The sequence below is a fragment of the Schistocerca piceifrons genome, chromosome 4 (assembly GCF_021461385.2).
Source record: "Schistocerca piceifrons isolate TAMUIC-IGC-003096 chromosome 4, iqSchPice1.1, whole genome shotgun sequence".
NCBI classification, from domain to species: domain Eukaryota; kingdom Metazoa; phylum Arthropoda; class Insecta; order Orthoptera; family Acrididae; genus Schistocerca; species Schistocerca piceifrons.
Window position 1 is genome coordinate 199,246,801 of NC_060141.1, and position 72,089 is coordinate 199,318,889.

Sequence of the window (72,089 nt, forward strand, 5' to 3'; positions counted from 1 at the left end):
TACAATATGTTGTTCTCCACTTTGTACCGCGAATTTTTGCTGTTAGCTTGCTCTAATATTAGTGATCGTTTCGCTTTCGTCCAGGTATGATCTTCGTCTTGCAGCTGTCCTACATTCTTGCACAGGTGCAAATATTCGCGACGGTATGGTTGCGACGTCATTAATAAAACTTTATATTCTGACGCTCGCTCGATCATTTCACCTAGCTGTGACATGCCTACAGGTAGATGTGATAAAGCGTCCGCAATGACATTATCTTTCCCTTTTATGTACATAATTTTTAAGTTGTATTCCTGTAGTACTAATGCCCAACGAGCTAGTCTGGCATGTAATAGTTTGCAGCTTAATAGGAAGCTTAAGGCTTGGTGATCACAGAACAATTTAATTGACTTGCCATAAACATAATAATGAAATTTTTGCAGAGCCCATACAACACTGAGTGCTTCCATTTCGGTCACCGAATATGCTCTTTCACATTGAGTAAGCACTCGGCTGGCAAAGGCTATAACTCTTATTTCCCTGTTCCCATTGGTTTCTTCTGCTTGAAACAGACATGCTCCTAAACCCTAAGACGAAGAGTCGGTGGCTACACAAAAATCCCGGGTTATATCCGGATGGTAGAGCATTTGTGCATTCACTAAGGCTCCTTTGATCTCTTCATAAGCTTGCTGACACTCTGCGGACCAGTTCCATGTGACATTTTTTCGCAATAAGGTGAGCAAGGCTTCATTTTTGAGCAGCTGATTCGGCACAAAACGTCGGAAAAAGGAGACTAGTCCGATAAATGATTTTAACTGTTTTTTGTTTGTCGGCTGTGGGAATTCTTTGATCGCTTGTATCTTCTTGGTATCAGGCATTATCCCGGAAGGTGATATGATGTGTCCAAGGAATTTAAGCTGATCCCTCCCAAATTTTGATTTTTCAAGATTTGCTGTTATTCCTGCTTCTGCGAGCTTATTTAACACTCTTTCCAGGATTTCTATATGTTCTTCCCATGTGCTTGTGGCCACTAGAAGGTCATCCATGTAAAGAGTAACTTTTTCTAGCAAGTCTGCGCCTAGCGCTTGGTCCAATGCCGTAATGAATACGTCTGCGCTTACCTTGAGTCCAAAAGGTAACACTTTGAATTGATAACTCCTTCCATTGAAAATGAAGGCGGTGAATTTTCTAGATTCCTTGGTTAGCGGGATTTGCCAGTAACTACTTCGCATATCTATCGAGGTGAGATATTTGACTCCATAGAATTTCTGTATTTGTTCTTCTAAATTCACCGGTCTCGTCCTAACGGGTACTATAATTTTGTTAATGTTCCTGGCGTCTAGGACAAGACTGATTTTTCCATCTGGCTTGGCTACAACTACCAGCGGACTGCTGTACGGAGAAACGGATGGTTCTATTATACCCCATTGGAGCATTTTTTGTATTTCTTTGTTAACTGCCTCCCTTTTCGTCCACGGTACTGAATATGATGCTTGGCAGAATATCGCATGGGGAAACACATCTATATTATACATATACCCTTTGATGATTCCAGGTTTTTCAGAGAAAACATTACGTCACGCCTACAGACTGCACTGAGAGTGGCCGAGCCTTGGTTGGAGAAATGGCGTGTTAGAGTAAACGTCGACAAGTGCGAAGCCGTTCTGTTCACTAGAAGACCGAAGCAACTGCGCAAACACCGCTACTGCAGACCAATAACTCTACATGCACGTCCAATACGTTTCCGCGAGAAAGTCAAATACCTCGGTGTCTGGCTGGACCGGAAATTACTCTTGGGGGGACCACATACAAACATGACCAACCGAGCTAGCGCGAGGCTCAAACAGCTCTATCCTATGCTCAACAGGCGTAGCACACTGAACAGAAGGGTGTCGAGGTCCATGTACATGACACTTATCCGACCCCTGATGACGTACGCAGCTCCTGTCTGGGGATACGCTGCGCCTACACGCCTGCGCCGTCTGCAGCATACAAAACAAAGTACTCAAAATCATAAGCAGTGCTCCACGATACACACGCATCGCGGACCTTCACCGGGAATACCGACTTGAGACTCTCACGGAGGTAATCCACAAACTCACCACAATACTATACAGAAACTCCAGACATTCGCAGAACCCGTTTATTCTGAATCTGGGGAACTACGACCACAACCATAGATGGAAACATAAAAGACCAAAAGACATACTTGTAAGGACATAACATCTATGGCCAAGCATACGCAAACATAACGGCACAGGCGAGCCCCTGTTAATCAGGCGCCATTACTGGATATCCAGCTGAAATACACTGTCGAATATCTGGCACCACACAGGGAAGCCGTACCGTACACTGCATGCAAACAAGCTCCACACATCCCCCACACAGTGAGATGATCTATGGCCGATCTCCCACTACTGTATAACGATCTTGATTGTTCCAGGAATGTAGCAGCTGCAGCAACTGGGACACATCGCCATCGCTTGTCACGGTAACGATGCATGATACCTATACTAACAAATCCAACCTTGCATGAGCTATCGCAGCTAGTAAGCCACTACTGCTCTTACTACCCATCCCACTATCGCAGAGGTTTTTTTCCCACGGCCCGAGCCATGGCACTTTTTTCCCTTTGCTCTTCAAATCGCTACCCTCACTCGCGTTTCGTCCACTATCTATCACCTGATGGACCGTGTTAATGCGTAGCCTTACCCAGACGCACGGACAACATCACAGCCCAGCATCCTGTGATCCACTTACTAGATAACTAACATGTTTACGGAGGTGACGGCAGAACTTTTAGTTTGGTCACCACGTTGGTGCGGGCGTGGAGGGGCCCCATCTCTATTTAAAGAGAAAACATCACTGTAGTTATTCAATAACTGTGCGAGCTGCTTTCGTTGGGATTCAGTTAGATAACATGATTCTTTTGCTTTGTTGTTAAGGGTTTCGGTCCAGCGAAGCGTTTCGTTGTGAGCTACGTCCGAATAATATTCTCCCTGACCCCTTAAATTGCTGCTTAATTGAAATATGGGCACCTCTTCGCTTTTTACTCGTACGCTCGGGTAATCTTTACCTGGTGTACTTACTGTTCGTGTTAAATCCAGTACAATTTGCTTATTTTCATTCAGTAGGGAGATCTTCCCGCTGGAGAAATCAATTTTTGCTTTCTTCTCGCTCAGGGAACCTCCCCCCAGGATGCAGGTTACTCTCAATCCTTTGACTACGAGAAAGATGCATTTTACGTTATCTTCCCCTAGGCATAAATCTACCAGCACCTGATACTGAACGTTTTGTGCTTGTGCTCCCATGGCTCCAATGACACAGCAGTTTTGTACAGGAAATGTCGGTAAGTTGCGGTTTTGGCTCAAGGTTTTGAATAGATCATAGCTCATAACATTAGTAGTGGCACCTGTATCTAAGTATATTTCTACTGGCAATTCATTAACTCTAGCTTTTATGATGGTTTGTACTTCAGTTATTTCTTTTTTGTTACATTGGTTTGATTCCATAAGTATATCATGTTGTGTACTGTTTCCATCTTGGTACCTCAGTAATAATATATTATCTTGTGTACTGTTTATGGGTGTGCCCCCTGTTTTTTCTCCGACCATCAATTGGGAGCTTATTGTGGCCGTTGTTCGTTTTACGGTCTTGCACTATGGTGGTTTCCGTCAGTGGGCATTTCTACTATCCTTACGCTGCTATTCGAGTCTGTCCATGTTTGTGGTATTGCATTAGTATTCTGCATAGAATTCCTCTTGTCACACTGGTACTGGTTACCGTTAGGAGGCGGTGGTGGTGGCATAGAAGTTTGCATCCACTGCACCGGGTAAGTGCGGTTTTTGGCACTACTGCTTCGTTGCGGCCATTGACCTTCATTTCGACGTTTGTTATTGTAATTATTATTACTGTTACTGTAGCCGGGATGTCCTCTACTTCCCACCTACGTTTTTGATTGTAAGATGGTTGATCGTTTTCGTTCTTCCTGTTTTGTTCTGCGGATTGATCTTCCTTTTCATTTCCGTGGCTTCCAAAATTGGAATTGTTGGTGCCATTTTTAAACTTGCGTAGTGAACCATTACTGTTCTCCCGGTCTTTATTTATCCTATTTTCTTCCTGGGAGAGATCGATTTCGTCCAGCACAGACAAGTACCGTTCCAGGTCATTTTCGGGTACATTTATTAATTTGTCTCGTATATAACCGGGCAATCGTAATTTTAAGATTCTGATCACATCACAGGCTGATATAGGGTCATCCCAATATCTAGTTTTGTTGATATATTTTTCAAAATATTTACGGATTGTACCCTGTTTGTGATTGTACATTTGCGGGCTGTATACTTCAGTCCTCAGGCGTTCTTGAATAGCCTTAGACCAGTATCTGTCTAGAAAAGATTTTTCAAATTGTGCCAGGCTATGGCAATTTTCTATGACTTCATTTGCCCATAAGGCAGCGTCGCCTTGTATGTGTACGATTATGAACTGAATTCTTTGGCGTTCATTCCAGGCACTCGGTAATACATTTCGGAATCCTTTTATGAAGATTACCGGATGCACTGTCTTCTTTTCCGCGTTAAATACTTGGGATTGTCTGTGTATTATTAAGCTTTCATCAATGCTATTGCTTGTGGAAGTAGGAGCTGCCCCCACGGGGTTATGAGTAGGAATGCTTCCTGTAAATTGTAAGTTCTCTCTTTCCGGATAGTTTCTAGTTGGTATGAACTGTACGTAATGTTCCCATTACCGTACACGTTCGTAACACGCGTGCCACAAACGTTGTTAAGCATTTACAAATATGCACGCTCGAGTTTAGCAATTCTGTGTCATTAGTTGCGGCCACAGCAGTACTGGCAATTTGTATCTCACTTCGCTTTTTTCGCCTGCGAGTGGTAGCGTGTCTACTGTGGGTTGTTTACATACAGCTGCTCCGTTAGTTACTTTTTGCAGAGCAGACTGTATTTTGCTTCTACACGTTCTGTGATCTGGCTTTCTTTTTCAGTGAGCCGGTCATGGAACTCTTTTTCTACTTTCTGGGCTTGATCATTTAAATGCGTTTCTATGGTTTCTTTTTGTGTCATTTCTAAATTGTCCATTCGGTTCGCAAGCTGTTCTACTTCGTCCCGGATGACTGTGTGTGCCGTCTGAAGCGTTTGCACATCTTGTGCTATGTTGCTTACAATGTTCAGCAGTTCGGCGTGGGCTTTCTTTATTTCTGTCATTTCTGAATGTATCTTTTCGAACATTGTACCTATACTTTCTATTAAGACCTTTTCTCTTTCTTCGTTTTGTTCCCTTATCTGATTAACTAGCTGGTGATTCCTCTCTTCCCTCACTCTCTCTCTCTTCGTTTTGTTCCCTTATTTGATTGACTAGCTGTTCGTTCTTTTTCTCTAATTTCCGTAAAAATTCAGCAAATGGATCCGGTATTGGTGAGCATACCGGTGTGATAGTTGTTCTAATCATTGGAAAATTATCACTAGCCCTGCTAGCAGCACCTATCGGTTTTACTGTTTTCGTCTGCTGGCTACTTCCTGGCATATCACCGGAAACTACATTGTTTACATTTTCTCCCCCCCCCCCCCCCCCGATCACTATTAATATTTAGTAAGTCAGTGTCACTATCCATATCGCTCAATAATTGCACATTATTTGTAACATTGGACACATTATCTGGTTGCAAATCTAACACACGTCCAACTTTTCCCATAACGACGATAATTTTCAGTGGGCTAACTACAAAAATTGTTTCAAACTACAAATGCGGGGACTAAGTTCACAAGTCAAACTGCTTATTATTTCCGCAATCAGAAAATATTAATATCTACACCACCGTACACCATGTACCATCTATGATACTATGATGATACGGGCCTATGTAGCAAGCTTTTATGCATAAGTGGTCCTTACGTTGATTTCTTTTTTCTCTTCGTTTCTTTTTGCTATCTCGTCCTCTCAGGGTCTATACAGATCTTCTCCGCTTTCCTCGTTCAAGTTCATACATGAAATGGAATTTGATAGACATTAGAATACATACAATACATGTTAACAATTACATACAAACAAACCCTAAAAAAAATATTTTATCTCTTCGGGCCCCACGTAACAGGGCTCTATTTATTATATCTCTTAAATAAAATGTATCTATTTATTTAGACGAAACACTCTCCTAGTAAACTTGTTTGTCCTTTGACTTATCGTGATCTGTTGCTGATTTTTAGTGAAGTTAGTTTTTACGTTTAGCTTTCAAAAAATACAAAAGAGATATAATAAGCAAAATAATGAATTTCGTAGGTTGCCAATTACGTATTGTATCTGGTTTTACCGAGCGCCAGGCTCCCTACAATTTACTCTAAATGCAATAGCGTAGTATTACTCAGCTCTGAAATTATTACTATCACAGAAAATAGACAAGTTTCAATAAAATTATTTCACTGGATTCCTTCAATTAATCTCACTGAATATTTTAACATAATTTCTTCCGCTCCGGCCATCAGACATTGTGCTGTGAAAAAATATTTTTAAATGTACCGCGTAATGGCGGCTAATTGTTAACAGTCAGAGATCACTGTTACTCGCTCCGCAGCAGCTGGAAACATGCTAAATAATTTTCATTAATTATTCTTTTTATAAGATAAATGTGGCGTAGGTTCTTGAAATAACACACGGAGATCACTTTATACTAATATACTCTTACTAGGACACAGTTTACACCATTAAATATTTGCAATTACGTTACGACAGAAACAAGTGCTAGCGCAGCACAATAGCTTTCGTACCTTATTCCATCTAACACCAGAACGAACAGAACAAAACAGACTAGACAGAAGAATGAGCATTGCATTGTATTTTATACTCTTACAAAGATAATCACATTATAATCTTATAAAATAAAAATAATGTCTTTTCTGCATTTATCGCCCTATATTGTATGTTTTTACAGTTAGTGTTATTACCTTTCGCGGATAAATCAATGTTTGCAATTCATTTTGAGTCACATACATCATTTTTATTTATGTTTCACCTCGATAATGGTGAATATTGCAAAAGGGACACTCGAACGCCTGAACCATACAATAAACACGGGAAATATAAAAATTAATTAGGAACTGGAATAGTCTGGATCAAATTTTTGAAACACATGATATGATACGTGTTACAGTTAGTAGGCATTCATTGTATTCCTCCATCTTTTTTCCTCGTTGAATGTCAAAAAATGGCAACCCTGTGAAAAATGGTAAATGCAGCGAAAAATGCAGTATGACTGTCTGGCAAAAGAAATTGTTGTACATCAGTTGATAATTGCTGTTTTGCAATTCCAGTAGTATATAATTGGAACTGCTGCTCCCACTCTTCTTGAGTCAGCCATTTAAGCGGTGTTCTATGTACCACGGTTCTTGAGGTACCCATCTTAGGTAGGTCATAATGGCCTGAGACGTCCTCTCGTCTTCCGTAATATACGACGTGAGCCAAACACTTCGATATTCCTCCTACGCGGCTATTGCAAGTGGCGACTATTCAGTTGTGTGAACCTCGGAGAGTGGGGGGGACCTATAAAGTCTTCAAAGCCCTGCTGCCCTCCACTCATGCCCCCCCCCCCCCCTCTTCATGCCCCTTCTTTCCCCTGCCACGGCGGTCTCAGAAGTGGCGACCCTCTCCTCGGAGCGCAAGTTGCACGCCGCACCACTCTGCGCCGCCAGCCTGCAAAGGCGAGTGCCTCTGGCTGGCTCGCGGGGGTTCCCCGCGCCTAGCCGCGTTAATTTGATGTTTTCGCGTCGGTAAGCGATGAAGTTCATTAAACAGTTGCCGGCGCTCCGGCAGAGCAAGAGGACGAGAGGAGCGAAAGCAGCCGGTTCGCTTGCTTCCGCCGGAACAGGGGAGGAGGAAGAAGAAGCGCAGGCAGCGCGGTCTAAAGGGCTGCGTGGAAGGACGGAGGAGGCGAGGCGACCCGGATAATGAGCGTCGGACGCCGGCGCGGGGCGGCGCGTCCCGCTCTCGGTGGCCCGGGCATTCTTTCGCGTCGCGCTGCGGCCTTAATGGCTCGCACACGTTTAAATGCCGGGGCGACGCTGGGACAGCGCATCGCCAGTCCCCACATCTCGTTAAGTGCCGCCAGCGCGTCGCGCACAGAACGCTCGCGACACGCCGCCGTATCCTTCTGTCGCCCGTTTTGGCCCAAACGAGCTGGTGGGTAATACGTGCGACCGAAAAGGCCACGAGACTGTAGTAAAAATTACTTTACTCCCCGTTCGTGGGTCTCAGGTACGTTACCTCGTAACGGATTCGGAATCCTCTCTTGCTGTCTTTGTAAGTTCCCAACCACTCTCGCAATTTTTCGGTTGTTATTGGTAGTCGCAAATTTAACTACGAGGGTCACTCCAAAAGAAATGCGCACTATTTTTGTAAAAATGCAGTTTTCATTCTGTAAGGTTGAAAGTTTTACAGTGTGTAGATACATTCTTCCCGCTTGTTTTCAAACTTAGTTCAACCTGTTCCCGTGAGTGGCGCCGTCAGAGCATGTCTTCAAGATGGCTGCTACACTAGACATTCGTCAGAAGCAACGCGCTCTCATAGAATTCCTGTGCTGTGAAAACGAGACAGTGGGAAACATCCACAAGAGGTTGAAAAAGGTCTATGGAGATGCTGCTGTCAATCGCAGTACAGTTAGTTGGTGGGCAAGCAGGTTACGTGATGAAAGCGGGCACGGCAATATTGAGGATTGTTCTCGCAGTGGCAGGCCTCGTACTGCACACACTCCAGACAATGTGCAGACAGTTAACGAATTGGTGACTCCTGACAGACGCATCATAGTGAACGAATTGTCACGCTCCGTTGGGATAGGGGAAGGAAGTGTTTGCAGAATACTGAAAGTGTTGACGTTAAAAGAGGTTTGTGCCAGGTGGGTTCCCAGGATGTTGACAGTGGCTCACAAAGAAACAAGAAAAACGGTATGCAGCGAACTTTGGGAACAGTACGAGAATGATGGAGATGAATTTCTTGGAAGAATTGTGACAGGTGATGAAACATGGCTCCATCATTTTTCACCAGAGACGAAGAGGCAATCAATGAAGTGGCATCATGCAAATTCACCCAAGAAAAAAATTCAAAACCACACCTTCTGCTGGAAAAGTTATGGATGGCCACAGTGTTTTTTGATTCCGAAGGACCCTTGCTTCTGGACATCATGCCAAGTGGAACCACTATAAATTCCGATGCATAAGTGACGACACTGAAGAAACTTCAAGCTCGACTGAGTCGTGTTCTACCACATCGCCAAAAGCAGGACGTTTTGCTGTTGCACGACAATGCAAGGCCACATGTCAGTCAAAAGACCATGGAAGCGATCACAAAACCCGGATGGACAACACTGAAACACCCGCCTTAGAGTCCTGACCTGGCTCCATGTGACTATCATCTCTTTGGGAAACTGAAAGACTCTCTTCGTGAAACGAGGTTTGAAGATGATGACTTCCTTGTGCACGCTGCCAAACAGTGGCTCCAACAGGTTGGTCCAGAATTTAACCGTGCGGGTATACAGGTGCTGGTTCCAAGACGACATAAGGCAGTTAAGATGGATGGAAATTACGTGGAGAAATGAAAATATTGTTCCTAAAGGATGTATCTACACACTGTAAGACTTTCAAAGATGTAGAACAAAAGATGGATTTTAAAAAAATTGTATGCACTTCTTTTGGAGAGACCCTCGTAGAACCAATCGGATGCCCTTTGATTGGAGTGAAGAACTCTCATACAGGTAAACAAGGGAAGCTAAAAGAGCTGTCGTCGTGTGCTTGGTACCGACCACATGTTCCTTTTTCAGTACAGCCTGATTATACTGCAGTTTCATCAGTGGTAGCATGCTCATGGTTCATAATCAATAACCATGCTGCATATCACTTGAGGTTACAGTCACCATTTATGAGATAATGGGCTGGACCTAACATCAGTACAGTCCGCAGTCAAATTGTTCATTACATCAACAATACGTGTTCGGTTTCGATCTGTAAGATCATCATGACATATGTTTAGAAATAACAAAATGGAAGTACCAACTTATTAATGAGAAATTACGACGGCACACAACCGTATTTGTGAACGTGACCTAAAAAGATGCTAAAAAGCAACAGACAATTATCAGCCAGAACATTATGACCATCGACCTAGTATCCATATGAAGCAGTCTAGACGATAGCAGCGTCACCTGGCGAGGAAAAACTACTAGTGAGACAGTCACGGTGCATGTACTATCAGTGAGCGTACTGTCCCTGTGTAGAATGGGGTAGGTGAGCTATCTATCTGAGTATGACCGAGAGCAGATTGTGATGTTCCGTAGGCTCGGCACGAACATTTTGGAAACTGCGCGACTTGGCGGGTTTTACAGGAGTGCTGTGGTGAGTGTCCTCAACACGTGGCGAAATCAAGGCGAAACCACGTCCAGACGTCGTTGGGTTGGGCGGTCATCCCTCATTACGAATGACGGACGCCGTAGGTTGCGCACACTGGTAAAACAGTTCAGGCAGCGAACTGTGGTGGAACTAACACCAGACTTTAATACTGGGCGAATACAAGGGTGTCTGGAAACATAGTGAGCCGAACACTCTTAAGGATGGGCCTCCACAGCCGACGACCCACGCGTGTGCCAATGCTAAGACCACGAATGAAATGGGCACGTGACCATCGGCATTGGACGCTGGAGCGGTGGCTGAGCTGTGAATCCCGGTACCTTCTTCATCATGCCCGTGCGAGGTCGCGAATCCGTCGTCTTCAAGGGTAACAGCTCCGTGACACCTGTACTGTGGGACGGAGATAAGCTGGCGGCGGCTCCATTATGCTCTGGGGAACATTCACGTGGGTATCTATAAGTCCAATGGACTCGTGTAAGGCACCATGACGACCAAAGAGTATCGTACTCTGGTTGCAGATCACATACACCCCTCCGTGACGATCATGTTTCCCGATGGCAGTGGCATTTTCCAACAAGATAATGCGCCGGATGTCGCAAGGCCAGGAGTGTGATGGAATGGTTCCAGGAACACAGTGGTGTGTTCCAGTTAATGTCCCGGCCTCCAAATTCGCCAGATCTGAACCCGATCGAACATATCTGGGAAGTGATTGAAAGTGGCGTCAGAACTTAGCGCTGCCCTCCCCGGAATTTACGGAAATTAGGTGACTTTTGTGTGCAGATGTGGTGACAACTTCCACCAGTTACCTGCCAAGGCCTCATTGCTTCCATGCCACGACGCGTCGCTGCTGTTATCCGTGCCAAAGGTGAACATACCGGCTATTAGGCAGGTGATCATAATACTCTGGCTGATCAGTATACCTATCTTTCTAAACAAGAAACACAGCATAAAAATGATAAACGGTGAGAGGCCAGACCATGTCATATTCCTTTTCAAATTATTTCAACGCTCTACCTCTGCTGGGATCTTCTCCAGGATTCCACAGTTGTTCCTGGATATGTCAACACTGTCGAGACAGTGCCGCGTTCACTTATAAGAGGCTATTTTTCAGCAAGGTTTCGTAGAAGTGGAGTTACTGGGCTGCTGTTGGTCGATCGTCGTTGGGTAAACACGAAAGCTGAAACCAACAGAGAAGGAAAATCCAGAATATTACTTATGTTATGCTACCTCGGTTGTTTACTTCTAGCTTCTTCTGTGCCTCGTTCGCCGTGGCTGGGTGTTTACTTTCGTGATTCCGGGTAACCCCGAAGACAGAAGCTGTCACCTTTATTTGAACTGTATTCAGTACTCGTTATTTCGACTACATCACGAACTTTTTTTAATATTAATTTTTGTAGCCGACAGCAAAACGCTTCAGAAGAATGGTTTAAGGACTACATTTTCGTGTCAATACAAAAGACATATTCTGAGTACAACGAACGACTGTGACTGCCTCCACACTGCAGGAATATATGAAGTGACGTGTGGTTGTCTCAAAGCACATATCGACGGTACCGGAGGAACGTTAAAACGCGTTAAAGAGCACGAACGCCACACACGTTTAAGACAAAAGGTAAGATCAGCGGAGCGGAGCACAAGGAAGAACGCGCCCAGAAAATGGACTTTTTTACCATATGCAGGATAGCCAGATGATGTAATATTTCTAGAAGAAAAGTCGGTGAAACAATCGAACTAGAGAAGAACGAGCACAATTTCAATAGAGGTGACGGCTACAGGCTTCCGCTTCGCGGCTACCCGCTGTCACGGAAGTAAACACGCGGCCACGGCAAGCAGGGAACAAAGACATCTCCCAGCAAGCAGTTGAGTCTACATAACGAGGATAATATTTTCGATTCCCCCTCTCTGTGAGTATCTACTTTCAGTATTTACCAGTTGACGACGTCCATCAATAGCAGCCACAAGATTTTTATCCAGTAACTCCACCTCTGAAAAATCCCGGCAAAATAATCTTTTATAAGTGAATGCTACAACAGATCTCAGCCATCCAGCAGGGGCACTGAAACACTAAACAGCGAAGCAGTTTGCAGAAGAACATGTCGCGACCCAACTCAGAAGATTATATCATTAATAACAACGACCACAGAAGCCTGCAGACTTACATTAAAGATAAAAACTCTTGTAGCAAAGGCAGGCACCATCAAAAGATGTAAAAACATGATAAAAATGTGATACATACAAATAACCCATAGTGTTGGACCACCTTCAACTTACTGTGCTTCTGCTGCAGCGCAAGCAACTGAAAGGGCTCCACGGGCGGAAGTTTACAATTATGTTACAAAAACGATGATTGGAATACTAAAATTGTAAGTAAGCGAGTATCACTTGACTTAAGAATGCAATAAAAATGGACCTGGTACAATATAGTTAAGTCTATCGTGAAATACTAGCTAAAAATTTTAACTACCAGCTCTCATATAGGTATTACGATAAACAGGGTATATTGTGAATAGCGCTGTAAGCAAAATACCGGATAACGACATAATCAGAAGGCATAGGTGCCGCGCAAAAAGCAAGGAGGTGCGTAAAACCTGGCGCCGTTGATGTCCGGCATCGCTGTACGCTTCAGCGAACGGCGAGGACCTGGGGTGGGAGGGAGGAAGGGGGGAGGGAGGAGGGGGCGTGCGTCGCCTGCGCTAGGGATATAAATTATAAGGATTTGTGTCAGAAAAGTAAAATATGCAATGGCTATAGCAGCCTGTCATACTATAGGCATTCGGTGCCGATTCGTTTTATTCATTCAGAGTTTTATTCAGTTGGTGCTTCTTCCATAAAATTTCAATAAACAGCCTTTCGGCGTATTATGTACGACTTACATGTTATTACCTATGTTCTTTAGTGTGTACTTTCTCTTAAAGGTGTAGTCAGAATACGGTTTTGCCGTGTGGGTGCGTGTGCTCCCTGAATATATTACTAAAGTTTGCTGTGCAGTTTAAAATTTATCATATTTATTGTAATTTATTTTCTAGACTTGTTATTTTGGCAGTTTCTTATGGTCGTTGTGTACCTTCTGGCTGAACCGAAGTTTCAGGGCATTACGTTATCCGAGAAACATTTTGATATTTTTTGTTGTTGCCTGTGTTATTGAGTGTTTGTATTGCTCTTTTCTCTTGATATTCTTGTGCTTTCTTGTAACGAAGCTCTCTGTGTACCCATTTGCCACGATTATTTCTTTCAGATTGTCTATCTGTGTATTTCCTGGTTCCCAAACGCCAACGAATAAGTTGGTAGATGACAGGAAACCTGGGAACGTGCAGAGTGTTAGAAGGAAGAAAGTGCCGTTGCTAGGTAGTAGCCATGGGCGAGGCGTAGGCTCTCATTTACAGGAAAGTTTAGGGACAGCTTATCAGGCCACCTGCATTTTCAAACCAAATACACACGTATGCCAAGTGATAGAGGACTTTAGGTTTCTATGTTAGAATTTTTCAAAAGAGGACGGATTAGCGATAGAGAATTGTGTGGGAAAGGAGTCTGGAAGGGTATAGGGTAGTGGCGGCTAGTGAGTATACATTGCGTTCACAAATATTTGTATTCAGATTAATTTGAAACTGTGAAATAATAGCATCTGCTCTTGAAAGTATCTTTGGGTTTGCATCCGGACCCTACAGTCAATTCAATATTCCGGCGATCCACCTGTTCACCATCTTCAGGAAAACGCCACCTCTGCTGATGAGTCCCGCTGAGAACCGCGGGATTTAGCAGCACAAGCAGCGTTCTCCTGAAGATGACGAACAGTTGGATGTCCGGAATATTGAATTGAGTTGATTACACGATCCGGCAGCAAACCCGAAGAGACTTTCAAGACTTATTACGCCAGGAAAGGCTACTGAGTCACAATAGCATCTGCTGTATAGCAGTTACGCTTATCAACAAGTTATGCAACTACAACCACTGCCAACAACAAGAACAATAATAATAGTAATAGTAATAATAATAGGATGCATAACTTATCTGATAAAGAAGGAATTGTTTTTGTGGAATTTCGTTATCTTATAAGTAATTTAGTACAGTTTAGGGCAACAGCTAAATAATATGTAAGCTCTCCCAAATCTCCATTTTCTATTACTGTGTAAGTGGGAGTTTCTGTGCTTTTCCGTTTTTTCGAACAAATGTTCAGGATCCCTAGCAGATGTATCAGTTCACGAATTTAATTCCAGGCTGAAAGTAAGATATTCTAACGCTGCACCCACACAACAACTTGTGCTGAACGCTTCCTCGTTAAATGCTCGCTTGTAGTCACGCTTATGTGATTTCGTCACAGTCTCAGTCAAAGGATCTGTTCTCTGTTCCCAGAACGAGATTTTCACTCTGCGGCGGAGTGCAGCAGATTACAGCTGTATGCCGGATCGAGACTCGAACTCGGGACCTTTGCCTTTCGCGGTCAACTGCTCTACCGACTGAGCTACCAAAGCACGACTCACGACCCGCCCTCACAGCTTTACTTTTCTGTTAGCATTTAAAATAGATCCAACATAGTTCATGTTCGCCGGCCGGAGTGGCCGTGCGGTTAACGGCGCTTCAGTCTGGAACGGCGTGACCGCTACGGTCGCAGGTTCGAATCCTGCCTTGGGCATGGATGTGTGTGATGTCCTTAGGTTAGTTAGGTTTAAGTAGTTCTAAGTTCTAGGGGACTGATGACCACAGATGTTAAGTCCCATAGTGCTCAGAGCCATTTGAACCATTTAGTTCATGTTCACACTACACACGAAAGCCGATTCCTGCACAGTAAACAAACAGCCAACTCCGAACACAAAGTGCCGTTTCTGGAAATGATAAAACTCGAGCAGTAATGTCACTTGACTAGAATACAAATAAATGGAAATGCCGTATGGCTAGGGCCTCCCGTCGGGTAGGCCGTTCACCTGGTGCAAGTCTTTCGAGTTGACGCCACTTCGGTGACTTGCGTGTCGGCGGGGATGCAATGAGTATGATAAGAACAACACAACACCCTGTCGCTGAGCCGAGAAAATCTCCGACCCAGCTGGGAATCGAACCCGGGCCGTTAGACATGACATTCCGTCGCGCTGACCGCTCAGGTACCAGGGGCGGACACACAGCCGTCGATTCCACGTTTGAGTGAATATCCGAGACACCAGTGATACAGCTCTTCGTGAATTTTCGTATATACAGTGGGAGCCAACAGCACAGATAAACCTGACTCAGCATAAGATCGATAGATTTCAGAAGCATGTATAAATGCTACAGTTTCACAGTCGACGTTGATGTGCTTTAAGCCCTTTTGATTCTTAGCGCCTCAAGTGGATTACTGTATGATAAATATAACTCATTCAGACCCACAAAATAGGTTTACGGTCAGTACAACTTTAACATATACTGATGTTCGATCTAATTTTATTACAGTAGATATCTGAGGAGTTTGGTATCATCTAGCAGAGTTTATGCCGACCGAAAGGGGATAAGAGTCTGTCGCAGTTTACTACCACCTGGTGGCACTGACGTAAAATTCTAGTCGAGTGGTAGGGGCTAGCACGTTGCTTATCAATCCGTCTGTATTTGGCCGGTAAGGCAATTACGTCAAGCCAGTTGCGCATGAGCAAAAACTCCTTCAAACGTGCAAAACAAAAGTCATGCTCGTGACCCTGATGCCAAGTTTCACGAGTTTAGAGGAGCATTAGCGCTGTAGATTTAAGTGCCGTATCTTTCAAATTATAACATCTATGTTACACTTAGTAGCATTCAAATGAAAATAATCAATAAATCTTCAAGATGTCAAAAGTTAAGGTGTTGACGTGGTTTTGTGCTCTTACACAGCAGGCGCCACTTGGACAGGACATAAGACACATGTGGTGAACTGGAAAAGGTAGCTTCCCTGACCCGCAGCACCAACGCACACTTTGCTGAGCTGCTATAGCTTCATGATCAGCCACATCCTAATCGAGCAGTGAGGCGGATTAATGTGGATTTAGAGACAGCTCTGATGGCAGCCGACTTGGCGCATGTTGCTCTGGTGCCTGTCGGGGCTATCAATAGTCGGAGTTTCACTAGGCGTAGCCTACACCTGAACAGGGCTGGGGAAGGAAGATTGGTACACGTGATTGATGAAAGTATAGGTGATGGATCTTGGACCATGTGAGATGAAATACTTTTTGACATGGATAAGAGAAGTAGGTTTCTAGAATAAATCTAGACAACAGATTCCCCTACCTAAAGAGTATCTCCAGCAGTGTAAAAAATTCTGAAACCTCAACTCACAAGATAGATTATAACACGCTAAATAACGTATTTACTGTATGTCACAAAGACAGAGAAACCACTGGGAAATGCAACGTGGAAAATTTCAAAGACTTAACAGGCCTTCATCAAAACGTCTCACAAAAACAAATTGATAACAGCAGGTATTAACAAGTCCCGCCAAGTTCTTAAATAGCTCAATACTATGAAAAAGGGCCATAATGAGCTAGAGTTCTTGAATTTCTATCATAGGTACAAAAAGATTTATGGGAAGGTGTTGACTGCAAAAATGTCACTTATTGACAAAATAATATACAACACAGAGAATAAACCAAAGTAGTCTGGGACGTCATAAAAATGAAACAGGGAGATACAAACTAAGGCTAATAACGCACTAATAAGGGAGGAGAATAAAGTAATAAATGATCCACACCACCTAGCAAACTACGTGAAGGAGCATTTTCCAAATATTTCAGAGACGTTATAGCAAAAACAAATATAACGCCAGTAAATAATTATGCATTAATTCAATGATGATGCTACCAACTGCATGAAGTTAGTAAAACTGTACAAAAACTAAGAAATAAAAAGTCAATAGGCATGATTGATGCACCATTGTGTACAGCGAAGAAATGCATACTAAGTATACACGCTCCCTTAACAAACGTAATAAACGAATCCTTTACTTCAAGCAAATTTCCACTGTATTTAAAACAGGTAAGGGTTGTATCTCTGCTAAACAAAGATATTGCACAAGGAAGAAAATTACAGGCCCATTTTCCTGCTGGCACCTTTCTCGAAAATAACAGAATCAGTTATGAAATCAATGTGTGTTTCCAACGTGCTAGAAGTATGGAATCAGGCATAGAGAAATTCACAAAAGTGGTACTAGTGCTCTTGACAACGATGAGTGTGTCGTAGGTATATTGACAGATCTTCCTACAGCTTCTGATACGGTTAATACTACTAAATAAACTAGAAGCATTAGGAATGGGAACGGTAAGTACTAATTGGATCCAAGTATACGTATCAAGTAGGGTATAAAGCCAGAGACAACTAACACATATCTCAAATAAGTCTCCGGTTTTTGTAAAAAACTTGTGAGCGCCAAAATACATTAATATAGGTGTCCTCATGGTAGCATTTTAGGACCAATGCTGTTCACAGTATACGTCAATAAATTTTCCACTGACTTTGATTGTAAGAAAAAAAATCTCTTTTCTGATGACACTAATATTAGAGAATTTATTGAAGAGAAAGGAAATGAAACCCACGAAGATGTTTATAGTTGCTCAGTAAGCAATACAGTGACATTGAACTTAAAGAAAACAAATGCAATGCGTTTCAGTTTGAAGAGGGAAAATTACGCTATTAAATTAAATGTATATGGCAGCTCTACAGACAGTGTAACAAACACAAAATTTCTAGGAATGAATATTGATTCAGAGTTGAAATGGTGTGAACACACAAACAGGCTTGAAAACGGAATGTAATCAGCACGTTTTGCCCTTAGAGTACTGTCAACAGTACGTAACAGTCTGAGTATTTAGTTACATACTATTCATATGTAACTGAGTTCTTAGGTACGGAATTTTTTCTGGGGATCAAATCCACAAAATATTAAAACAGATAACTAACAGCAGAAAAATGTCATCAGAATTATAATCAAAAATAGTAATCGAGCTCATTGTAAAGATCTGTTCAAAACACTGGGGATTTCAAATGCACCATGTGAGTACATTTCCCAACCAGTTGTTCAGACCAAAAATAACATTGGTAATTATTGCACCATCAGCTCCGTCCATGACCGAGCAGTAAGAACTAGAATCAACTTAACGTTCACGAAGAAAGAATAAGCATAAAACGAAAAACATCATTTACTACCAAGGAATAAAACTTTTCAATAAATTGCAAAAGGAGTTTAAGAACTTGATCAAACAAACTTAATTAAAAAGAGTCACGGCGTACCTGTTAACCCCCTCAGTCTACACACTGAAAGATTACTTAGATAAACACGGAGTAATGGCTAGGTGAAAAATGTAGCACAAATAATAATAACGGTACTAAAACACGTAACATTTCATTTTTTTTCCTTTTCTGATAAGACTTGCTCCCAAAGCTATGAAATGCATAATACCAACACCTTATCCTCTTTCTGAGGTCAACACCTCACACGCCATAGAGGAATGCTGATTCAGTTTTTCTTGCTGGTATATGAAAGATTGTGTGCACAAATTGGTCCTTACATCAGTTGATAGTGTGTAAAGTTTTATGAGACAATGCATGGTTAGTCTGTGTAGTGTATGCAGTGACCTGGGATGAGAAATAAATGAAAAGTGTAGCATTAGCCTTTTATCACTATTAAATAACTTATTTTGTAGTACAATATTATACACCAAAGGTAAACCGAAAGAGATGCCACTGCTTTAAACAGAGTGGCCCTGTATTCTGGAGGGTGGAGGCTCAAGTCTTCATCAAGCCATCTTGATTTAGGGTATCCGTCGTTTCCCTAAATCATTTCAGGCAAAAGTCAGGATGGTTCCTCTTACATAGTTACCGCCTACTACCTGTTCCATCCTTGTCATTCTAGACCTGTAACTCTGTAAATGTCTGTATATGCGAATTACTGTAATTTTGTTGTTCTTAAAGTTAATACCAAGAAATTTCCAATATTCTTATAAAAGAGATCTATGGAAAAATAAAACTACAATTACCTCCGCTAATACCACTGCTGCTACTACTACTACCAATGCTACTAGATAATGGAAATGAAAAAAGCTGTTTTCTTTGTACCAAAGATCAGATCAAAAGTTAAGTAATATTTCCAGTTCAGTTCAGTTACGGCAACTGAAAACTGGACATTTAAATAAATAGGAAAAAATTTTGTATAATTTGCATTAAATCTCGTGTAGTACATTTTCAACTTCTCGTCATGTACAAGAGACCGTTTATTTGACACACCTGAGCCACATAAACCGATAACAACTTCATGATATCATATTATTCTCTAATTCCATGAATTTTTTAATGCGTGTGCTTCCTTCTATCGCACTTCTTAGCTGAAGTCTTCTATTATGTCACTTTTAATATTCAGTTGTCTTCAACGCCAACCCTTTCTCCTACTCGAATCCCCTGTCTCAACTAACTTGAAAACCGTTAGATCCTGTCGGTTAGGTTAGGTTAGTGTTGTTTAACGTCCCGTCGACAACGAGGTCATTAGAGACGGAGCGCAAGCTCGGGTTAGGGAAGGATGGGGAAGGAAATCGGCCGTGCCCTTTCAAAGGAACCATCCCGGCATTTGCCTGAAACGATTTAGGGAAATCACGGAAAACCTAAATCAGGATGGTTGGAGACGGGATTGAACCGTCGTCCTCCCGAATGCGAGTCCAGTGTGCTAACCACTGCGCAGATCCTGTCGAAAAGCTTGCATTCTTATTTGCAGTGCTCAACAAGTGTACGCCTTACTTACGACTAGATATGGTACCATTGCCCCATTGTACCTTTCACGTCGTAATACACTGAGTTGAGAAAAGAATGGGACCTTTTTTTTTTTTATTCACCCGTGTTCTGACTGCGTTGATGATGGATGTACTCCAATCTCTGTCTTCCTCTACAGTTTTTACCTTCTACCGTTCTCTCCAGTACCATGGAACTTATTCCTTGACGCCTTAACAGATAACGTATCATTGTGTCCCTTCTTCTTGTGAGTGTTTTCCACATGTTCCTTTCTTTGCTGACTCTGTGGAGAACTTCCTCATTTCTTAGCTTGTCAGTCCATCTAATGTTCAACATTCTTCTAAAGCACAAAATCTCAAAGGCTAGATTCTCTTCTGTTCTGGTTTTTCCACAGTCCATGTCTCACTATCATACAATGCTGTGATTCAAACGCACAATCTAAGAAATTTCTTCCTCAAGTTAACACCTATGTTTGATACTAGTAGACTTCTCTTGGCCAGGAATATCTTTTCCGCCTGTGCTAGTCTGCTTTTTATGTCCTCGTTGCTGCGTTCGTCGTAGGTCATTTTGCTGCCTAGGTAACAGAATTCCTTAACTTCTTCTACTTTGTGGTCCCCAATTGTAATGTTAAATTTCTCGCTGTTCTCATTTCTGCTATCTCTCACTACCTTCGTCTTTTTTGTTTTACACTTAATCCATATTCTGTACTCATTAGACTGTTCATGCCATTCAACTCATCCTATAACCCTTCTTCACTTTCACTGAGGATAGGAACTTCACCAGCAAATCTTATCATTGATAGCCTTCCATCCTGAATTTTAATCCCGCTCTTCAGCCTTTCTTTTATTTCCTTCATTGCTTATTCGAAGTATAGATTGTAAAGTAGGGATAAAGGACTTCATCGCCGTCTTTCACCCTTTTTAACCCGAGCACTTCGCTCTTCATCTTGCAGTCTTATTTCCACACAACCCTCCCCCCATGGTTCTTGTGTATTATGCTCCTTTCCCTATAGCTTACCCCTACTTTTCTCAGAATTTAGAACATCTTACACCATTTTACACTGTCGAACGCTTTCTCAAGGTCGACAAATCCTACGAAAGTGTCTTGCTCCCATTATCAACCGCAACGTCCGACTTGGATCTCCTAAAGCCACACTGATCGTCATATAACAGATCCTCAACTTCCTGTTCCATTCTTCTACATATTATTCTTGGCAGAAATTTGAATGCACGAGCTTTTAAGCTGATTGTGTGACAATTCTTGCACTTGTTGGCTCTTGCTATCTTCAGAATTATGTGAATGAAGTTCCTCCGGAAGTCGGATGGTATATCGCCAGTCTCATACATTCTACACACATACGTGAAAAGACATTTTGTTGCCACTTCCGCAGTGATTTTAGAAATTCCAATGGAATGTTAGCTATCCCTTCTGCCTTATTTGATCGTGTGTCTTCCAAAGCTCTTTTAAATTCTGATTCTAATACTGGATCTCCTACCTCTTCATTGTCGACTCCCGTTTGTTCTTCTATCACGTCATAGGACACATTTTCCCTCTTGTAGAGGCCTTCAGTGTACTCTTTCTACCAACTCGTTCTTTCCCCTACATTGAACAGTTGTGTTCTCATTGAACTCTTAACCTCACCGCCCTTAATTTTAGTTTCACCCATCGTTATTTTGACTTTCCTATATGCTGAACCCGTTCTCCCGATAATCGTTTCTTTTCGATTTCTTCACATTTCTTCATGTAGCTATCGTGCTTTAGCTTCCCAGCATTTCCAATTTATTTTGTTACTAAGTAACTTTTATTACCCTATTCCTGAATTTCCCGGTAAATGTTTGTACTTGCTGTTTCTATTGATCACTTGCAGTAGTTCCTAAGGTTTTCTTTCCAACAGCTGTGGTTGCGCTCTTTAGATATGTGCCACTTGAACTGAACTGCCTAATGGACTATTCAGAATCGCAATGTCTATAGCCTCAGAGAAATTCAAACGTATGTCATCATTTCTTAGTATTTCCGTCTGTTAAACTTTATTCTATTCTTCATTATTACTAATTTGTGATCTGAGCCTATATCTGTTCATTGGTACAGGTTACAAGTCATAATATGATTTTGGAACCTTCCTGACCACCATGAATTAAAATCTTCGCGTATCTCCAGGCTGTTTGCGAGTATACCTCCTCCTCTTGTGATACTTGGATAAGTTACTAAACGATATTTATTGCAGAGCTCGATTAGTCTTTCCACTCTCCCGTTTCCACTACCAACTCCATATTCACCTGTAACCCTTTCTTCTACTCCTTGTCCTACAACTACATTCCAGTCTTCTGTGACTATTAGATTTTCATCTCCCTTCAGTATTGAATTACCATTTCAATATCCTCATATACTTTCTCTCTCTCTTCATATTCGGCATGTGTACCTGAACTATGGTTGACGGTGATGGCTTCTTGTCGATTCTGTTGAGGACAACCCTGCCAATGAACTCTTCGCAATAACCCACTTTCTAATCTACCATTACTCACAACGAATCCTACTCCCTTTACCCTTTTTCTACAGCTGTTGGTATTACCCTGCGCTCGTCTAACCAGAAATCCTTATCTTCGTTCCATTTCACTTCACTGATCCGCAGTATATCTAGAATGAGCCTTAGCATTTCCCTTTTCTCTACCACGTTCAAACTCCTGACATTCCACGCCCCGACTCTTATAACGTTATCCTTTCGTTGGTTAGTCAATATTTTTCTCATGGTCACCCGTCTGTTCGCAGTCCCCTACCGGAGATCCGAATGAGGGACTATTCCAGAATCTTTTCCAATAGAGAGATCATCAAGATACTTATTCAGTTACAAGTTGCATGTCAAGTGGATACACGTTATATGTCTTTAACTCAGTGGTTTCCATTACATTCTGCATCCCCGTGCCGTTGGTCATAGCTGGTTTTTACTTTAGGGGCACTTTCCCACCCCCAAGGACAAGAGAGTGTCCGGGGCTTCTGTCAGCTTCCCCACCCTCTTTGACATGGCCGTTGGCTGAATGAGGGTGACTTCTTGTACCGGAAATCTTCGGCCACCATTGCGGATGATATTGACCGAAAACTTAATCGGTGGCGGGGTTCGGACCCGGGACTGAAGACGTTTCCATTACTACTCACAGTCGCTAACCCTAGATATCTTAATATCGTATCGGACCTCTTTTGCCAGCAATGCGACGTGGAAAGGACGCAATAAGTCGAAGTCCCTGGAAGTCCCCTGCAGAAATAACAAGCTGTCCTGCCTCTATAGTTGCCCATAATTGCGAAATCATGTCGGGCGATGTGGGTGGCCAAATCAATCGCTCGAATCGTCGAAAATGTTCTTCAAACCAGTCACAAACATCTGTGGTTCGATGACACTTTTGAGAACATGAAGGACATGAATGGCTCCAAATACCCGAACATAATCCTTTGCCGGCCGGGGTGGCCGAGGGGTTCTAGGCACTGCAGTCTGGAACCGAGAGACCGCTACGGTCGCAGGTTCGAATCCTGCCTCGGGCATGGGTATGTGTGATGTCCTTCGGTTAGTTAGATTTAAGTAAAGTTCTAGGGGACTAATGACCTCAGATGTTAAGTCCCATAGTGCTCAGAGCCATTTGAACCATTTTTGAAGTGCCTAGAATCGCTCGGCCACACCTGCCGGCCGAGCGTACAGGGTTTGGGCAGTACTAAACATATTAAGTAATTTTCTTCTAATAGGGTACTTGCGGTTAGAAATTACAGGACGTAGGAAAACAGGCTTAAATAAACGTTGTTGCGAAGTGTGACAGACTAAGTAGATGCGTAATAAACAGTTTATTTAACAGATGCAGGATGCCTCTGAAACTAAATTTACATGGAACACAAATAAAAATACTGACCCTGTGGTTCCATACGAGCAAACGATAATTGAATACTGATCATCTGTCAGCAGGGATTTGTGGCCCGCCCAGCTAGCCGCGCGGTCTAACGCGCTGCTTCCGGAGCGGGAAGGTGTGCCGATCCCCGGCACGAATCCGCTCGTCAGATTAGTGTTGAGATTCGGTGTGCCAGCCAACCTGTGGACGGTTTTTAAGGCAGTTTTCCATTTGCCTTGGCGAATGCGGGCTGGTTCCCTTTATTCCATCCCAGTTACATTGTGTCGATGAATGCTGCGCAAACACTGTCCCCACATACGTGTACACTACAATTACTCAATCACGTAAACACTTATGGTTAGACTCATCTGGTATAAGACGTTCCCAGGGGGGGGGGGGGGGGTCCACTAGGGGCAAAACTGCACAGTACCCCTAGATTCGGTGTGCGGCGGCGGTGGGGTGGGTGGACTGCTGTGGCCTGTTGTGGGTTTGTGAACCAGTGAGGGCTACGGTGAGACGAAGCCTCTCCGTCATTTCTAGGTCCCGGGTTCAATACAGAATACACACACACAATACATGGATTTGTGACTAAAGGAAAGCAACATGGACGCACAATTACTCACATACGAAGATTCAAAAGCAAAGTTCACCATTTTCCATTACTAAATGAGTTGTCAAAGCCAGCTCGTGACTCACAGCGAAAGAAACGTCAGACTTAACTGGGAACACGATACATGAAGTTCATCACAGCTGATTAAGCACAAAATTCCGTTCTCTATGAATTTACTTAAAACAATACTGAAATCATCACTCATAAGAATTCCGCATTGCTCCTAACAATGAAGTTTCATCTCATAAAGAAACATAACTAGAAATCAAAACTAACTCCCATCCATCGCTACTTACTTCCTCACTTAGCACAGACTGATTGCTGCCACAGGTCTTTCCCGCATCCCAGTAAGTTCTCTCCGATCTTAAGCTGCCTCTCCTCTGTGTACAAAGAGTGACCAAACTTCGCGGGAGCCCGCTGACGAATCAAGGAGGCTTTTATAGCCATAAGAGCAGGCGTTTCTCCAATCAGAGGACAAGAGAGGAGCGGTTGCTTCTTTCGGCCTAAAATTTTCCATTCCGTGCAACAGATGGAGACTGCAGCCCAACGCTCGGATTCGCAATGGCCGATAACGAGGCGGTACACCTGGAGACGCGTAGCAGCATACGGTGAGACAGTGTCGTACCAGGGCGTCACTATCGGGACTAACTTCGAAAATAACATTCAGCTGCCTTCCCAGGATACTACGGCATAGCTAAACCTGAATTTTCCTAGCTGCATGCATTTATTATTTAACCAAATTCATTTAAAATAAGATATCACCAATGGTTGGGGGATGTGGTTGGATACATGTGGTGCTATCCATCAAATGGAATTAAGTTGATAATAAACACACACAAATTAAGGATCGTCGTCCCTGACATGGCAAATAAGGTGATGCAAAAGATGAGAAAATGCAGGCAGAGAACAGTTACTCTGCCAATCTTGGTGAGACAAAAACCAGAAAAATTAAAGAGGTGGATTGACTGGCGCCTTTCTGTTGTACTTTACGCAGAAAAACGTAAGTAATACATTTTAGCAATTTTTCTTTGTAAATGATATTTTTCACAGTTTTAAGAAGGGTGCACTTTACTTACTTTTTCTGTCTTTAAACATAATGAACAAATTTCTCGTAGGATAGTGCTGCAGATATACAGGTATGCACTGTGCTAAGTCTCCTTTCCCTTGTATCCTGGCTCACTGCAGCATTCGCACATATATTGATCAGTAAATTACAGAGGCATTGCGACCTATGTTAGGAAACATTAAATACATATTCTTTACTAACACACTGTACGAAATTTATACTTCCCGTATTTTATTTTATTTAGCGTATGGCAAGTACAAATCACGTATGAAAAATCTAAAAGTACATAACACACAAAATAGTTACAATATCACAAACAAACATCTAGGTTAGAAATATAATCGATTGCACTGTTAGTCGCATCCATGAAGTCCCTTGTTGGCCCTGGGTAGGCCCTCAGAGGGCATTCTACCACGATATGGTGAATTGTCTGCCTGTCAGCGCCGCAGTCGCACTGTGATGATGGCACTATGCTCCATTTGTACAAGGAGTCCGCACAACGGCCGTGGCTCGTCCTGATCCTGTTAAGGATAGACCAGATTTTGCGGGGCAAGTCAAAGCCCCGAGGTCTGTTAGATGTTCCCAATAAGGTGTTAACCTGAGGCGGTGTCTTTTCCTCCCATTCTTCTCTCCAGCGGTCCTCAAGAATAAAAGCGCTCTTTACCAGATCTTTGGCACTTGCGAGAGGGGGGTGTCTGGATTTCAATCTATTTTGCCCAATTCCATTACTCAGGGTGTGGAGTAAAAGAATTTCCACTCCAGTGAGTAAACAGGAGTTTTATTTTCAGTCAATGTTCTCCACTTCTAACACAAATTCAACCCCACCCACATGTTCCATAATGATGCTTCCATTCCCTTGATTTAAACAAATACACCAATAACATGTTTGCCCTAGGTTGAGTCTTCAGCACAGAACACAAACTTCTGACCAGCTATAGATACAAAATATGAAATTATGGAAGTCTGCAAATAAACAATATCTGTCGTACTGCTGTCACAACCCCATTCCGAGTCAAACACCGAACATAGTCCAAGCTCAGAGTGCTGGTCATCAGCAAGAGGGGACATGGCACATACGTTCCAGGAGAATAAACGCACTTTATATGATGCGACTGCAATGTAGACAGTTATATTGCCCAAAGATGATTGGTTTCAACAGCCTTATACTCCCATTATCCGCCAGCCAGTGTGTCCGAGCGGTTCTAAGCGCTTCAGTCTGGAACCGTGCGAGCGCTACGGTCGCAGGTTCGAATCCTGACTCGGGCATGGATGTGTGTGATGTCCTTAGGTTAGTTAGGTTTAAGTAGTTCTAAGTTCTAGGGGACTGATGACCTCAGATGTTAAGTCCCATAATGCTCAGAGCCATTTGAACCATTCCAATTATCTGATCTGAGGGGAAAACAAATATACTAAGGAGAGGTTGGAGGGAGACTACTTTTGTATGACAGATATATAAAATATACAATATCCCACGTACCTTCTGGAACTTGTTACAAAATTCTCACATACACATGTCTTGATGAAAATTAAGTCGATAAAATACACACAGTTGGTGAAATCCACATAAATGATAAAAACACACAATTAAAATCCTCATATCGTCCATCCAAGCTGGTGGCGAACACGATTCTCACAAGCTTGCCACACAGCACCACACTGCCAGCAGACTGTTAATGTAGAGGTGGCAGACCAGCTACGAAGTCATGTGTCTTATCTCTGGACTGCATGTGCAGTACATGCTAAATGACAACATGTGGGTACAAGCAATGAACATTAGTGCACCAGAAGGAAAACAAGATTTTTCAAAGTGCCCATTCTAACAATTAGGATTGCTACCTGGCCATATATATATATATATATATATATATATATATATATATATATATATATGTGTGTGTGTGTGTGTGTGTGTGTGTGTGTGTGTGTGTGAAAAGCACAATTGCTACTCACAATATAGCAGAGATGGTGAGTCGCCGATATGCACAACAAGAAGACTGTCACATATAAAGCTTTCAGCCAATAAGGCCTTCATCAAAAGTAGATGGCATTCACACACACACACACACACACACACACACACACACACAAACACACTCATGCAAACACAACTCACACATGTGACTGCAGTGTCAGGCAACTGAAACCACACTGCAAGCAGCAGCACCAGTGCATGATGGGAGTGTGAATTGTGGGGGTAAGGAGGAGGCTGGGGTGGGGAGTGGGAGGTAGTGGTGGTGGGGAGTAGTAGGGGTGGCAGACAGTGAAGTGCTGCAGGTTTGACTTAGGGCAGAGGTAGAGGTGGGGAGGGGGTAGAGCAGCCGAAAGGGAGAGAAATAAAAAGACTGGGTGTGATGGTAGAATGATGGCTCTTTAGTGCTGCAATGGGAACACTGAAGGGTCTGGATGGCTCTGAGCACTATGGGACTTAACTTCTGAGGTCATCAGTCCCCCAGAACTTAGAACTACTTAAACCTAACTTAACCTAAGGACATCACACGCATCCATGCCCAAGGCAGGATTCGAACCTGCGACCGTAGCGGTCGTGCTGTTCCAGACTAGCGCCTAGAACCGCTCGGCCACCCAGGCCGGCAGTGACTAACGAAGGTTGAGGCCAGGAGGGTTACGAAAATGTATGGTGTATTGCAGAGAAATTTCCCAACTGTGCACTTCAGAAGAGCTGGTGTTGGTGAGAAGGCTGTGATGCAGTCATTGAAATGAAGGATGTCATGTTTGGCAGCGTGCTCAGCAACAGTATGGTCCACTTGTTTCTTGGCCACAGTTTGTCAGTGGCCATTTATGGAGACAGACAGCTTCTTGGTATCATGCCCACATAGAACGCAGCACTGTGGTTGCAGATTACCTTGTAGACCACATGACTGGTTTCACAAGTAATCCTGCCTTTGATGGGATAGTTGATGTTTGTGACTGGACTGGAGTAGGTGGTGGTGGGAGGATGTATGGGAAAGGTCTTGCATCTAGGTCTATTACAGGAGTATGAGCCAAGAGGTAAGGGGTTGGGAGCAGGGATGGTGTGTAAGTACATATGATTATATTTTGTAGGTTCGGTGGATGGTGGAATACCATAGTGGGAGCGGTTGGAGGATAGCAGGCAGGACATTTCTCATTTCAGGGCTTGACGAGAGGTAGTTGAAACCCTAGCGGAGACTGTAATTCAGTTTCTTCAGTCCTGGGTGGTACTGAGTTACGAGGGGAATGCTCCTCTGTGGCCAGACAGTGGGAATTTTGGAGTGGTGAGATGTGTGTGTGTATGTGTGTGTCTGTCTGTCTGTCGTCTGTTTTTGACGAAAGCCTTACCAGTCGAAAGCTTTGTGTGTGACACTTTTTTTCTTGTGCCTATCTGCGACTTAGCATCTCTGCTACATGGCGAGTAGTAGCTTCCGTTTTCATAACATTGTTACATTCCGTCCTGCATTTTCCATTGTTCGATATATATATGGAAAATGCAGGATGGAATGTACAATATTATAATATGTAACATACAATTGCTGTGGGCCGAAGCTCTATACAGTATCTGTGGTGTCACCGCCAGACACCACACTTGCTAGGTGGTAGCTTAAATCGGCCGCGGTCCGTTTAGTACATGTCGGACCCGCGTGTCGCCACTGTGTAATCGCAGACCTAGCGCCACCACCAAGGCAGGTCTCGTGATACGAGAGAGCACTCGTCCCAGTTGTACGAGAACCTAGCTACCGACCAGATGTACGAAGCCTTTCTCTCTCATTAGCCGAGAGACAGAATACCCATCAGCTAAGTTAATGGCTACGAACTAGCAAGGCGCCATTAGCCATACAGTGATTGTACTTAAAGTCTTCTGTGTATCGTCAAGATCGATGTACCACAAGGAATGAGTAAAGTTAAGTATTAATCCTGCTCCGTACTTTTCTTCCTAACATTAATTACGTATCCTGTTCCAGTACATCACGCCCGTCTGCGTTAGTCTAGCGTGCATTTTCAGCCATCTCAACTTCACGGTGTCGGCCCAGATACCGACACAACATTGGCGACGAGGATGGGATAAAAGAGTTCTTTCTGATTGCTTACATTTAATTGTGTCATGGCTTCGCCACATTCTCCAGATGTACTGTCCGAATTTTATCGCTTGCAGAATCAGCAGACGCAGGCGTTATTGGATGCCCTTGGACAGCTCGTCCAGGGTCAACGTACCATTCAAACCGATGCGGCCGCCGCCGCTTCTTCGCAACCGCTGCCACTAAACGCTGTTGCACCTCCCTTTCGACCATACGTGGCAGCCGATGAGACCTGGCACGAGTGGTCTCGCCAGTTCAACTTTCATCTAGCAGCCTACAGAATTCAAGGTAAAGAGCGGCAGCCGTTTTTGCTTTCTTGTGTCGGTGTGTCCACATACCGTGTGATAGTGAAATTGTTTCCCCGACGCGACGTAGCAACTCTGTCCTACGAGGAAATTTTGTCTGCATTAGATGCCTATTTCAAAGAAACAGTTAATGTGGTTGCAAAACGGTATACGTTTTTTCGTACAAAACGTACGGCCGGTCAAACTAATAGGGAGTGGGTAGCAACATTGCAAGGACTTACTAGGGACTGTGCCTTTGAATGTGACTGTGGCCTTTCTTATTCAGATACAATGGTGCGTGATGCAATTGCACAGAACGTTTCTGATGTTCGCATACGGGAGCAAATTTTGAAACTAGTTAATCCCTCCCTTCAACAAGTGATAGACATATTGGATAGACAGGACACACTTGACTGTGCTCAGGAATCTTTTGAAACTTCGCCGGCCGTGTGTAACATTAACCGGCCCGCTGGACGCGCTGCGCGGCCCGGTAACCGGGCCTCGCGCACGTCCGCACAGCTGCCGCCGCGCGCTAAGCCCCGTGTGCCGCGCCAGCCCACAAATGTAGTGAAATCGTGCCCGCGGTGTGCTACTAGACATTCGCGTGAACATTGCCCGTCACGCCGAGCTATTTGCTTTTTCTGCAATAAGAAAGGACATGTTCAAAGTGTTTGCCAGAAAAAGCTCAGATCACACAATCACAATCATTCCAGGCCCTTTGCTTCGCGCCGGAATCGAACCAAGGACACTCAGGCTCGTGGACCCTCGCTTATGGACATTCATGTCGTTAATTCCGCTTCGTCCAGTGACACTTTCTCTAACAGTGACTGTGATCGTCCCACAAAAACTGTGCGTCGACGTCGCCGGAAATCACGTCAATTAGCAAGTGATTCTGTACCAGTGTCTGTTCCAATTGCACAAAACAGTCGCTCTTGTCGTCAGCAGAACAATAAACTTTTTGTGGACTTAGACTTTGAAGGCAAAGTGATACCATTCCAGCTCGATACCGGAGCTGCAGTTTCATTGCTCAATCACGACACGTACAAACAACTGGGCAAACCTCCGTTGCATTCCGCAAATGTTCAGCTAACTACATATTCCGGACAGAAAATTCCTGTGTTAGGACAGTGCAGCCTTCTTGCAACATACAAGGGACAAACAAAACTTGTGTCATTTTACGTTCTTCGTTCTTCTTCTGCAGTGAACTTGTTTGGTCTAGATTTATTTCAGTTGTTTAACATGTCTATTGTAAATCAGGTCCTATCAGTGAATCAGACTGTGCCTACAGACAGTGTTTCTCGGCTGTGTGACGAATTTGCAGACATTTTTGCACCGGGCTTAGGTTGCGCTAAAAACTATGAAGCACATTTAGAACTGAAGGTAAACGCGCAACCGAAATTTTTCAGGGCGCGCAATGTTCCCCACGCATTGCGTGATGAGGTCGCAAGAACGTTACACGATCTCGAATCACAGGGTGTAATTGAACGTGTGCAAGCTTCTCTCTGGGCCTCACCCTTAGTAATTTTGCCAAAACCTTCCGGAAAATTGAGATTGTGCGTGGACTTCAAGGCCACAGTGAATCCACAGCTAGTGACTGCTACTTTTCCTTTGCCCCGCCCGGAAGATCTTTTTGCTAAACTGTGCCCGGGAAAATATTTTTCAAAGTTGGACCTAGCCGATGCGTACTTGCAAATACCGGTGGACGACGAATCCCAGCGCGTATTGGTGGTTAACACGCATCTTGGATTGTACCGCTTCAAAAGACTGCCATTCGGGTGTGCATCCGCCCCTGCCTTGTTTCAGCAATATTTACAAACTATTTGTGCGTCGGTCCCTACTGCAGCAAACTATCTGGACGATATAGTGATCTCCGGACAGACAGAAGAAGATCATCTTGCGAATTTACGAACATTATTTCAGGTCTTGCGGCAAAATGGTCTTCGCTTGAGGAAGGACAAATGTGTGTTTTTTGCTCGTGACTTACCATACCTGGGACATGTCATTAATGCCCAAGGCATACATCCGAGTCCAGAGCACCTCCGTGCCATACAAGAATTGCCTTCCCCTCAAAATGTGAAACAGCTACAGAGTGTGTTGGGTAAAATTAATTATTACAATAAATATGTGCGCAATGCCTCTTCCATTTCAGCTCCGCTTCATCGCTTACGCCGTAAAGGTGTCCCGATGTCTGGACGACGGAATGTGAACGCGCCTTTCGCCAGTTGAAATCGGCGTTGCTTTCTAATACTTGCCTTACGCCCTTCGATCCCCAGAAACCCCTTTTGTTGATGGTAGATGCATCGGATTTCGGGATCGGTGCTGTGCTTGCGCACAAAGTTGGCTCCCATGATCGCCCTATTGCCTTTGCGTCCAAATTGCTCTCGTCTGCGCAAAGAAATTATTCACAGATAGAGAAAGAAGCTTTGGCTCTCGTGTTTGGTGTTACTAAGTTCCATGATTTCTTGTATGGTCGTCACTTTACCATCATCACAGACCACAAACCTTTGACATCGCTTTTTCATCCGACCAAGCCTGTACCTCCACGTACAGCGCAGAAATTCATTCGCTGGTCTATTTTCCTCTCGCAGTACCGCTACGATATCTTGTACCGGTCCACTGCTAAGCACGGAAACGCCGATGCGTTGTCCCGTTTGCCTGTTGATGAGGATAAAGCATTCGATTCTTCCGAACTTGCTTGCATGTTCATTGATTCGGAAACCGATGAAGTGGTCGAATCGTTTCCGATTGATTTTCGTCGTGTCGCTACAGCCACAGCTGCTGACCCTGTCCTTGCTACTGTTTTACGTTTTGTTGCTACGCAATGGCCTTTGTCAAAGTCTCGGATCGAGGATCCGTTGGTTCGCCGATTTTTTGCTCACAAGGAGAGACTTTTTGTTCGCCGTGGTGTTTTGTTGTTGCGTTCTGATAATGATCAGTCCAGAGTCGTGGTCCCACGTTCGTTACAGTCCTCTGTTTTACGGCTTCTTCACCAAGGACATTGGGGTATAGTGCGAACGAAACAACTTGCTCGTCAGCACTGTACTTGGTTCGGAATCGATGCTGCGATTACGAATATGTGTTCTTCGTGCCCGGCGTGTGCCGAACAACAGTCCGCACCGCCGCGGAAAGTCTTTGCGTGGCCAAAAGCCACTTCCCCTTGGCAACGCTTGCACATTGATTTTGCTGGTCCATTCTGGAATGCTCGATGGTTGGTTCTGGTCGACGCCTTCAGTAATTTTCCTTTTGTTGTCCGGATGTCTTCCACGACGTCCTCCGCCACCATCCAAGCGTTGTCTGCTATCTTTTGCATTGAAGGTCTTCCGCAGACTATTGTTTCCGACAATGGCCCACAATTCATGTCCGCAGAATTTCAGTCATTCTGCCAGGCCAATGGTATTCAACATCTGACATCCGCGCCGTTTTCGCCTCAGTCCAACGGTGCCGCTGAACGATTGGTCCGGACTTTCAAGTCACATATGTTGAAATTGAAAGAGTCGCATTCTCGGGAGGCCGCATTGTTGCTCTTTTTGTCTTCGTATCGCTCTCAGCCCCGAGATGGTCGCTCGCCGGCTGAGTTGCTCCACGGTCGTCCTCATCGCACCTTGATGTCTTTGCTGCATCCGCCGCATCAGGTTCCTGTGCAGCGGCAGACTCCTGCTTTTGCTCCAGGCGACGTTGTATATTATCGCAACTATCGAGGTTCACGGCGTTGGCTCGCAGGGCGCATTCTTCGCTGCCTCGGCCGCGCGATGTATTTGGTTTTGGGGGCCTCTGGTGAGGTGCGTCGGCATCTCAATCAGCTGCGCCTCTGTCGTCGCTCGGGTTCTGCCGCTCCCCATCTGCTTTCAGCGACGGTGCCGTCCGGTCAGCGCCCTGGGGACCCATCTACTGGCTCGCCTCATCCCCAGGTGTTACCGACGATGCCTTCCATTTTGCCCCATGGCGACGCGCCGCCGCCGCTGCAGCGGCAGCAGCAGCCGCCGCCGCCGCTTGTTCTCCCGCCGGCGCCGCCCGCATTCGACGCTTCGTTGCAGCCGCCAAGCGCCTCCCAGGGTCACGCGCCGCCGATCGCTTCCCGTGACCAGCTGTCCTCCGCCATGGAACTCCCGCCCGCTCCGGACCACATGACGTCATCGCGCGTCGGCTACCCCGACGCAATGGAGGTTGATCCTTCGGTCCCTCCTGTCTCTTTACGGGCGCATACACCGCATGTTGACGTGCACCCTGGACTAGTTTTTCAGGCGTTTCCTAGCTCCCCTCGGACCGAATGGCCGGGTGCGGGTGGCACAACCTCGCCTGTTGTTAGGCTCCCCACCTCATCGCATACGTCAACATGTGGTCCTCCCCACGGCGGGCGGAAGCCTTATCACACGACCGTTCGCCGATTTGCGGGGGAGGAATGTGGTGTCACCGCCAGACACCACACTTGCTAGGTGGTAGCTTAAATCGGCCGCGGTCCATTTAGTACATGTCGGACCCGCGTGTCGCCACTGTGTAATCGCAGACCTAGCGCCACCACCAAGGCAGGTCTCGTGATACGAGAGAGCACTCGCCCCAGTTGTACGAGAACCTAGCTACCGACCAGATGTACGAAGCCTTTCTCTCTCATTAGCCGAGAGACAGAATACCCATCAGCTAAGTTAATGGCTACGAACTAGCAAGGCGCCATTAGCCATACAGTGATTGTACTTAAAGTCTTCTGTGTATCGTCAAGATCGATGTACCACAAGGAATGAGTAAAGTTAAGTATTAATCCTGCTCCGTACTTTTCTTCCTAACATTAATTACGTATCCTGTTCCAGTACATCACGCCCGTCTGCGTTAGTCTAGCGTGCATTTTCAGCCATCTCAACTTCACGGTGTCGGCCCAGATACCGACACAACAGTATCTGTAGTAATTACATAATATGCGCTTATTAACAGTGCAAATGAAATGAAATGTCGTGTGACGAGGGCCTCCCGTCGGGTAGACCGTTCGTCTGGTGCAAGTCTTTCGATTTGACGCCACTTCGGCGACTTGCGCGTCGATGGGGATGAAATGATGATGATTAGGACAACACAACACCCAGTCCCTGAGCGGAGAAAATCTCCGACCCAGCCGGGAATCGAACCCGGGCCCTTTGGATTGACAGTCTGTCGCGCTGACCACTCAACTACCGGGGGCGGACAACAGTGCAAAAACAATAGTAACAATCAGAAACTTAGAAAGAGACAGTAACTTTGATTTACAAAGCAATATTACTTAAAAAAAAAGCCGCACTGGTGCGTGATGCGCGCAGAAGTCACACGATGCTGAGCTCACTTCAAAAGTCATCTAACCTAGAGGCAGGTGCAAGTCTTACTGGGTGCAAGGTGTCTACTACTGAATCAGTCGAAATGATATGCACCATAATAAGTGACGTTGATGGCTACAATAAAGTTAAACCTATGAATGGGTCCTAACAGTTCTTATGTGAATACGTCATACAGCACGTCGGACATGTCTGTAACCCACGCTGTGTGCCAAGAATACCTGTAATTGGGGGCATTTATACAAAACAGTAGTAACGAAAATCTACACCTAAATCTACATCTACATTTATACTGCGCAAGCCACCCAACGGTGTGTGGCGGAGGGCACTTTACGTGCCACTGACATTACCTCCCTTTCCTGTTCCAGTCGCGTATGGTTCGCGGGAAGAACGACTGCCGGAAAGCCTCCGTGCGCTCTCTAATCTCTCTAATTTTACATTCGTGATCTCCTCTGGAGGTATAAGCAGGGGGAAGCAATACATTCGATACCTCATCCAGAAACGCACCCTCTCGAAAACTAGACATCAAGCTACACCGCGATGCAGAGCGCCTCTCTTGCAGACTCTGCCACTTGAGTTTGCTAAACATCTCCGTAGTGTATCACGCTTACCAAATAACCCTGTGACGAAACGCGCCGCTCTTCTTTGGATCTTATCTATCTCCTCTGTCAACCCGACCTAGTACGGATCCCACAATGATGAGCAATACTCAAGTATAGGTCGAACGAGTGTTTTGTAAGCTATCTCCTTTGTTCAAAAAATGGCTCTGAGCACTATGGGACTTAACATCTGTGGTCATCAGTTCCCTAGAACTTAGAACTACTTAAACCTAACTATCCTAAGGACAGCACACACATCCACGCCCGAGGCAGGATTCGAACCTGGGACCGTAGCAGTCGCGTGGTTCCGGACTGATAGCCTAGAACCGCGAGACCACCGCGGCCGGCCATCTACTTTGTTGATGGACTACATTTTCTAAGGACTCTCCCAATGAATCTCAACCTGGCACCCGCCTTACTAACAATTAATTTTATATTATCATTCCACTTCAATTCGTTCCGCACGCATACTCCGAGACATTTTACAGAAGTAACTGCTACCAATGTTTGTTCCGCTATCGTATAATCATACAATAGAGGATCCTTCTTTCTATGTATTCGCAATACATTACATTTGTCTATGTTAAGGGTCAGTTGCCACTCCCTGCACCAAGTGCCTATCCGCTGCAGATCTTCCTGCATTTCACTGCAATTTTCTAATGCTGCAACTTCTATGTATACTGCAGCATCATCCACGAAAAACTGCATGGAATTTCTGACACTATCTACTAGGTCAATCAAGTCAATAGGCTGAGTTCGAGCTCTGTAATTAGTGTTCTGGCTAAGGGATGGGACGGAATCTGTAATATCTGCAGCCGCTAAGGGATGTGATGACCAGGCTTCAAAATAATGCGGTAGCAGTGAAATACTAAATGACTGCCATGTGAGATACACATTAAATATAGGATGCAAAATGTATTTCGCCATACATTCTAACTATTACATGGGGGATAAGATACCTGTAAGGCTTGGATCTAATGGTATAGTACCTCCAGGCTGTTCTACTATAAGGGCCTGCATGTCCTTCTCACATTTAATTTATAAACTAAGTAACTTGGTTACTGCAGCCCCTTCCTCTGTTTTATCTAGACTTATAAAACATCATCAAAAATGATAAAAAATCTTGGTCAGCACAGTCTAACTGGTCATTCAGAATGTGATTTGGGTATCTCTTTTTATTTCTGTAAATTTGTATATGTTTGAATATATTAAGCTTTTTACCTCTGGGAGAGCTATGAAAATGTTTTATTCGAGCGGATGTGAGCTACTCTTTGCTTAGATGTACGAAGATGGTAGGTCTGTTAAATACACCTGTGTGTTCTCTGAAGCGGGTGAAACAAAATATCTCCACCTCTGACCAAGATAAAGCCTCCGCACTCGACGCAGTGTAATGTGTACACTCCAGCGTTCCTACACTTATCTCGCTGAATTTCCATTGTATGCCTCAGTTTTAAACTTAAAGTGTGATTTATATTAAAGGGAAGGGATACATCAGAATTACGAGATTGTTGCTCATATGCCACGTCTTACAATATTCTTAACCCATAGCACGGATGACGAACATCCCATCGTGCTGTTTGACATATGTACTATTACGACCTAATCATAGCTTTAATTTTATTGCAGTCATTTACAGCATTTATTATGATATATATTAAATTAGTTGCCTCTGTGCTAGATGACTTTTTGATAGTTACTGTTGTTTTCGCACTCTCAATTAGCACCAGTATGCAATTACTACAGATTTTAAATCGAGGGTAGGTCCATGGTAGTTTTATATGTATGGCCAGGTGGCATTCCTGACTGTTACATCGGGCACCTTCAAAAATACAGCACCGCTGTTCATTGTTTATAACCACCATAAATGATCATTTAGGATGTACTACGCACGCCATCCAGAGGCGGGGTAAGATAACTTCTTAGCGAGTCTGCCGCCTCTTTGTTAACACTCCGCCGACAGCGTATTGTTGTGTGGCAAGCCTTATGTTTGCCACCAGTCTGCATGGACGATACTAGAATTTTAACTGTGTGCGTATTATCATTTGTGAACATTTTACCAACTGAGTGTATTTTATGGAGTGGATTTTTATCAAGACACGTTTACGATATGAGTGCCATTCATGCCTTGAGTTCGTGTAACGTAACATGGCAATTTTATAGCAAGTTCCAGAAGGTGCGTGGACTATTGTATATTTTATAAATCTGTCATTTGAAATGTAGTTCAAAATGGTTCAAATGGGTATGAGCACTATGGGACTTAACTTCTGAGGTCATCAGTCCACTAGAACTTAGAACTACTTAAACCTAACTAACCTAAGGACATCACACACATCCATGCCCGAGGCAGGATTCGAAACTGCGACCGTAGCGGTCGCGCGGCTCCTGACTGTAGCGCCTAGAACCGCCCGGCCACTCCAGCCGGCTGAAATGTAGTCTCCACCACACCAACCCCTTAATATCTTCGGATTCCCCTTAGATCAGATGATGGCAGCAGAAGAATGTTGAAACCGATCATCTTAGAGCAATGAAAGTGTCTACACTGCGATCGCCGCGTACGAAGTGTGTTCATTCTCAACCATACCGATCGCCGCGCAGCACAGCATGTAAGCATGTAGATGGAATACGAGACTGCCTCGTAGACGATGTTCGGGTAGCTATTGGCAGCTACGAAAACCATGGTATTGCGTCACGTGGCGTGACGTCGAGAAGCCAGGGGGATGTCTCCAACGTGTTGTGGTGTGCTCTCTGCCTTCTGTGCCTATGTGGCGCCGCCGATTAGTCTCGCTATCCGAGTCACTGGTTACAGCACCCGCAACCCCCTTCTTATCAGGTTCTAAACTAGGAGTCTGTATCAAACTCAAAACCTCAGATACCCACAAAACCTGTAGCTGTTAACTCAAGAGAATCCATACAAATTATAAAAATGGACGTACATTGTATGTTGCAGGGAATAGAGAGGATATAAAATGCAGACTGGCAATGGGAAGGAAAGCGTTTCTGAAGAAGAGAAATTTGTTAACATCAAGTAGAATTCTAAGCGTCAGGAAGTATTTTCTGAATGTATTATCACCAAATATGCAAGTGATGTGGGCCATAAATTGGTAAGACAAAAGACAATAGAAGCTTTTGACATGTGGTGCTACAGGAGAATGCTGAAGATTAGATGGGTCGTTCGCGTAACTAATGAAGAGGTACTGGGTAGAAATGGAGACAAAATAAATTTGTGGCCTAACCTGACTAGACGAAGGTATTGGTTGATAGGACAGAGCCTGAGACATCAAGGGTTCAACGATTTAGTACTGGACGGAAGTGTGTGGAGTAAAAATGGTAGAGGAAGATCAAGAGATGATTACAGTAAACAGATTCAGAACGAGCTGGAGAGGCTTGCACGGGATTGAGTAGCATTGGAAGCTGGAGTGAAGACGACAATAACAACTTGTACGTTCCACATCTCCTCCTAAACCAATGGTATGACTTCAGCCTAACTTGGTACACATACCATATACTATCTGGAAAGAATCACTGTGGGCAAAAGAACCAATCACTTAACAAAGGGTGGCGGCGGGGGTGAAAAACCAGTGTAACCAATAACGCGTGTGTAGCCGTATTTTAGATATCCAGAATTTGAGAATGAGAGCATTTAGAGACTTGCAACAAACTTTACATATAATTTCAAACCTTTACGAAACTTACTCTCGCTGAGGACTTCCACAAAATAATGAAAGGAAAAATGTTTGTCTTTTAGTACATTTTCGTTGTTCACACAGTAAAACTGACATATGAAGCTTGATATTTTAATTTATCACTTCTTTGTTGTTAAATGTATTCGTGATACATTTTGCAGAGAGTATGCACTTATACCAATGAATGTACCAGAAAAATTACATCATTGTACATCACATTGCTCAGGAGGTACATCATAAACACTGAATGCTTGAAACACGTTTGAATCCATTACTTAGTTGCTGCTAACCCTATTTCACGGACAGTGTCCGCATTTTGTCTTTGAACACACCTACAAAAACAATCATTGTATGACACATAGTTCAGAATGGATGATGTCAAATATCGAGGGGCGAGAAAAAACTGCTTTTAATTTCCTTCCTTACTACAAACTCTATTCACAACACATTTCGAAGGCAGAAGGTACATGTAACGCTGGATGTATCTGCAAATTTATATCTTTGTACAGCTCATAGTTCAGGCGTTACGAAGTCATACACATTACGCTGCCTGAAATGGAACTACAGGTTGAAATTCGCTAGATGTGCGGGTGAAATATCTGTACCGATACGCGTGAATTACGTTAAATATGTGTGAAATATACATGACAAGTGTGTATCCGAACAAAGAAATGGGTAGGAAAACCATCCTAAACTCCTGGAACAATTTCAATCAAATTTGGTACACATATTAGTTACACTCTGGAAGGAAATACTGTAGGCGTAACAACCACCAGCCTCCTATGGGGTGAGTGTGATGATGTGGAGAGAGAATAGAGGACGAGGAGATGGACTAGACTATTCAGGAGATGGACAGTGACAGGGCAGGAGCATATGAAGAGAAAGAGAAGTGAGGAGGAGATGGACAGGGACAGGGGAAATCAGAGACAGGCGGAGAGATGAGGGAGGGGGGGGGATACAACAGAAAGGAAAGGTGAGGAGGTGAGTAGGGAGAGAGGGAGGGGTTCAAATTTGTGTGAATTTATAAGGGACCAATCTTCTGAGGTCATCGGTCTCTAGACTCACACACTACTTAAAATAACTTATGCTCTAGAGCAGCACACACATACCCATGTCCGAGGGAGGACTCGAACCTGTGGCGGGAGGAACCGGGCAATCTGTGACATGGCGCCTCTAACCACGCGTCCACTCCGCGCGGCGGAGGAGTTGAACAGAGAGAGAGGGAGGAGAAAATTGACAAAGGGGAGGGGCGGCTTAACAGACAGAGAGGGAGAGGAGGAGATGGACGGAGAGTGGGGTGTGAAGGAGGCGGACAGAGGTGATGATGGAGGACAGAGAGAGGGAGTTTTGGACGTGATGGTTGGGGAGGGATGGTTCGAGAGAAGAAGGAGGAGAGGTGGATAAAGAGAGAGAAAATGAGTAGAGAGGGCGGGGAAGAAGTGAACAGAGAGAGGTGGTAGGAGGAATTACAATGAAATGCACACCCTTACGGGGACAGATGAAAATGTGTGGCCCGACCGGGACTCGAACCCGGAATCTCCTGCTCACATAGCAGACGCTCTATCCATCTTTTTTTTTTTTTTTTTTTTTTTAGCCAATGTCAGGCTTACCACCTTTGCTGTACTATCGCATAAATAGTGTCTACAAAGTCCATATGTTAACAAATGGTGGCTAATTAGAAAATTAATTAATTAAGGAAATGAATAAAACTGAAAATGTCCAAATGAAAGACATGAAGACATTGCGGATAGTACAAATACAAAAGAAACATGCTCCTGTAGCAATGAAATGAAATTCGTGTCGGGGGCGACACCTGCTCACGACCCGACGTTCGATAGAGCAAGAGAGCCATCTATCGACTCGTTCTCCAGACGTTGGTGTAAGACTGGGTCGTCTTCTCGAAATTAACTAAGGGTCCGTAAGTGTGATCGATGTCTATCTCGGCTTCTTCGTCTATCTCATCTCTCACCCGTCACATCCCATCTGGCCGGCGGGTCGGTAAATGTAAGTCGCAAGTAATTAACGAAGTCTTGCCTATATTTCTTATGCTATTGCAGATTCGTGTGTCCATCCAGGAGAAAATGCCAAAAATCAATTTTGTCCTTTTCCGATTCGTTATACACGTAGACCACCACCATTCCCCGCACCCATGTCACTGCATTGGTTTTTTTGGACCGGGAAATAAGATTCTTGGGGGAAAAAAAGTGTGTCTGATGAAATTGTGTGAGGGGCGGAGCGTAACAGGAACGCCAATATCTGTTGTGCCAAGTGCCACACTGGAGCCGTCCCACTACATGCTAAACGATGTTCATCAGTGTCCACTGTTGCGCAGCCTAAACATAGTGGAGTGTCTGCCAAATGAATCGCGTGCCGCCGTTGATTCGTTGCGAACTTCCTATTTATCACCACATACCATGATGAGCGTACCGACGTTGGGAGGTAAACGTTCCGTATAACGCGCCATATCTGTCGCCAGTTCTTGTCTGGGTACTTCTTTTCCAGGGTATTCCTGGGGCACCGGCGCAGTAAGAGTTGATACACGTCTCGCGTCGTCGGTAGTCGTGTTGTTGGGAAGGAATCTCTGACATAGCTAAGCTCCAAAAAAAAAGACTTGAAATGTGACAGCTTCGATGAAATATGGCCCACATCGACTGGGGGCAGCATTGAAGTGGGCGCTAGTACATCGGCCAACGCACCCGAGATATTGCGAAATTGACCGCGCCACTGTCGGAAAATCGTACTGACGAATAATGCCCGTGCCTTTTCATATACGTTCACTAGACCAAGTCCACCCTCTCCAGGTGGCAGCGTAAGCGTTGTGTATCGGATCTTAAACAGGTGTCCCACACTCACGTAGGTTCCGAAAGTTGCTTGTATCCGTGATGCCATTGTGCGCGTTAAAGGCAGGACATGCGCTACGTGAGTGAGTCTCGGTGCTAGGTATACGTTAACATAGGTCACCCTCTGAATCATATCCAACGCTCTTAATTTCTGTAACAGCACCATTGTCCGCATCAGCTTCAATATGCGTCAGTAGTTATCCGCTGCTGTCCGCTGCACATCCGTGTGGAACGTAATACCTAGGCATTTTATGGTCTTAACTAAGATGAGCAGGCCTTCCTCCCCCGGTTGTAATCCTCGACCGACATTCATGCAGCGTGATTTTTGTAGATTAAGCACGCTTCCTGCCGCCATCCCGTATCGCTGTATCCATGCCAACGCCGTACGTACTTCTTCGCCTGTCCGTGCCACCAGCATCACATCGTCAGCATAAGCGCGGCAATGAAAGGTCAGTTGTGGCAACGGCACTCCCTCCAACCGTCTTCGGAGACCATATAGACAGGGTTCCAAAGCCATTGCATACAAAAATATCGAAAGGGGGCAACCTTGACGAACTGACCTTGAAATAACAATGTAGTCAGTGCCCCGCCCATTCACCGAGACCTTTGATCGTACGCCGAGTAACAGTCGCATGATCACTAGGATGAAGGCCTGTGGGATTCCCAATCCATCACCGCATGCAAAAAGGTATGATCCACTCTGTCGAACGCATGATCGAAGTCAATAGCGACGAGTGCCCCACGCACTCGGCATGCCGCTGCTAATGCGATGATATCTCGGTAGTCACCGAGCGCCGTATGTACGTTACTCTTACCGCCGAGCCAAGTTTGATCTACGAGGAGTCTATCAGAAAGTGAAGACCGCAGGCGAGCCCCAAGGATGCGCGAGAAAATCTTATAGTCGCAGTTCAAGAGAGTGAGTGGTCTATAATCTCCTGGATTTCTTCCACCGCGTGGTTTGGGTATTGGGATGATGATACCCTCCGTGAATTCGGCAGGTATCGCAGTCTGCGGTAACAGGAGTTCCTTGTACATCTGAATCCAGGTCCGTCCCATGAGGTATGCAAAGGTACGGCAAAATTCAATTGGGAAGCCGTCCTGTCCTGGGGACTTGTTCGGAGCCCCCCTGGCAATTGCGTCTGTCAGCTCGTCCTCTGTTATCGCTGTGATGAAAGTCTCTGCATCCAGTGGTGGTCCTCTATCTGGCATTTCCGAGATGACATCATGTAGTGTCTCGTGGTTCACATGTACAGTTCCATATAACTGGCGGAAATAGTCGGTAAACACATGCGCAATATCACGCTGGTGCACAACTTGCTGGCCAGTTTCAGAGATGAGTTCCCTGATCAATGTCCTGCGTCGTCGTTGGCGTTCACGTACCACGTGGTGCATGGAGGTGGTTTCGGCAGCAACTGTGTCCGCCAATCTCGCCCGGACCATTATACCTTCCATTCTTAGTCTCGTCAGCTGTAGTAACTTGGCTTTCCGCCTTTCCGGCGATCGTTGTTGGGTCATCAACTCCCTCAGGGCTGTAAAATAAAAATCAGCCCTCGTGCGGTTCCACTGCGATTTGTCCTGCCCGTATCGTATCAACGTTCTCCGTAACGTTGGTTTTGCGCATTTAATCCACCACTGGAGAACCGAGGTGTATGCTCGTTGGCGGCGAACGCAGGTCTCCCAGGCCGCCTCTATCGACCGGTGACATTCAGTGTCACGTAAAAGTGCGCAATTCATTTTCCAGTGACCCTTACTCCGCCATATCTTCTGACGCGTTAGTGAAATCGTACAGACGTACGCCATATGATCCGTAAAAGCCGCTGGCCAGATTTCGGCATCCAGTATCGCCGTCCGTAGAGCTCGTGTCACATACACTCTATCAAGTCTACTCGCCGAGTGTCCCGTGACAAACGTATAACCCGGTCTGTCACCATGCTGAAGTTCCCAGGTATCCAGAAGCGCCATTTCGGTAATCAACGCACGCAGTTCCATGCATGGCACATAATGAGGTACTTGGTCCTTTTTGTCGACGACACAATTAAAGTCGCCGCCCACTATATAGTTATCATAGCGTCCAGCGAACAACGGTGCTATCTCTTCGGTGTAAAAAGTCGCCCTTTCTCTTCGTTTTGTGGAGCCAGATGGTGCGTATAAATTGATGAAACGAACGCCGTCGACAGTGATCGCTATGCCACGTGCCGAAGGGAGAGACACGACGTCCTCCAGTCCTATTCCTTCCCTGGTGAGAATCGCCACACCGCATCCACTTTCATCGTGCACTGAATAATGTGCCTCGTAACCGTAGAACTCTGGCGGCGATGTGTAACGCACTTCTTGTAGGAGTACAATATCCACGTCCGCAGCGCGTAACATATCTTTCGGCATTTGAATTTTAAGCGGTGTCCGTATGCCATTAATGTTTATCGTGGCAATGCGGTACGCCTGGCTTGTGTTCATCAGTCGTAGGGCGGTGTCATTAAGCGTCTATCTGCACCCCCGGCGCTCCTCAACACACTAAGTTGGTCAACATTTCCCGACCCCTCCAGGCCTCTGGCCAGGACTATCCTCAATCGTCGCGTTCGTAGTTTCATTCTGGTCCTGCTGGTCCATTTCTTGCGCCCAGTCCCCCAGCATATTTCCGGAACTGGTCGAAGGATGGGAAGCAACGTTGTCATCGCTCTGATGTTGGACAGTTGTCATCTCCACTTCCGCCTTCCGGTCACCAGAAGGAGAGTTCAAGTTATCATCGCTGTGTAGTTCCTGCATCGTCATCTCGGTATCTGTTGAATCCACTGGTCTCAGGTCGATACTGTCGTTGTCGTCCACTGTCCCCTCGGGACTATGGCTATCGTCAGCAGAAGTCAGTCGACGCTTCTTTCTTCTCTTCGGCGAACGCTGTTTCCGTTGCCTTGCTTCCGCATCGGTTGTTTTTGTTGCGTATCCTCTGTCTTGGGCCTGGCCTATCACGCTCTCGGTGGAAGCACTGGCAGCCACCACGGATGAGCCTGGAGCGGCCGTCAGCTGCATCTCTTGTGTGGTGTCCTGTGTCTGCTGTGGTGGAACCGGTGGTCGGAGTTCCAGTCCCTTGGTGTCCATGTTCTCTATAGGGGGCAGCTGCTGGTGCCCACCGGAAATCTCCCTCATGTCGCCTCTCAGGGCTTCCACAAAGGTCAACGGTAAGACAGTCGTCTGTTGTGGCGCCTGAACGTCATCCCGTGGAGTTTGCACTAAACTGGAGGCATTCCGAGCGGACGTGACCTTCTTTCCCGCACCCCGAGCAAGTGCGAGGTTGCCCATCATAGATTATAATCGCTCGACAACCTCCTATATACAAATAAGAGGGGACGTGCTTTCGCAGTTCTACCCGTATTTGTCTCACCCCATTTAAAACGGGGTACGTGGTAAAACTTGTCCATTTTTCGGCCACATGGGATAGAACTGTACCGTATGGTCGAAAGGCGTCGGTAACAAGTTCAGACGGGACCTCAAACGTAAATTCGAAGACTCGTATAGTGCGGATCCCCATTCCCGCGTGATCGACTGTAACCGCACCAACATTCCCGTCGGCATGACAGAAACGATACCCGTTCGGTGATCGTTGTAGAAGTCTTTCGCAAGCAGCCTCGTCAACAAGCTTGACATAGACGACGTTTGAAACGAGCGATAAATTGATTCCCACAATTTCCTGTGGATCGATTTTTACCTCTTCTCTGAAGAAACGTTCAATCTCGTGTGCCTTTGGTCGTGTATAGTCGTTCGCAAAACTGAACTTCAAAGTCGTTTCTCTGTACGAGTGTGCCATCTCGTTCTCGACTCACAACACCACACACGCGAAGCTGCTCCGGCGTAAACAAACAGGTGCGCGCACCACAGCGCGGCCGGCAGGCAACACGGTCCGCACTGTGTCACTGCCGAAGGCAGACGTGAGCCACCGAGGACAGAGGGGACAGAGGATAGCGCGACTGCAGGGATTTATCTCTGGCACGCCTCCCGCGAAACCCACATTCTCAACGTATTGTCCCGCACTACATTCTTAGTGCCCCCACCCATTATACTCATTACTCGCGGCGCGTTGCCGATTCCCGTAAGAGATCGGGCACTGTTTGTGCATTCGCACAGAAGAAGAAGATGGTCAAGTGGCCCATAAGCCATCGGACATGAGCTAACAGAAAATTGGAATAAATAAGTATCAGGGCAACTTTGGGTTTCCAGCTAGTTCGAAATAAAGTAACGAAACTCAGTTATTGGGTCTTGTATACGAGGTGACATTCAGCGTTAGGCATGGAGAACATGTGATTAGCACATCACTCTGGGTGATTTTTATGTCAAGGAACCCATCAGTCTATGTAACTATTTAAAAATATCAGTAATCATAGCTATTAAATCACAATGTGCTATAGTTTAACGATGGCAATGTGGGAGGGAAGAGAGAGGTTCTGAACAAAAAATAAACAAAGTGAATATACCACGCTGTCAGTAACAGTGCCACTGGGGATTCAAGGCCCTCTGAGGGAGGACGAAATGCCAATAAATAAATAAAACTCCCTCCGTCCTCGCGATAACACGCACGCGGCCCTCCATCTCGGGGGAAATTGGTGACACCGAATGAGGTGGAGGGGTCGCGCTGTGCTTGTGATGTGTGCAGCGCTTCTGCCGCCGATATACCTCGCAAACGGAAATTGTGCCGACAGATCACAGGAAGTTCTCCCTCACAGATTCTGGTAAGTATAAGCTTAAGTCTTTCACGAAGCAGTTCTGCTTGAAGTAAGAGATCACCAGATGTGTTAATCATATATTTTAATGAGTGCTACGTCTGTTGTACAAGAACCTGTCCGAGTATTTGGCTAGCGACTTTTCATACGACGGATCCTAGTTTCCAAGAAAGTGTATGTTGAAGTCTTATGAGGTACGCGTACCTCCTTTATCTATAACGTTACTCATGTACAGACCAAGCGAAAGTAGCGCTGTGGCTAAGGTTGACGGCTTTCACATTGAAGGCACAGGCTCAAATCCAACTTGTGTACTTTCATTTTGCAATTTATTTCAAGAAAGTTTGTTGTAATGATCGATTTACAAATGAAATTATTACGGCAAAAGTATTTTCAATCATTTTGCATGGCATAGGCTGTTGTTGCTGTGGTATTCAGTTCGAAGACAGCTTTGATGCAGCTCTCCATGCTACTCGACCCTGTGTCAGCCTCTTCATCTTCGAATATTACTGCAACCTACATCCTTCTGAATCTGCTTTCTGTACTTATCTCTTGGTCTCCCCCTACTTAAGTGGAGATCCTGTTATGTCTCGGAATGTGTCCTGTCAATAGATCTCTTCTTTTGGCCAAGTTGTGACACAAATTTCTTGTCTCCCAAACTCTATTCAGTACCTCCACGTTAGTTACGTGATCGACCCGTCCAACTTTCAACATTCTTCTGTAGCACCACATTTCGAAAGCTTCCATTCTTTTTTTGTCCGACAGTTTCTCGTCCATGTTTCACTTGTATACATAGCTGAACTCCAGAGAAATACCTTTAGAAAAGATTTCCTAACACTTAAATCTACATTCGACGTTAACAAATTTCTCTTCTTCGGAAATTCTTTTCTTGTCATTGCCAGTCTACATTTTACATCTTCTCTACTTCGGCTACCATTATTTATTTTGCTGCTCAAAGAGCAAAAGTCTCCTACCATTTTGAGTGTCTCTCCCCTCCAAATCTAAGTCTCTTAGCGTCATTTGATTTAATTCGACTACATCCATTTATTGTTATGTTGCTTTTGTTGACGTTCATCTTATATCCTCCTTTCAATTCCGATCAGCAGCTCTTCCAAGTCCTTTGCTGTATCTAACAGAATTACAATGTCATTAAAGTTTTTTTTAAAATTTTTCTCCCTGAACCTTAATTCCTATTCCAAATTTTAATTTGGTTTCCCTTACTGCTTATTCAGCGTACAGACTGAATAACTTGGTGGGAGAGGGGTTGGGGGTGGGGGGGAGGGGAGGGCAGGCTAGAACTCTGCCTCACTCCCTTTTCAGTCAGTACTTCCTTTCATGACCTTCGATTCTTATCATTGCCGTCAGGTTTCTGTATAAATTGTAAATAGCCTTTGGCTCCCTGTATTTTACTCCAGCCACCGCCTCACCTCTCCCCCCCCCCCCCTTCCTGACGGCAAAGTACATGGTTCATGGAGGGTGGGGTTGACATAGGCTATGTAATGGTATTCTGTACCATGAGATTGAACAAAAGTCACAGCCTGGATTTAAATCTGTACCATCAGTGTAACAGTCATAAACCTTAGACGCTGGGCTACGCTTACTGGGTAGAAACATGACTGACGTTGTAGCTGTATTGGTAAGACTTCAGCAAAGATTTTCTCTAAAACTATGGGCCGTTGGATACAGATAATATGTAAACGTGAAAGAAAATATTTACGCTGCCGTCAATTGGCGTGAGAATGTGCCAGATATTATGATTTTTCTTACACAGATATTTAAATAAATAATTGTAACGCTTTCACATTTGGTTACAGCGTTGCTACACATATCCCCTTGCAGAATCTGCGTCAGTGAAATTTTTATCCGGCGAGGGGTGGGGGGGATACAGCTCTTGTTGTGGAACATTCTCACATAGCATGTATGGTGAGACTGTGCCAGTATTCACTTGAGCCTGACACGAATGGAAAAAAATTCTGTGGCACATACTCACCTCTAACTGACTCACAAGAAAACAACTTCCACTTGAACATTTGCTGGAAATTCACATTTCTAGGGGAAGAAAATATTTTTTTCAACTTAATTCCAGGAACAAAAATCACATTTATGTGAGAATAACACTGAACTATTAAAAAACACCATTGAAAGATTACGTTGCTACAGTTATAATATACAAAACACCGATATCTGTCAATTTTCAGACTTTTTTTAATCCTTTAGGTAACAATATTGTCTAATTGGTAAGCACAAGCAGTGTAAGAAATTCTTTACAAAACATGGAATGTAATCATCTGGTCTTTATTTTAAAAATCACAAAGACCCTTATCTTCTAAACATTGAGAAGGTAACAAATTTGTTCAAATGTGTGTGAGTTCCTAAGGGACCAAACTTCTGAGATCATCGGTCGCTAGACTTACACACTATTTAAACTAACTTATGCTAAGAACAATACACACACCCATACCCGAGGGGGACTCGATCCTCCGGCGGGAGAGCCGCGCAATCCGGGACATGGCGCCTCAAGCCGCGGGGCCACTCCGCGCAGCTAACAAATTTTCCAAGTTACGTAGGTTTCGTGTTATAGACTAAGGTTTTTAATCCACCACGAAATGGCCTGGGCCATATTCAGTGGGTGGTTTCTCCATCTTAGTAATACTTTCTATTTTCTAGCATAGTACATCAAGTGGATCAGGCCACACCCAGGTTTTCTCATTCTTGGAGATAGCCGATACACATGCCTCATCTGTTTTCTCAAAGGCCGTGAGCATTTGCCCTGGGCACAATTTTCGTGTGTACAGTATAACAACAAAATCATCAGTCTTTGGCTCTTCACTTTCACCTTTAGCCGTATTCTCAGCGCCGGCCGAAGTGGCCGCGCGGTTCTGGCGCTGCAGTCTGGAACCGCGAGACCGCTACGGTCGCAGGTTCGAATCCTGCCTCGGGCATGGCTGTGTGTGATGTCCTTTGGTTAGTTAGGTTTAACTAGTTCTAAGTTCTAGGGGACTAATGACCTCAGCAGTTGAGTCCCATAGTGCTCAGAGCCATTTTTTTCGTATTCTCAGCTCCTTCCCCCGATTCCTTTTCTCCTCCTGAATGCTTTTCTGAATCCATGTTCAATCTACTTCATCTTTACCTCCCGTCTGAGAATATTGGCCTACTTCACCATTCACGTTTTCCTCCTCATGGTGACTAATTTAATCGAATTAGGATCCCAAACTGTCATCACTGTCCGCATGAACAATATCATCCTTTTGTAATTCCTCATCACTTGCAGACAATACATCACATGGTTTGGAGAGTTTGCCCTTCTTTGCTTTTTGTGCGGTGTCCGACGTTCCCGGCAAATCATTAAGTGTTATGCTCCAGGCAGGTGCCACATTAACTTTTTGCACCTCTTGATTTGTGGTCTGCAAATTTCCTCTCTCCTCCGTCGAAGTACTTCAAGAGAGGCACCACTGACATTTTAGATGTGGTCAGACGTTGACTCCATTACATTAAGATACAATTTACTCAACACCACTGAATTATTCAGAGAGTAGATACCTCAAACTTTGAACTCAGAACACACATTGCCAGCAATGTTTCTCTCAGATTCATTCATTATTTTCTTTTTTCAGCTGCCAAGGGACAACTATATTAGGATATGTCATCGTTTTTCCCCCTTCATAAATTTCCTTCCAATTATTAACGACTTTTCGCCACACCCCTTTCACTGGACGAAAAAAAGCCGTGTCCAGTGGGTGTAGAACATGTGTAGAGTGAGGTGGTAATGCAATAAACCGAATATTGTTTTCGTGATATAGGGTAAGTATACTGTGTGATCAAAAGTATCGGGACAGGTGGCTCATAATGACTTACACATTCGTGGCGCCCTCCATCGGTAATGATGGAATTCAATGTGGTGTTGGCCCACCCTTAGCCTTGATGACAGCTTCCACTCTTGCAGGCACGCGTTCAGTCAGGTGATTCAAGGTTTCTTGGGGAATGGCAGCCCATTCTTCACGGTGTGCTGCACTGAGGAGAGGTATCGATGTCGGTCGGTACTTGGCACGAAGTCGGCGTTCCAAAACATCCTTAGGTGTTCTATAGGATTCAGGTCAGAACCCTGTGCAGGTCAGTCCATTACAGGAATCTGATTGCCGTGTAACCACTCCGCCACATGCCGTGCATTATGAACAGGTACTCGATCGTATTGAATGATGCAATCACCATCTCCAAATTGCTCTTCAACAGTGGGAAACAAGAAGGTGCTTAAAAAATCACTATCTGCCACGCAAAACAACAAAGGGTACAGGTCCACTCCCACAAAAACACGACCACATCATAACACCAACTCCTCAGAATTTTCCTGTTGGTACTACACACGCTGGCAGATGATGTTCGCTGAGCATTCGCCATACCCACACCCTGCCATCCGATCGACAGATTGTCTAACGTTCTGTCACTCCACGTAACGTTTTCCCACTGTTCAATCTTTCACTGTTTACGCTCCTTACACCAAGCGAGGCGTCGTTTGGCATTTACCGGCGTGATGTGTGGCTTATGAGCAGCCGCTCGACCATGAAATCTAAGTTTTCTCACCTCCCGCCCAGCTATCATAGTACTTGCAGTGGATCCTGATGCAGTTTGGAATTCCTGTGTGAAGGTCTGGATAGATGTCTGCCTATTGCACATTACGAACCTCTTCAACTATCGGCGGGCTCTATCAGTTAACAGACGAGGTCGGCCTGTACGCTTTTGTGCTGTACGTGTCCCTTCACGTTTCCGCTTAGCTATCACATCGGAAACAGTGGACCTAGGATCTTTAGGAGTGTGTAAATCTCGCATACAGACGTATGACTCAAGTGACACCCAATCACCTGACCACGTTCGAAGTCCGTTGAGTTCCGCGGAACGCCTCATTCTGCTCTCTCACGATGACTAATGTCTACTGAGGTCACTGATATCGATTACCTGGCAGTAGGTGGCAGCACAATGCACCTAATACGAAAAACGTATGTTTTTGGGGGTGTCCGGATACTTTTGATCACATTGTGTATATGGAAACTGAGGTGAGAGTTCCAGTACATTAGTACCACTTTTTTTTCCAGTCCTCAAACACGAGAGCCTCAAACCACCCATTCTTTGAGCGGTTGAAATGCGTTCCAGGTGGTCACCCCACCATCAATATACGATACATTCCATCTGCGTACACAGAAGCAATCTCCCCAGAATCACTTCAACATTTCATGATCAAAAACGCAACATTTGTGGCATTCTTTATAACATAATGGTGCTTTGTGTCACTTTTTACAATGACTTCATAAGTCTGAAGGTCACCCTGTGGATTGGACTCATCATAACTTTACTGGGAGGAAGTGCAGTTTATGCCCTTGAAGTTTTAGTAAAACCTCCTTTTACTTTGTGTGATTTGCACTGCATACCGTACCTGCAATACTCATGACAATTATTTCTATCAGAGGCAATAGGTACCCGATAGCAAATCTTAAGATGAAAGTGGAACATATGAGATATCACCTATCATGTAACAAAGTAGTTGTCCGGAACCGCGCTGCTGCTACGGTCGCAGGTTCAAATCCTGCCTCGGTCATGGATGTGTGTGATGTCCTTAAGTTAGTTAGATTTAAGTAGTTCTAAGCCTAGGAGACTGATGACCTCAGATAGTAAGTCCCATAGTGCTTAGTGCCATTTTTTTAACAAACTATTTGCCTGTCACATGTGTACGAAAGTACCTACAAGTACGTTTCAAAAATAATAACAAGGACTCCAATGAAAAAGGTTCACTTTTCTCCAGTTTCCCTGGTGTAAATCTTTCTGCTCTTTATTTCCTCCTGTGCCAGGCGTAACTGTTCAGTTGACCAATGGCGATATTTCCGTCCTGCGACCTTTTTCGTGTGTGTACGACCCATACCTATTAACAACAAAGGAAAAATGTGCAAACAATTAGTGGCACCTACTCATCCCCATAAGTGCTGACTTCTCAGGACTTCATGTGTTATACGGAAACTGTTCAGTTTATAGAAACGTCCCTCCAATGCTATCTTCTGTAACAGTTACAACATTGATGCACTATCTTAACTTACCGTGATTTAAATTACACTGCAGTGAACAAGTGTAGAATGGGCAAGTACGGCTGTGGGCTACGTGAAAATAATATAACGGCATTCTGAAACAGTCATTTGGACTCGCTTTCTGGAGTAACGTGGTTCAAATCTCTGCTATGACATGCTGACTTTTTTTTGTAATCACTTCATACTGATACTGATGTGATTTCTTAAATAGAGCGCGGCCGCCTACTCCTCCTAACGTTTCCCAACTGAAATTGCACGTCACATGGCATGAAAAGCTACCTCGTTACTACCTTTTACGAATACAGTAAAATAACGGACGGACAGGAATTGTGATCAGATATCTCTTAAGTCCGTCTGTTGTATACTAGAAAGTTTGACAATCCTGGAGTGAATGCGTTCCCCCAAAGAATCTGAACGGGTTCTTGTAAAAGCCACTAGTCTGAGCACATTTGGCTTTTTGAAAACGATGTACTGACAACGACAAATGAAGATGAATTATTAGATTACTTTATTATATTTTCAAAAGTCGTTTGGGGCTGTACTACATTATCAAATGATAACCAAGATACCATCAAACCGAGTATCATTACAACTACGTGACTGATTCAAAAAATGTTTGATTAACGGAACCTGGTACATATTGGAAAACTATTTGGCAGAGGTGAAAGGAATATCTAACGCGCCACATGGTGTAGCCCAGCGGTCTGAGGCGACTTGCCACAGTTCATGTGGCTCCCCCCGTCGGAGGTTCGAGTCCTCCCTCGGGCATGGGAGTGTATGTGTCCTTAGCGTAATTTGGTCTAGATTAAGTAGTGTGTAAGTCTAGGGACCGATCACCTCAGCAGTTTGGTCCCATAGGAACTTGTATTGTGTTGAATTGTATGGAACTGGGGACCAGGAAACAACGGAGAGGCTTCGTCTCCGCCGTAGCCCTCAGTGGTTGACAACCCCCCAACAGGCTACAGCAGTTCACTCTCCCTACCGCTGCCCCACACCGAACCCAGGGTTATTGTGCGGTTCGGCTCCCAGTGGACCCTCCCCCCCTCCCCCCCCCCCCCCCCCTGAGAACGTATCACACCTGACGATTGTAACCCCAATGTGGTAGAGTAATTATTGTGTACGCGTGCGTGGAGACAGTGTTTGCGCAGAAATCGCCGACAGTGAGGCGGAATAGGGGGAACCGGGGCTGATGGAAAATCGCCTTAAAAACAATCCACAGACTGGCAGGCACACCGGACCTAGACACTAAGCCACCGGGCGTTTTCGTGACGGCGACCGACACTCCTTCCCTCCCGGAAAGCAGTGCGTTAGACAGCAAGGCTAACCAGGCGGGCCCCGTAGGAACTTACCACCACAAATATCTAATGCCTCCTCAAGATGCTTGAAAGAGCAAAGAATTCTTTCAATAGACGTAAAAGATAACCAGGTTCAGCCGTTGGCACTATAATACTGTTCATAGGTTATGTTATTGGCTGCAGGAAAGTACCGTCGCTGGATCACGGGAAGAAAATGCGGAACTATGTATGTGGTAGTCCCATTTCCTGTCTGAATGTTGCATACGTCCATACAAGATACCCAAATACACTGATGGAAAAAAATAGCAGCCCCAAAAGTTAATAACGTAATGAAATTTCGAGATAATATTTGTCTAGGTGACATAATTAAGTGAGTAACATTGTAGGATCACAGGTTAATGGGAGCACGAGGTAGGCAATTGCAAATGATAAATGCTGGTACCTTAAAAGCCGGTGTAATCGCCAGAATGTTGAATGCAGGCATGCATTGTATTAGAGAGGTGCCAGATGGCAGTTTCTGGGATGGTATTTCATACCTATTGCACTTGGACAGCCAATGCACGCTAATGTTAGTTGTGGATGTCGCTGGAGTTACCGTCTGATGAAATCCCATCTGTGTTAGATTGGAGACAGAGCTGGTGATCGAGCAGGCCAAGGCCGACACACTGTAGAGCATGTTGGGCAACATCAGCGGTATGTGGATGAGTGTTATTCTGTTGAAAAACATGCCTGGTAAGCTGTTCATCATGAACAGCAACATCACAGGTCGAATGATCAGATTGTCATATAAATTTGCAGTCAGGATGCGTGGGATAACCACGAGAGTGCTCCTTCTGTCATATGAGATGACCCGAGACCATAACTTCAAGAGTAGGTGCAAGGTGTCTAGCAGGTAGACACGTTGGTTGCAGGCCCCCTTCTACCAACACACGGCCATCACTGCCTCCAACGAGGAAACGGCTTTCATCAGGAAACACAACATACCTCCAACTTGTCTCCAATGAGCTCGTAAATGGCAGTGATTTGGAGTCAGTGGAATGCACACTACAGGTCGTTTAGCTCCGAGGTTGAAGTAACCGGTTTGTAACAGTTGGTTGTACACTGTGGTGCCAATGCTGCTCAGACTGCTGTTGCGAATGCAGTACAATGCGCCGAGCTCTACACCGAACACGATGTCTGTCTCTCGATAATGCTACATGTCCGTCCGGAACCCGGTCATCTTCGGTAACCACCGCTGCCAGCAATCATGTACAGGGGTTACATTCCTGCTAAGTCTTTCTGCAGTATCGCAGAAGGAACATCCAGCTTCCCGTAGCCCTATTACACGACCTCGTTCAAACTCAGTGAGATGTTAACAACGGCGTGTTTGTTGCCTTGACTAACATAGGCTCACCATTCCAATCTCAAAGAACACTAACGATCACGACCGTTACAGCGTTACTTAAAGCAAATCTGATTTGCATTCTCATAGTGGCGCTATTAATGCCACTCTTACGTGACTGGTTCAAAATTTTAATAGACATCGTCTAAAAGACAATTCCCTTCCTGGAGTTGCGATTTTTTCCCCGTTGGTGTATTTATGGTATTGGACTGAAGGCTTGCTGCATGAAGGAACTCTGTACGTTAGTTTTAATGGAAAGGCATCAACAGAAGTAAAGGTATCGCCTGGTGTGTTCGAGGAGAACTGATAGGGCTGCTTTGTTCGCTATATAAAGGATGTTCAAAAACAAGTTTCACATCTTCCTACTGGAGGTGGTACTCATCACAACTAAAAGAAAAGTTCCTACAGTGACCAAAAAAATTTGGAGATGACTTTGGTTCTCTGACACATTTCACTGACCAATAATTGATGACTGGGTATGTTACCAAATTATGCCTTTTTAGTTTCACAAATTAAGAACACAACAAAATATCGTTACATCCTAGATCATTTAATTAAAAGAACTGAATTGACTGACAGATGTCCAAAACAAAGTGGAAACAATCATTCGTCCCGTCATCCTGGTGTAACCTCCATGACACAGTACTCGTTAAGCCTGTGCTATGGTAAGTGAGCGGGATTCACCTTATGAGAAAGGATTTTCGTATAGATATCGACTGCGTGTACCTGAATGGTGGCAAATCAGACGTGCATCCACTCTGTAATAACAATGATCCGTCAAGTAAGTTCGAAATGCAATTACACGTCAGGATGGATCAAAGCAACCCAGAAGATGCTACCAATTAGATAATAATACGGTCGCCAGCCTAATTAGGTATTAACGGAGTTTCTTCCCTATACAAGTTGGTATATGTTCATGCAAAACAACAAATTGTAACACTGCATAATATAGTACAATTTTAGAACCAGAAAATCTATTGAACTGGTAGTTTCACGTTCTGTACTGATATGGAAAACCATGAATACATAATACTACACTATAATGAATACTACAAAACTTTATACTGCCTATTAATCTGATTAAAATCTGTCATAGGTTACCCTAGAAATAGCACTTTCGTGCCACACACAAAATGTCCATTTTGATAAAGATAAAACACTGACGAAGTTTGACTTTTATATTGACTTTAACTGTTACTGGTCAAACCAATTTCGAACAAATCAGAATTCAAATGAATGAGGGGGGACCCCGAAACTGTTGTGATCGCTATATTTAAAAAAATGATTACTGAATTTATTATGCATTCAAGATTTCCAGTATATAAGTTACTACTCTTTTCATCGTATTTACTGCTCATTTAAATGCCTTTAAATCTGTCTCGAAATAATAAACTTCATTACTATATCAGTACTCAAGTTATCTTTCAACTTCGTTAGACCTTCGTTATTCGATTACTGGTTGATTAACAAAACCTTTCTTTAAACGCCATTCTAATATAACTAGTTCTGCAAATAATTATTATTAACACAAATTTTAATTTTAAATTCGGGACACTCGGGTTGCACAACGTTTGGAAAGGACCCTATATTGGTTAGTTGTGAAGACAATTAAATGATGGAATAGTTCGGGTGAAATTTAGGTTATTATTGCACAAAACAAACACTGTTCACTCTCTGATCGATATGAATACAGTACTAAAAGATTCAACCTGCTAGTATCGATGTGGCGGTTGGAGGGCGGCAGGATGGCGAGGCACAGAGCACACATACAACCACAGCTATGGCTCTCGACGTATCGGCACTTTAATTCTTCTTAGCGTCGCAATACTTTTCCATTTAGTGCCTATGTAATTCTGCCATGCTGTGTGGGTGATGGAACGGCATACCCGAGGCTCAGCGAAGCTATGTCTTCCACGAGAGCCTCCTCGCTCCAGAAGGTGTTGCTCAAACCAGTGCCAAACTACAACACCCACTGTGCCCGTTGTGCCGTGCAGTGCCCGCGCGCATTTTCCCGCGCTCGCCTGCCATCCACCTTTTACCGCTCCCTGACAGACCGGGTATTCATCCGACGTTTTGCATTCTACATATCCTAACACATTGCCTACGTATGGACCAGTCGCACAGTTACAATTTTAAACATCTTACAACAGTCTCAACATTTGTTACATTTCAATTCTATTACAATATTACTTAACACTTGACATCGACATTAATATTCACCTTGAAACGTATTTACAGTTTTCTTAACACAATGGCGTGAAACAAAAAAATTGAAATCAGAACATCAGTTACACAAGTATATCGAAAAATCAGATGGAAAAAATTAGTTATATGTACAATAGCACAGCGTCGTTGTTGTTACACAGGCACCTGTTTCCACTAAGTGCAAATTTGATGGAAAGACTGAACTTTATATTTTTACAGTGGTTCTGAATCTTTGTGTGAATGTACCATCATAAAATTTTATATCACAAATCTTCCTTTCACTCACATTATATAGGTCTATACTTTTTAATACATCGAGAAAATTTATCTATCATTTACTTAAGTGCCTTTGGCACAGTCAAACCTCCTATCACAACATGATTTATGTAGCAAATTACTTATTATTATTAAATTTCTCAGATGTGTTGTTGTTGTGGTCCTCAGTCCTGAGACTGGTTTGATGCAGCTCTCCATGCTAATCTATCCTGTGCAAGACCCTTCATCTCCCAGTACCTACTACAACCTACATCCCTCTGAATCTGCTTAGTGTACTCATCTCTTGGTCTCCTTCTACTATTTTTACCCTCCACGCTGCCCTCCAATGCTAAATTTGTGATCCCTTGAAGCCTCAGGACATGTCCTACCAATCGATCCCTTCTTCTAGTCAAGTTGTGCCACAAACTTCTCTTCTCCCCAATCCTATTCAATACCTCCTCATTAGTTACATGATCTACCCACCTAATCTTCAACATTCTTCTGTAGCACCACATTTCGAAAGCATCTATTCTCTTCTCGTCCAAACTGATTATCGTCCATGTTTCGCTTCCATACATGGCTACACTCCATACAAATACGTTCAGAAACGACTTCCTGACACTTAAGTCTATACCCGATGTTAAAAAATTTCTCTTCTTCAGAAACGCTTTCCTTGCCATTGCCAGTCTACATTTTATATCCTCTCTACTTCGACCATCATCAGTTATTTTGCTCCCCAAATAGCAAAACTCCTTTACTACTTTAAGTGTCTCATTTCCTAATCTAATTCCCTCAGAATCACCCGACTTAATTCGACTACATTCCATTATCCTCGTTTTGCTTTTGTTGATGTTCATCTTATATCCTCCTTTCAAGACACTGTCCATTCCGTTCAACTGCTCTTCTAAGTCCTTTGCTGTCTCTGACAGAATTACAATGTCATCGGCGAACCTGAAAGTTTCTATTTCTTCTCCATGGATTTTAATACCTACTCCGAATTTTTCTTTTGTTTCCATTACTGCTTGCTCAATATACAGACTGGATAACATCGGGGAGAGGCTACAACCCTGCCTCACTCCCTTCCCAACCACTGCTTCCCTTTCATGCCCCTCGACTCTTATAATTGCCATCTGGTTTCTGTACAAATTGTAAATAGCCTTTCGCTCCGTGTATTTTACCCCTGCCACCTTTCGAATTTGAAAGAGAGTATTCCAGTTAACGTTGTCAAAAGCTTTCTCTAAGCCTACAAATGCTAGATACGTAGGTTTGCCTTTCCTTAATCTTTCTTCTAAGATAAGTCGTAAGGTCAGTATTGCCTCACGTGTTCCAACATTTCTACGGAATCCAAACTGATCTTCCCCGAGGTCGACTTCAAAAAGTTATTCCATTCGTCTGTAAATAATTCGCGTTAGTATTTTGCAGTTGTGACTTATTAAACTGATAGTTCGGTAATTTTCACATCTGTCAACACCTGCTTTCTTTGAGATTAGAATTATTATATTCTTCTTGAAGTCTGAGGGTATTTCGCCTGTCTCGTACATCTTGCTCACTAGATGGTAGAGTTTCGTCAGGACTGGCTCTCCCAAGTCCGCCAGTAGTTCTAATGGAATTTGTCTACTCCCGGGGCCTTGTTTCGACTCAGGTCTTTCAGTGCTCTGTCAAACTCTTCACGCAGTGTCGTTTCTCCCATTTCATCTTCATCTACATCTTCTTCCATTTCCATAATATTGTCCTCAAGTACATCGCCCTTGTATAGACCCTCTATATACTCATTCCACCTTTCTGCTTTCCCCTCTTTCCTTAGAACTGGGTTTCCATCTGAGCTCTTGATATTCATACAAGTGGTTCTCTTCTCTCCAAAGGTCTCTTTAATTTTCCTGTAGGCAGTATGTATCTTACCCCTAGTGAGACTAGCCTCTACATCTTTACATTTGTCCTCTAGCCATGCCTGCTTAGCCATTTTGCACTTCCTGTCGATCTCTTTTTTGAGACGTTTGTATTCCTTTTTGCCTGCTTCATTTACTGCATTTTTATATTTTCTCCTTTCATCAATTAAATGCAATATTTCTTCTCTTACCCAAGGATTTCTACTAGCCCTCGTCTTTTTACCTACTTGATCCTCTTCTGCCTTCACTACTTGATCCCTCAGAGCTACCCATTCGTCTTCTACTGTATTTCTTCCCCAATTGCTGTCAGTTGTTCCCTTATGCTGTCCCTCAAACTCTGTACAACCTCTGGTTTAGTCAGTTTATCCGGGTCCCATCTCCTTAAATTCCCACCTTTTTGCAATTTCTTCAGTTTTAATCTACAGTTCATAACCAATAGATTGTGGTTAGAGTCCACATCTGCCCCTGGAAATGTCCTACAATTTAAAACCTGGTTCCTAAATCTCTGTCTTACTATTATATAATCTATCTGGTACCTTTTAGTATCTCCAGGATTCTTCCATGTAGACAATCATCTTTTATTTTTCTTGAACCAAGTGTTAGCTATGATTAAGTTATGCTCTGTGCAAAATTCTACCAGACGGCTTCCTCTTTCATTTCTTAGCCCCAATCCATATTCACCTACAATGTTCCCTTCTCTCCCTTTTCCTACTGTCGAATTCCAGTCACCCATGACTACTAAATTTTCGTCTCCATTCACTACCTGAATAATTTCTTTTATCTCATCATACATTTCTTCGTCATCTGCAGAGCTAGTTGTCATATAAACTTGTACTACTGTAGTAGGCATGGTCTTCGTGTCTATCTTGGCCACTATAATACGTTCACTATGCTGTTTGTAGTAGCTTACCCGCACTCCTATTTTTGTATTCATTATTGAACCTACTCCTGCATTACCCCTATTTGATTTTGTATTTATAACCCTGTATTCACCTGACCAGAAGTGTTGTTCCTCCTGCCACCGAACTTCACTAATTCCCGCTATATCTTACTTTAACCTATCCATTTCCCTTTTTAAATTTTCTAACCTACCTGCCCGATTAAGGGATCTAACATTCCACGCTCCGATCCGTAGAATGCCAGTTTTCTTTCTCCATTATCAGATAGATAAAATGAAAGTTTGAAACATAAACACTTAACTACAAAGCATACATAAATACCTATGTACTCTGTAAAACAATTGGTTGCTGCTTGCATTGAATGGCAGTCCATTTCCTTATTTACTAATAAGCACACAATACTATTTAGAAAAATCACTACATGTATTTGCTGCCTATTATTCAGGGATACACCCGTGGTCTAGGGATAAGTCGGCTCGCAGTCGTGCTAGCGTGCGGAGCTGCTCCGCGCGCCGTCCGACGCTCCGCTCTCGGCGGTGTTTACTTCCGCGTCGCGGTGTTTGTGTCTATCGAGTCCAGCACTACCGTACACCATGGCGCACTCCTACCGCCGCGCAACGATCAAAGTAACGTTTCAGGCCGAACATCCACGACCCAGAGCTTTCGAAGTCGAACAGTTCATACGTGAGGATCTACGTTTGAAGCTCCAGGACGTAATCGGCATACATTTTTCCATCACTGGAAGTGTTGTCTACATCAAGTTGTCGACGGAGGAAATTTGCAATGACATAATTCACCGTCATGCCACCAGACTCAAATTTAAACACTCTGATGGACATATGGGTGCTGTGACAGTCGCCCATGCTGGATTCGGTCTCCGGACATTGCGGGTGTTTGAGCTCCCGTTCGAGGTGCCTCAGGATGTGGTCATTGCCGCTTTCCAACCATATGGGACCGTCTTGGGTCACGTCGCGGAGAAGTGGCAAACATTTACGACCTACCCCGTATTAAATGGCGTCCGGCAAATAAAAATTGAGATGACGAAACATGTCCCATCGTACCTGCTGATTGGCGGTGTGAGGGCCATCGTCATGTACGATGGACAGCCACGAACGTGCGCAGGATGTGGCCAGGAGGGACATGTACTTTCCGAATGCTTTAATACAGACGCCGTTACGTGAAGAGACCCAGGCTTCGACGGTCACGTCCTTACCCATCACCTACGCCAAGGTTGCACAGGACCCCGTCGTACCAATCTCGATTGCGCCAGCAGCATCGTCAACGCCACCCGCCGCAGCACAACGCGCCGAGGGCACAAGCACGGCGTCGCCTACAGTGCTCGCTTCAGGACCGTCCGGGTTGCAGACCGAAACCGATGTTCCTGTTGGAACCATGGACGTCGACCTCGGTGTCGTGCCGACGTCTGCCTTTGTCCAGACGGGTTCGGAGTCAGACGACGGGCGACCACATTCTGATTCTGAAGGCCACATCAGAAAACAGCGGTTGCCTCGCAAATACCGGAAACGACGACGAACGCCTTCCGATGACGCCCTTTCTCACACGGCCCCGCGAGATGTCGACCTGTTGTCTGACGGTGATTTCCCACATTGCGTCCAGTCACGCGATGCAGCAGCAACAGGCGCCCCTCCTGTGACGCCTCCTCTCCCGGTTCGGGACGTGTCCTCGCCGTTGTGAACGAATGATGACGGCGGTCCCCCTGCCACTCATGTTGCGGAATCCACAACACCCGTTCCAGAAGTACGTGACCTTCACATGTCCATGTCGTCAGCTTCCTGGGCCGATGACGTTGAAGAAGAAGTGGAACAGACCGCCAGCGTGTCTGCACAGGAGTCCACCTCGGCGACACTGGGGCTGGCGCCCCGCCAGTAACTATCACCACTGCGGGACCACCGGCGGGTCTCCACCTGCCGGCTACTTCTACCGCACATTCGGCAAATACTGAGGATGGCCGTACACAGCAATATCGTATCGCCACGATGAATCTTGCCACCAGTCGTGCCCCCCATAAACTGGCCATGTTCAGAGACACTATTTACTCTGCGGATGTGGATATAGCACTCTTACAAGAGGTGTTTGTGGCTGACTTCCTAGTTCCCACCGGATACAACGCCCATATTTCCCCCGCATCCGACACCGGTAGCGGCGTCGCCATCCTGCTACGCGACGGACTCCCTGCAGAGGACGTCATCTACCTCCCGACTGCGCGAGGTATGGCCCCTCACACTGTTCGGCGTGCGTATTATTAATATCTACGCTCCGTCCGGCACTGGCCGCCGTCATGACCGACAAACTTTTTTTGCCGAAAGCGTCACACCCCTCTTCACCGGTCCGCAGGACGATATGGTACTCGGTGGGGATTTTAACTCGACACAAGAGCCCGCGGACCAACTCCCGCGACATTCCCCTTGTGCATCTCTCTCAGTGGTCACCGACCGTCTACGACTTGCTGACACATGGAAGAAGCTCCATGGAATTCAACCGGGCTATACATTCTACACCTCTTACTCGTCAAGCCGCATAGATCGCATCTACGTTACCCACTCCCTTGCTGATGGCACACGTCATGCGGAAGTCTGGCCCTTGGCCTTTTTAGACCATGATGCGTACCTCTGTGACGTCACTCTAGCCCGACAGCGAGTGTGGAATAGTCGTGGTCTGTGGAAACTCAATGTCGCTCACCTGACCTCCTCAGACTGTCGCCGTATGGTCTGTAACGTGCGCGTGGGGCACTCAATACTCATTAAAGCCTGTACTATGGTAAGCGAGCGGGGTTCACCTTACGAGACAGGATTTTCGTATAGATATTGACCGCGTGTACCTGAATGGTGGCAAATCAGACTTACACCCACTCTGTACTAACAATGATCCGTCAAGTAAGTTCAAAATGCAATTACACGTCGGTATGTACCAAAAGCAACACTGAAGATGCTACCAATTTGATAATAATACGGTCGCCAGCCTAATTAGGCATTAACTGAGTTTCTTCCATGTACAAGTTGATGTATATTCATGCAAAACAACAAGTAGTAACACTGCATAATATAGTAGAATTTTAGAACCCAAAAATGTATTGAACTGATAGTTTCACGTTCTGTACTGATATGGAAAACCATGAATACATAACACTACACTATAATGTATACTACAAGACTTTATACTGTCTATTGATCCGATTAATATCGGGCATAGATTACCCTAGAAATAGGACTTTCGAACCACACACAAAATGTCAATTTTGATAAAGATAAAACACTGACAAATTTTGACTTATATATTGACTTTAACTTTTCCTAGTCAAACCAATGTGAAACACTTCAGAATTCAAATGAATAAAAAGGGGGGGGGGGACCCTGAAACTCTTATGATCACTATATTAAAAAAATTGATTACTGAAATAATCATGCGTTCAAGATTTACAGTATATGAGTTACTACTTTTTTATCTTATTTACTTCTCATTTAAATACCTTTATATCTGTCTCGAAATAATTAAACTTCATTACTATATCAATATTAAAGTTATCTTTCAACTTCTTTAGACCTTCATTATTCTTTTACTGGTTCATTAACAAAACAGTTCTTTAAACACCATTCTAACATAGTTAAGTCTGCGAGTAATTATTATTAACACAAAATTTAATTTTTCATCTTGGGACACTCGGATTGCACAACATTTGGAATGGACCCTGCCTAGGTTAGTTGTGAGGATAATTAAATGAGGGGAAAGTTCTGGTAAAATTTAGGTTATTATTGAACAGTTCACTCTATGGTCCATACGAATACAGTACTAAAAGTATCAACCTGCTTGTATCGATGCGGCGGTTGGCATGCGGCGAGATGCCGAGGCACAGAGCACACATACAACCACAGCTATGGCTCTTGACGTATCGGCACTTTAATTCTTCTTAGCGTAGCAATACTTTTCAATTTTGTGCCTATGGAATATTGCCATGCTGTATGGGCGTTGGAACAGCATACCCGAGGCTCAGTGAAACTACGTCTTCCAGGAGAGCCTCCTCGCTCCAGAAGTTGTTGCTCAGACCAATGCCAAACTGCTGAGCCCGTTGTGCCGTGCAGTGCCCGTGCGCATTTTCCCGCGCTCGCCTGCCATCCACCTTTTACCGCTCCCTTACAGACAGGGTATTCACCTTAGGTTTTGCATTCTACATATCCTAACACGTTGCCTACGTATGGACCAGACGCACAGTTAAAATTTTAAACATCTTACAACAGTTTCAACGTTTCTTACATTTCAATTCTATTACAATATTGTTTGACATTTGACATAAACATTAATATTCACATTGAAAATTGTTTACAGTTTTCTTAACACAATGGCATGAAACAAAAAACAAATGAAATCAGAACATCAATTACTTAAGTTTAACGAAAAATCAGATGGAAAAAATATTATTTATATGTACAATAGTACAACGTCGTTGTTGTTACACATGCCCCTGTTTCCAGTAAATTTCACTAAGTGCAAATTTGATGGGAACACTGAACTTTATATTTATACAGGGGTTCTGAATCTTTGCGTGAATGTGCCATCATAAAAGTTTATATCACAAAACTTCCTTTCACTCACTTCATATAGGTCTATACTTTTTAATATATTGAGAACATTTACCTATCATTTACTTAAGTGCCTTTGGCACAGTCCAAGCTCCTATCACAACATGATTTAAATAGCGAATTACTTATCATTATTAAATTTCTCAGAGAAATAAAATCAAAATCTGGAACACTGACACTTAACTACAAAGCGGATACAAATACCTATATACACTATAAAACAATTTGTTGCTGGTTGCATTGAATGGCAGCCCATTTCCTTATTTACTAATAAACACACAATACTATTTAGAAAAATTACTACACATATTTGCTGCCTATTATTCAGATTTGGGCAGTCCATTTCGCATCATTTTATCACATCACCTGTACCACACTTACAATTCTCCTTTGACTATTTACCTGCCCTCTTTGGTGTTTGACAGTCCTTTATATTATGACTCATATACTGCCCACTTTGATTTTTGGCAGTCCCATCTTTTATTTGGCTTGCAGCATTTGCTTTTTCTTTTCAGCCCTTTTTTCCATACACCTTTACATTTATAGTACATTTGGTAATCTGAAATTGACATAAGTTCATTAGCACACTGACATTGGTATACATAGATTTACAAAAATTTGTTACATTTAGAATAAAATAGTTTCAGCATAAGATACAGCACATTTATTGCAGATTGCTTTCTGATTGTTCTTAGGTCACTCACTCCTAGGAACATACAGATTCAGGTCCACAACGTTTCTTACACCTAAAGGTCTCTTGGATTTTGGGTAGATCAGGTAGTAAGCATTGTCGTGCGGAATGTTCTGTATTATATGTGGTCCATTATAAATATATTTAAATTTGGAAATTTCATGGTTCAGTTCACTAGATTTTTCGTGGGTTTTTAAATGAACATAATCCCCAATTTTAAATTTTGATACTTTCTGATTTTTATCATGTCTTTTAGATCTAGATTCAGCTTTTTGCTTCGCCCTTTTTCTGACTAATTCTTTCTTTTGACTCAACCCCAAGCTTGTACAAGGTGGAAACTCTAGTTTTTCCTCAATTAAACTTTTACTTCTGCTGCCTAACAAAATTTCTTCCGGTGGGAACCCAGTAGTTTCATGATGTACTGTGTTCATGACATTCTCAAAGTCCAATATAAATCTGCCCCAGGCTCTAAATCATGCCCCTTCCTGTTTTTCCCACAACGCACCTTGGTCGACAGTGGCATTGTTCTAAGATACGTTCCTGTCCTGTGAACCATTTATATCTGGTGGCTTTCTCGGTTTCTGGAGTTCAAAGTCTTTGCTTACTTGAACTCTTTGTAACAATAACACTGAGTCGTCCGGTGGCTCCTTTTTTCTGTGTTCAGTCTCAACATCTGGTTTTCGTTTTGAAACTTCGTCATTAGTAGGTACACTATCGCAATTAGCTGTATTCCCATTATTTTCACTAGTACCGAAATACTCGTCATGTGAACTATCGTCAGAATCCGACCATTCTGGATCGCTTTCAGGTTCTAACATTAAAGCTTTTCTGAGACAGGCACTAAGTTTTTCATCTGCATTTTCGTCAGGCTTTAATTTTATCTCAATATCCTCTTTAGGCAAAACGACCTCATTATCAGCTTTACTCACATCCACTGTTACTTCATATTTAGTGTAATCCTCGTGGACTTCAATTATTCTTAGGTAATTACCTGCCCCTTCCCCACGGTGCCTTTCAGTAACAGCTTGTACTGTTGGCGGATTGTTAACAGAAGTTATTTCCTCGTCAATGCTTAGGATTTCATCCTCCAATTCCTTCCTATCTTTAACCATCGTCCTATCGGCAGCACACGTACTTTGCGCGGCGCTATTTACACTCTCCTCTTTAAATTCGGGCCACGTCACCTTATCGACGTCCCTACTATTTCCTTTTTCACTAATTAACCTCCTTGCCTCATACTCCTTCTTAAAATCCTCCCACTCACATTGCTTGAGGCCCTTGTACAGATCGTCGATCTGCACACGCCAATCAGTTACTTCTACTAATACATTCTCGCCATTTACTTCATTGCCAACACTGCTAACCGCACCTCTCTGTGAATCCACTGTTCCATCTACTATTTCCTTCGCCATGGAATTACCACTCGTAATGTATTCACGAGCTCTTACGGCAATGTTTGTACCTAATTCTGCCGCCTTGCTAGCGGCTTCTCTTTGAACAGATGTTCTGATAGGCTGTGCCGTTGCCCTCTGATGCTCCACTCGCCTGTTAACATGTATCGCACTGCTCGGCGAAGATGAGTCATCTGCGCACGCACCTGACGCTTGTTTCGCAACAACACGCTGCGTCGTTCCACGCCTGTCCCTAAGCTGTCTCATAACTTCATTGTCAGTCCAGTAACATTTCTTAAATCGGGGCCAGTATGTTCTGTCCGCTTCCGTTTGGCCCGCAACGTTCGCGGAAATTAGTTTCCCGCGTCGTTATTATTTTGCCCGGTGTATCCTCTACCGCGACCTGGATAACCCCCTCTCCCTCTTCCTCTACCTCTCTGTATCATGTTGACGCGAAACCCATCGCCGTCATTTCTCTCGTCATTATTGCGATTATTTCTGTTACTAAAATTCTGATAATTGGCATGACTTTCGCGCCAATGATCCACGTCATCGACCCTTTCGAGAAACGCTTGGAAGCTGCGATGATTGCTTCCCACATATCTCTTCGAATCTTCTGGAAGCTTTCTATATAGCTCCCATACGATTTCAGAATCGGATCTTCTCCCTCTTAAAAGTGTCAACTTTCGGTACCAATATTCGCAGAAATCTTTCAAAGAATTCCTGCCCCTGTTATCAGAAGTTTGGCCATGATGAACTCGCGCCACAAATGATCCTGTTTCTGTTCGGACCAGTATTCTTCCGTAAACTTTTGTTTAAACTCTTCGAACGTCATTAGTTCGGTATTCAAGTTAATTCCCCAGCGCTTAGCGTCACCTACTAAGGCGCTAATTACTACGTTTATCTTCTCCTGACCAGACAAGTGTTTAGGAAACATTCTCTCGCAATTTTTGATGAAATCCAACGGATGGCATCCGTTATGTTTTTTGGCGGGATCGAAGCGCTCCTCACCTTCCAGCAGCTTCGTAAGTGGTGTGCCATTACAGACAACACCAGGCCTATCTTTGATTTTACTCTCGAGATCGAAAATTTTGCCTTGAAATTTCGATGTATTTTGTTCACACTTTTGTACACATCCAGTAACTTTTTCGCCTAAATTTCTTTCAGTATCTGAAACAGCCTTTTTCAACTGTGATATTCCATGTTGGCATTCGTTTACGATCTCAGTTTTAAGACCGAAAACTTTTTCCTCTACTTTTGTTTCTACTAGAGGCTCTACTTTCTCTTGGATGTTGAGAATTTCGACATCAATCCTACTGTTAATGTCGTCAATTTCCCCCCTGCATAGTATTCATATTTTTATTAATTGTGTCAGTTTCAGAGCACACATACAACCACAGGTATGGCTCTTGACGTATCGGCACTTTAATTCTTCTTAGCGTCGCAATATTTTTCCATTTAGTGCCTATATAATTTTGCCATGCTGTGTGGGCGTTGGAACGGCATACCCGAGGCTCAGGGAAGCTATGTCTTCCACGAGAGCCTCCTCGCTCCAGAAGGTGTTGCTCAAACCAGTGCCAAACTCCAACAACCACCAACAACCACTGTGCCCGTTGTGCTGTGCAGTTATTTAGTTAGGTTAGTGTTTTTTTTTAACGTCCCGTCGACAACTAGGTCATTAGAGACGGAGCACAAGCACGAGTTAGGGACGGATGGGGAAGGAAATCGGCTGTGCCCTTTCAAAGGAACCATCCCGGCTTTTGCCTGAAACGATTTAGGGAAATCACGGAAAACCTAAATCAGGATGGCTGGAGACGGGATTGAACCGTCGTCCTCCCGAATGCGAGTCCAGTGTGCTAACCATTGCGCCACCTCGCTCGGTGTGTGCCGTGCAGTGCCCGCGCGCATTTTCCCCGCTCGCCTGCCATCCACCTTTTACCGCTCCCTGACAGACCGGTTATTCACCCGAGGTTTTGAATTCTACATATCCTAACACATTGCCTACGTATGAACCAGACGCACAGTTACAATTTTAGACGTCTTACAACAGTCTCAACATTTGTTACGTTTCAATTCTATTAGAATATTACTTAACATCTGACATCAACATTAATATTCAACTTGAAACTTATTTACAGTTTTCTTAACACAATGGCGTGGAACAAAAGAAACATTGAAATCAGAACATCAATTACACAAGTTTATCGAAAACTTAGATTGGAAAAAACTACTTATATATACAATAGTACAGCGTCGTTGTTGTTACACTGGGTGCTTTTTATTGAATTTTGAAAGCTTCAATCCTCCCAGATTATTTATCATTGCCTGATACCTACGTGGCAGGGTCTGTATAAGTCTATGGATGTAACTCTGTGGTATCTGTTGCCATTCTTCAACCAGTGCCCATGGGAAATCTTGGAGAGTCTTTGGTGGAACACGATGACCAGAACACGTCTCACATATGGACAATGGGGTTTATCTCGGGACTCACCGCCAGCCACTCTCCTGCGATGTCCAAGCTTCCAGGCAGGACATACCTGCTGACCCCGCCACGGGGCCCTGGCGTTAGAAGCAGTTCGGAACCATCAGTGTGTGCAGTAGTCACCAAGTGCTCCAACAGGATCTGTTCGATGTTCTGCCCAGCGATAAGGTGATCGTGGACGCCGACCAGACCTGTAAGGCTGCCAACACTGAAGCCATCTGGCAACATAACAGAACCTTGGAAATCTGTCGATTTCCTGGATAACGTTTGGCAGGTACCGCTCACCATGGGTGTCCGCACACGTAAACGGGCATCATCTTACGTCAGAGCATATCTGGACTCGTATGTCAATACTTTTGTCAGTGACGAAGTTATTAATTGACACTGGAAAAGCAGAACTGAAGGTGAGCTGCAAGATGTTGTCGTGTCAAGTGGGATACTCGAACACGACGTATGGATCGTATGTCCTTCCTCGTAACCTATTCATCACAGTCTGTTCGGCAACAGCGTCTCCAGTGGCCCTTCTGAGATCGTGTTGCAGTGCTCTAGTGCTCAGTACGACGCCGCAGCCGGCTGGAGTGACAGAGCGGTTCTAGGCGCTTCAGTCTAAAACATCGCGACCGCTACGGTCGCAGGTTCGAATCCTACCGCGGTCATGGATTAGTGTGATGTCCTTAGTTTAGATATACTTAAGTAGTTTTAAGTTCTAGGGAACTGATGACCTCAGATGTTACGTCCATAGTGCTCAGAGCCAATTGAACCATTTGAACGACGCCGCAACGCATAGGTGGCGTGATATAGTCTTCACTTGCGGTTGTAATGTGTTGGCGACCTTCTTCAACTCGCCTTCTGTACAGACCTGTCTACTTGTAGCGTGTGCAGAACCTATCGATGACACATGGTGAGGCATTGACATCTGCAGCAACACGACTGAAAGTCCATGCATTTTTGATCAAACAGACCGCTCTGCATCTTGCACTGCGTTAAGACGTCACATTACATGTGGTTAGTTGAACACAAAGGCCACGAATCATTTTTGATCAAACAGACCGCTCTGCATCTTCCACTGCGTCAAGACGTCACATTACATGTGGTTAGTTGAACACAAAGGCCACGAATGACAACTGCCATCTGCGCACCTCACTCGAAAACCCTGGGGTCCTGGTACTAACTTCATTCTGAGTGTTGTGTCGGCTACTGTGGGAGTCAGCACCGACACAAACAAGGAAGGAGAGACGTTGCGATGGCCAGTGGCAGGAATCCAAAATGATGTGTACAGAACACTTCCAGATAAATAGAACAATTAATTTTCAAAAATAGAAAGAAACGTAACCTCTCGTTATGAGGTGGTCTGATGTGCGGTGTGTGCACCTTTAATGCATTTACTGTTAAACACTATTACTACCCGCAGTACGCAGGTTAAGTAAAGTCTTCCTATTGTTCGGTACTGATGTTCTCGAGCTGTGTGACCGAACTGGGACCGACCAGTGATGGACGGCGCTGACAGGGGGCGTTTAACTCTGTCGTCCAGGACGTGTGGTGGTGCCCGCTCTTTCCATTGGGCGCGGGTCAGCTCCTTCTTGAAGGTGTTTCGCGGCGCTGCGCTGGTCGTTGTGCAGGCGATGCTGTAGGAATGCACGCTGAGGGTTCATCTGACACTGTAATGTGTAACACAGTCAATAGATGGCGGGTGATTTTAATTGTTGCCTACACTGAAAGCAAAGTTCTCAAGCCATGCAATAAGGCTACAGGTACCGCCTGTGGCAAAATAGATTTAACGCACTAGACGTTGATACACGTGTCCCCCTAATTATTTTGAACAGTGTATGATGATAATTCTTTTAAACAGTATATAATGTT

General features: G+C 44.3%; 1 non-coding gene across 1 annotated transcript; it reads right to left on the reverse strand.

The window, feature by feature from the left end:
- Window positions 1–28,133: 28,133 nt before the first annotated feature.
- On the reverse strand, window positions 28,134–28,215 carry Trnas-gga. Its single transcript is given in 2 exon segments — window positions 28,134–28,168; window positions 28,178–28,215. It is a non-coding gene; the product is annotated as a tRNA-Ser (tRNA).
- Window positions 28,216–72,089: the final 43,874 nt, after the last annotated feature.